The sequence below is a fragment of the Rhodamnia argentea genome, chromosome 4 (assembly GCF_020921035.1).
Source record: "Rhodamnia argentea isolate NSW1041297 chromosome 4, ASM2092103v1, whole genome shotgun sequence".
Lineage (NCBI taxonomy): Eukaryota > Viridiplantae > Streptophyta > Magnoliopsida > Myrtales > Myrtaceae > Rhodamnia > Rhodamnia argentea.
This window is the reverse complement of record NC_063153.1, coordinates 7921021-7992089: the sequence shown is the minus strand read 5'-3', so window position 1 is coordinate 7992089 and position 71069 is coordinate 7921021. Positions and strand designations below refer to the sequence as shown.

At 40.1% G+C, this 71069-nt stretch overlaps 4 protein-coding genes and 3 pseudogenes across 5 annotated transcripts; 4 read left to right on the top strand and 3 right to left on the bottom strand.

Moving 5' to 3' along the window:
- Positions 1-11787: 11787 nt before the first annotated feature.
- Positions 11788-19941, bottom strand: LOC115736196 (RNA polymerase II C-terminal domain phosphatase-like 4). Of its 2 annotated transcripts, none has more exons than XM_048277600.1 (9): positions 19573-19941; positions 18221-18363; positions 17895-17980; positions 16252-16367; positions 14375-14555; positions 13905-14194; positions 13038-13223; positions 12789-12827; positions 11788-12318 (listed from the first exon to the last, which is right to left on the bottom strand). In XM_048277600.1, exons 2-9 carry the CDS (start codon positions 18361-18363, stop codon positions 12007-12009), a joined length of 1353 nt encoding a protein of 450 aa, XP_048133557.1. In that variant the 5' UTR covers positions 19573-19941; the 3' UTR covers positions 11788-12006. The 2 variants fall into 2 exon arrangements, with proteins under 2 accessions (XP_048133557.1, XP_030523620.2); XM_030667760.2 differs by having other exon boundaries at positions 19352-19940.
- Positions 19942-24312: 4371 nt separating this feature from the next.
- Positions 24313-32625, top strand: LOC115736109 (annotated as a pseudogene).
- Positions 32626-35212: 2587 nt separating this feature from the next.
- On the top strand, positions 35213-39915 carry LOC115736235 (conserved oligomeric Golgi complex subunit 4-like). Its single transcript, XM_030667823.2, has 2 exons — positions 35213-36793; positions 39403-39915. The coding sequence occupies exons 1-2, from the start codon at positions 35213-35215 to the stop codon at positions 39913-39915; spliced, it is 2094 nt and encodes a 697-aa protein (XP_030523683.2).
- Positions 39916-44440: 4525 nt separating this feature from the next.
- Positions 44441-49902, top strand: LOC115736107 (annotated as a pseudogene).
- Positions 49903-56923: 7021 nt separating this feature from the next.
- On the bottom strand, positions 56924-58450 carry LOC115736105 (exopolygalacturonase-like). Its single transcript, XM_030667626.1, has 3 exons — positions 58319-58450; positions 57264-58064; positions 56924-57151 (listed from the first exon to the last, which is right to left on the bottom strand). The coding sequence occupies exons 1-3, from the start codon at positions 58448-58450 to the stop codon at positions 56924-56926; spliced, it is 1161 nt and encodes a 386-aa protein (XP_030523486.1).
- A 1709-nt stretch (positions 58451-60159) lies between these two features.
- On the bottom strand, positions 60160-61708 carry LOC115736104 (exopolygalacturonase-like). Its single transcript, XM_030667625.1, has 3 exons — positions 61665-61708; positions 60636-61089; positions 60160-60534 (listed from the first exon to the last, which is right to left on the bottom strand). Exons 1-3 carry the CDS (start codon positions 61706-61708, stop codon positions 60160-60162), a joined length of 873 nt encoding a protein of 290 aa, XP_030523485.1.
- Positions 61709-62652: 944 nt separating this feature from the next.
- LOC115736103 lies at positions 62653-70422 on the top strand (annotated as a pseudogene).
- Positions 70423-71069: the final 647 nt, after the last annotated feature.

Here is a 71069-nt window from a genome sequence, read left to right as displayed (position 1 = left end):
CTCATCCTGCCACCTTTCTTGTTCTTGTCGTGTTAAGGAGTGTAACCTGATGATGCCAGTTTGAGGTCAAGCATTGGCCAAGCCGCTGTCGCCAAAAGTTAGGCCTAGGATTGGCCATCACCAGGCGACACATCGCTCGTGATTGGTGACTACGGATTCAGTCTTGAAAATGTCGCATTGACGAACAGATTTTCCCTTCCGACAAGTGGGATTAGGTGTTGTGTTGTGCGGTTTTTCATTCTCTTTTTCCCGAACAATTGCATTTTGTCACTATGTTAGATGTAGAAACGTCTCTCCATGACGAAGCTTCAAGATAAGGTGGCGATAATAACTTCTACTTACCAGCAACACCGCGTTCAAACCAGCAGGGTTTTGTCTTTTGCTTTACACGTACCGAGATATTAGTCACTAGGGCAGAAGTTCTAAGCTCTCGAGAGAGTAAGGCTGCGCATGATGACGCTCTAGAAAAAGCTTTTTTGTTTCCAAAGTGTTCTAAGCTCTCTAAAGAGTAGGGCATAGGACAGTGCTTCTCGCTCTTCCTCCCTACGAATGATTTGGACACTTTCGGAATCATTTTGCGTTCTGTTGTTTCAGCTACGTTTTGTTGTTTTCAAACGCATAGGTCCCTCAACCATTGCTCTATTTGGTTACACGGCAAAGCAAATGACAAATCAAGAAAAAGCGAAATGACATTTGAATTGATGCTGTCTAAACCAAACCAACCAAACCAACCCGCCCAGCGGGTGAGTTTTCCAAAAAACTTATAAAGTAATTACCTACTGTCACGTAAAATTAGAAAGATCTATGTGCGTTTCATAGGTGAAAGAGTAAAATAATTTTATCTTTGGAAGATTATTTAAGGTGCTCATTTTTAAAAAAGGTTCATTTGAATACTTTAAAGTTTCCCAATTTTAGAAGACTCTATGTGGATCTAATACATATGGTTTCATCAATTGAAACGTGATAATGCTTGTGACTAGACTACCCATCTTTATTTATGATACTGTCGCGAGTCTCTCGAAGCGGTGCTCGTGTCCAGGGGACCAATGGCACTCAACCGGCTCGGATTCTCCTAAATTCTTACCTTGCATGACATTTGGAGGTTCATTTTAATTGGTTAAACTATGATAGTTGCCACTTACTTATTGGGACCAGCAAGGAGCCAATTGAGATGTTTTAGTGTGAGCGATTATAGGGTTGCTCCAGGTTCTCTTGGAACCTACCCTGTCGGGACCGGTTCTCTACTTTTTAAAACTTGAAACCTACTCTACATATCCTATAACTTACCTTGTTAATTGGTTGTAGGACCTACCTGGGAAATTGTCTAATTTTGTTCTTTTTGTTTCATTTTTCATTTTTTTCTTTTTTTAATTTCATTTTTAGTTAAACAAAATGAAAGTGAATGCAAAAAAAAAAAAAATATATCTATTTGTCAAAAACAATAATCCACAAAAAATGAAAATGTAAAACGAAATAAACAATAAAAAGGTTCCCGGTTCCCGATTCCCAATTCTGTTCTTACCCAGGTACCAGGAACCGAACCACACAATACCGGTTCCATATTTTTTGGAATATGGAATCGGATCAACAACCATGGGAACATGGAACAGAACCAATTCCTATGGCCCGTTTGGTTTGATTCTCGATTCTACCCTGGACCCATGCTCATCTTTGAGATATTGGAGGATATCTCACTTCTTACGCAACAAGAAATCTAAGTACAGAGACTTCACTACACTAGTTTATTCAACTAGTGCCCTTTCTATACCCTAATTCAATTGATTTTTTAACTAAGTGTCACATGCAGTCTTTTATCTAATTATGAGTCCTAAAGTCTCAGTTCACTAGTGTCCATGCGATACTTTTGTGTTTGTTATGATCCTAATATGTGGCCTCACCTAGACTAAACGAAATTAGAGAAACACAATTTAAGAAAAGATCATAAGACAATAGGAACAAACGCATCAAAAAAGGTAATAAAAGGCAAGTACATAATAAAATGCGCAAATTAACCCTATATGATATCGCGCAAAGAATGTTACATGACAATGTTATGAGCTTTGAGACATAACTCCTCATGAGCTTGACTCGATGCAAGTCAGGCAAAAAAAATTTGCGAAGTTTCGTTATGACCCCTAGAGATAATACCCGCGAGCTTGATTTTAGCGACTTTCCTATTTTAAAAGATCATGCTTTTGGATATCTCCAGTTATATCTTGATAAGGATAATTGTCAAAAAAAGTCCTAAACCTATTGTACGGAGGTCAATCTAGTCTTAAACCTTTTAATTATGCTAATTTAGTTATAAATTTTTTTTTATGATTTCTCAATTTAGTTATAAACCATTTTTTTTGTGTTAATTTAGTCATAAACCTTTGGAAGATTTGCCAATTTAATCCTAAACTTGTTATTTGGCCGGAGGGATTTCATTGGCAAATTGTCAAAAAGTCTACAACTAAATTGACATAATTGAAAGGTTTATAACTAAATTGATAAATCATCAAAAAATGTACAACTGCATAGGCAAAATTAAAAGGTTTTGGATTGAATTGGCCTCTGTAAAATTGGTGTATGACTTTTTGGACAATTTTCCTGATCATGATAGGTTGTTTAGTTAGCTATCCCATAAGTGATCACTATTCCCATGTTCAACTATCCCATAAATAATCACACTTTTCACATGTTCCTTTGGTTCTTTCTTGTTTGACTTCATTTTGGTGACGAAAGCATGCCTTAATGATGAATTAGGCTCCATTTATTTCACGGAAAATATTTTCTCGAAAAACATTTTCTCCAATATCCGGTGTTTGGGGGGCGAAAAATGAATAGTCAACGGAAAATATTTTCCGATCAATAGAAAAAACCTTCTAAAATTGAGGAAAATAATTTTCTCATTTTGAAAAGAGGAAAATATTTTCCTCATATTTTCTTCCTCCTTTATTTCACACTTCTTTTCTTTAAAATTACTTTTTTCATTATTTAATTTTAATTTTAATTTTTTTTATTTTCCCCTTCTTCCTCCTTCCTCCTTCTTGCGCCCGCTTCACCGCTTGATGCTGCCCCTTCCTCCACCCGCTTCCTCTGCCGATGGTGGGCCTTGGCGACGGCGACCGCTTGGCGAGGCGAGCTCAAGGCTTGGTGTCCCTAACCTTGAGGGAGGCCAAGCTCACTAGATTGCTTCAGCTGGGCTCGGCCTCGAGTGGCCGAGGCAGGCCAGCCTTGGCCACTCCCCGAGGTCGGCGAGGCAAGCCACAACGTTCCCCTAGGCCGGCGAGGCGAGCCTCGGCATCGCCGACCTCGAGGGAGGCCTCGCCTTGCCGGATCCGGCTCGATCGGGCTGGGCCTCTAGCAAGCAAGGCTCGCCTCGCTAGATCCGGCGAAGCTCGGCCTAAGTTCACTAGCCTCCGGCAAGGTCGAGCCCAGGTCGAGCTTGGCATGTGGCCGACGCAGCCGATGACTTGCTGGGGAGAAATTACAAAAGGAAGAAGGAAAAAAAAAGAGAAAAAACTTAAAGAAAGTAATTAAAAAATAAAAAATATTTTTATTCAATAAAAAAATAATAATTAAAAAGCCAAAGTAGTTAATAATTTTTTTAGGAAAATCAATTCCTTAACAAACGATAGAAATCATTTTCCAATTTATTTTTTAGTATTAGCCAAACACTAGAAAATATCGTCATTTTCTTGAAAAATGACTTTTTGGAAAACATTTTTCGAAAACATCGCATTTTTCGTAAAATAAACGAAGCCTTAGTCATAATTTCACACTAAATCCACTGACATTAATAGGTCTAGTTGTGCTCTTGGACATTCTCTTGCGCGTACAGAACTCAATTCACGGCCGAGAAAACGACGGTCCATTTTTAATCTCGTGAGCCTTAATAATAATACTAATTGATTTCTACGTGTAGACTAATTAGACACGTGTTGTTGCTGTTAGGTTGCTTGCTAGAAGGTGTTTATGGTCATGGATGGAGACGAAAATGAAATGATTGATGGCACATCCGATAGCGACTTACACCTGCGAGTAAGAATAACTTCTCTAATTTATCCTCTAAAAAAAAAATAAACAAAGCAAATAAAATGACCTTTCGAGAGCTAAATTGACTTATGATCAGTTATTTTGCCTTTCCCACTCGGTTGATTTTTGAAACTTCGATTTTGAATTGTTCAGCAATCGACAGCAATATTCATCTTTCGAAAGCGCTTGCGAAAAATGACTAGAAATTTGGACTAATAGTTTTTAGATCATTACAATAAATTGAAGAGAGAAAGAGAGGTTATTTTCTTATGCACTACTAGACTCGAGCTCAACTTGACTAGCACACATTCCATGCTTGAAATGCAACTCGACCTCGATTCAGTATTACATATCTTGCTTGAGCTTGACCAAAAAGGTAATTAAGAAACTCGAACTCGATTTGAGTAGCTTGAACTTGAAATCGGACATGAAATATCATTAAATCAGTTTTGAGAAGCTTTGAGAGATACTCCATGAAAGAATGATTATGTCAAAACGGTTATTAATGGCCCTCATTTGATTGTAGTAATCGCCATTCATATCAGCAATTTTCAATCAAAATTGATTTGATGGACTGAAATGACATAGATGCGAAATGTTTAGGACTCAAATTGCCAAAGAATAAGGTTTGGGTTTGAATTGACACAATTGTAATAGTTTTACGACTTTTTTAGTAATTCTCCAGACATTTGACCTAAGGGTAGTTCAGATTTATGACGTCCGATCTTATGTGATAAGCAATCTTGGAGGTCACCATCTCATATCAGCTCGATGGAGAAGGAAAGGGAAAATGGAAACAAAAGTTTTGTACTTTTGGTTTTCTACAGTGCGATTTTATTATCTATGCTTGTGGAAGGAGCTTACGTTCTTTGTTTGGTTCTCCGGATGAGTGTGGTGGACCACTGGGCAAACGGCTACAAACACGTGGTGGAGGGCTGTCCCCAGGGCCACAACGTGTCCTCATAGGACAGTTATCTTAATTAAATCAAATGCACTATGATTCCAAGTCTTATCCAACGGTCAACCAGCAACGGCTAGGTGAAATTTCATGGCCCAAAAAATATATATGTAATACAATTAAAGCAACTCTATATTTGATGGAAAAAATGTTGGACACGTGGCACACTGCTAATTTCTACAATTTGGTATTGTTTCCTTGAAATTGGTGGCATTATTCTTTATCATTCTCCACCTAAGAACATAGTTGGCAAAAGAGAAGAGGAGGGCCTCATGCATGATACATTAAAAGAGGGAAACGCTTCATGCAAATTTTCAGCTGACACGTGAAAAATTTCTTGAAACATCTGTACAGTGAGCCGCATCGTATATTTAATCTCCATGGCCTTCATTTCACATGTTTTTTGGTAGGTTAGCAATGAGGTCATCTGATCTTCATACATAATTGTCTTCTAGGATACATTGAAGCAAGGCCAGGTAAATAATACCTTGGACTCTAGAATAGAACATAAGTTTGAGATTGTGGTCGTATACCATGTATAGTTAAAGTAAACATAGTCCGTGTCACTTGAGTATAAATCCTCGCTACGTTTTTAAAATCGCTCGGCGAGATGGATTAGTCAAGTTGTGAGAAAACGAAGCTGAACACTACCCCACCGCTAAACCCAATGAACATTAATAAGAACCGAGGCTCCGTCCCACCAATAAGCAATACGACAGAAGAAGAAAAAAATCCTGGGGAGATTTAGCCCTACAGGTACAAATCATTTTGCTGCTGCAGAATCTGGATGGTTACAATTGAGAAATGTAAGCAGTGCAGTTGAGAAATGTAAAGATTGCGGTATACTCACCTTCTACAGTTGATCTATATAAGTTCTATGTTTACATCCATTTCGCAAGGCGCCGTAGGATCGCTTGTGTGACAGTGGCCGTAATGAGAGGACTTTTTAAATTTGGCTTTAAGGCAGATCAGATAGACACTTGATAGAAGAGCAGATGATCTCATATACTCCTAGTTCCTAATCTAAGTCACTCCATTCCAATGCAAAACACAATTAGGAGGAGAAAGAGGGGGAAAACTTTGATAGTAATTACCCTCGTGAGCTTTGAATTACCCATTTGGCAAAAAATCAACTTGCGACCTTTACAGCTTCGAATGACCGGTATAAAGCACCAACGACCCGAGATCCACTCAAGCCTTAGATCACTAATTATATATAACAGCAACTATTCATGTCGAGAGCAGTATGAATTACACTCCAATACATAATTGCTCTATTCCAATGTAAAAAAAACATTAGTAGGAGAAAGAGGGGCTTAAGTACATTACAAGTACCAAAACTTGTGTATAGCGCTTACTTTAGTGCTAAAACTTTCAAAACAATCACTTAAGTGATAATTTTTTTTAAAATGATCACTTTAGTGCCAAATTTTCAAAATAATCACTTAAGTGCCGATTTAAAAAAAAATTCTCACTTCAATGCCAACTCCGACGAGTTACATCAGCATGACGTCGGATTTTTGGCGAGCCACGTCGCCTCAAATCGGAGTTGGCACTGAAGTGAGCGTGTTTCAAAAAAATCGGTACTTAAGTGAGCATTTTTAATAAAAAATTAGCATTTAAATGATCGTTTTGAAAGTGTTGATGCTAAATTGAGTGTCGTACACAAGTCTTATCACTTGTAATGTACTTTAGCCAGAAAGAGTAGGAACACTTTGCCGGTAAATATCCTCGTGAGCTGTAAATTACCCATTGGCGAAAGAGAGGAGGTTGTGGCTATGGCCAAAGAACAAGGATACGGTGCTGCTCCTATTAGGTGTTTAGGACGGTGAAAGATGTGAAAATCAACCTCATCACACATTGAGAAGAGGGAGAGCGTCGATGAATTATATACTATATATTTTAGTCCTACTCGCTCAAAATATGGTTGTTTTGACCCATCTCATATTGAGTTTCATGATTTTGTCTTCTAATGTAAAAGAAGGCACTATAGACAAAGTTTGAGAAAAGTCTGATAGTTTTCTCACTTAATCACACATGCAATTGTAGGATTTTTTTTTTTTTTTGGTCGGTACATGCCATTGGAGTTCCAATGCTATATTATGTTGTCAAGATTGGAAGTCACCTCTTTTGAGCTAGCTTGTATTAGCTCCGGCCATCCCACACAGGGCAAACCCCCAACTTGAATTCGCAAAATGGTGATCTTTGAGATGATCTTTAGGGGGAAGCGTCTACTGATTAATATTATAGTTCTCTTCTACTATGATCTCTGAGGTAACTCCCCACTTATATTTCAAGTCATAAGTCATCTCTTATCCGATTTAGAACGAGGGTGTTATAATCACACAAGTGTTGAGAGAATTACCAAAAAAGTTTTTAACCTACTGCAATTTTACCAATTCATTCATATTTTTTTTGCCAATTAAATCATAAATCTTTTACGTCTATGCCAATTCAATCCACAATGTCTGTGAGTCAATTGAAAAATGGTTAAAAGAAAAAAAAAATTAGAATTGAATTGGCAAAAATATAATAAGTTTAAGACTTTTTTGGTATGTTTTTCAAAAGATAAGCTATCACCACTTTGCCCACTCAACTCTGGTTCTCGACCTCCAAACGTCTCTCAACGGTGAAGCTTCAAGATAAGGTGGTGATAGCAACTTCTACTTACCGGCAGCCTCACGTTCAAACCAGTAGGGTTTCATCTTGTTGTTTTACACGTATCGAGTTATCAGTCATTAGGGCAAAAGTTCAAGGCTCTCTGGAGAGTACTTTGTAGAACATCCTCTAGGGAAAGACTTGCCACGTTACCTGAAGAATGATTTGGACCCTTTTGGACTCACGATTTGTTCATTATTTCAGCTACGTGTGGTTGTTTTCGAACGCATAGGTCCCCCTCAACAATAACTCCATTTGCGACACACGGCAAAGGGAATAACAAATCAAGAAAGCGAAATGACGTTGAATCGACGCCGTCGAAACCAAATCGACCCGCTGCTGGTCCTCACCCCGGTTGGTCCGAGGTGGAATCTTTTTAGTAAATTAAACAGGCGATTATCTGCTTTCATGTAAAGGGCGTTATTAATAAGGTTCATTTGAATCCATGAAAGTTCCGTATATTGGGAAGGTATATGTCGATCTCAATGCATTCGGTTTCATTAATTAAGACGTGATAGCGCAAATGCATGTTAATTTGATCGCTGACATCTTTTGTCATATTATTGAAACCTCTCTCGGTTTATAAGCAACAAATTTTGAGGCTAATGTCACAATCATACGTTCTTGTAATGATGTAATTTACGGCAATGATTTACGGCAATGTACTTTAAGAAGCATATTCGGGATATAATTTTCTTCATCGTAGTGCATCATCAAATTTATTTCAGGGTAAACTATTTCTATATTTTGAGAAATATATTGTAATTTATTCTTTACTAAGCTTAACAACAATATCAAGTTGTCCAGCTGATATTCACTAAACGCTAGCTATCATGTTTATATATGCTTTCTATCGATCATATCTATTCAGAACATCGGGCAAATTATGACAATCCACACATCATTCGACTCTTTAGACATTTCCTCAACACTTTGCATTATAGATCTCCAATTACAAAAGTTAGAGTTGGAAACATGATATTGTAGAAATTGAAGGGCTCAACACTAAAAAAGGTCCCGAAATAGGGGTTGTCGCTTAGAAATGATGGATTAGAATTGATTTTGTGTTTAGGCTTCACAATCAAATATATTACTAACGTAAAGTTTTAACAAAGTAAGTTTACTTCGGTAAATGACTTATCAAGGCAAAACTCCGTTTACCCATTAAGTAAATTCCCAACTCAAGCGTCCCAAATCTTGCTATGTTATTTGGTGTTTGACAGTGTTCTGGACGGAATTACAAGAAATGTCCTTATGAAAAGCCTCTTTGGACCTAGAAGCAAGATCGACTTAGAAAAAAGGAAGCTAATCAACACCCCAATCAACGGACTTGGAGGAACAACAAACCACCGTTGTGCAGTGGTCGCTACTCGTAGGTAGCCCCGATAGTGATCGCAGTTGTTAGGCGACTATCATCCCTAGCAATTCAATTGATTTTCAACTCGTTACGATATTGGTTAGATAAAACTTTCCGCTCTACTAAGTCAAAAGTTTAAGTCGGGACACCACATTGATTCACTTTGCGTTCCACCATCACATATTCCACTTATTTCAACAAGGAAGTCATCATCCTTGCTGATGGCCTCTTCAGAACGCCTCTTGTAAGGTCTTCCATGTCTGAATGGTATGGCTTTAGACACCCCATATGAAAGACGGGGTGGATGTTTAGCTTGGGAAGAAGCTGAAATTTTCAGTAAACTTATCCTACTTTCTATATGATAGGGAATATCCCCTCATACTCGCGGCCGACCTCCTTACTTAAAAAGAAGAAAAGATATTTGGCAATAGTTTTTTTTCTTTTCTAATCTTCCTTCCACTTTGGGAATTAAGTTTCATGATTGAGTTTCCCAAAATATTTGATGGTATTAGAAATGTCCAATTATCCATATGTACAATCTAGAGAATTTCTTATTCCATCCTATTTATGCCATCATAATCTCTTCTATAGGACTTTGTGAATGAAATCCCAAACTCCTTTTGTAAAAAGAAGGATGGAATATTAAATCTACCTGTTTCCATGTCATGCTTACACCTCTGGTTCTAGAAACCAAAAGAGAACAAATACAAAACCCTAATAGCTAGCTATTAGAGCTATTATGTAGCCAGCAAGCTCTGCTTCCACCAATGCACATCTAGAAAACACATCATCCGATTGGCCTTCAAATTTTACCGCAGTGTGTCACAAATTAGGGTTCAGGCTAACCAAATTACTCAAGATAGAATACAGAGCTCAAGAAACCGCTTTGATCTAACCGAAAATCATGTCCGTAAAATCTTCTCGTCCCCCTCTACGTCTCCACGAGGAGGATTTGAAGCCATCAAAACCTTCGACGGGGAAGAGATATTCCTTTCGACAAGTTACTGCACAAATTCGATAGATCCGTGAATGAAACTAACAACGATGCACACAATACGGGCTGATGTGAAGGATCATATTGATGTTTTCGCATCATCGTCCACCTCCAATTGGCTGTCGATGGAGGACTTAAAAGTATGTGGATGTGTACCTAATTTCATGCGTATCATGTGCTCCAGAACGAGGTGCACATGGAGTTTCTCCGTCCTCGATCGTTTCAGGAATCGTCGATTTAATTCTCGTGTATCATTTGTCACCAAGATCATGACACATCACAAATTCACAGTCAATTTGAGTTTAGGTGATATGTACCATATCTTCAAGACCTAAGTTGAATCAATCTATACATACGACTAATGTTCAGTTAGGTATACTTATTCTATGGCGTGTGATGAAGTTTTCCACCCGAAGTTTTCTTTACTAAATCGTGGTACGATGACGAGTGATGGCTACACCGCTACCGATGAGGTACAACGAGTGGTGAGGCGAGTCGAGCAATGCGGTCTAGTGAAGTGGTGGAGAGAGAGATAGAGAGAGAGGGGGGGGGGAGGGAGGGAGGGGATTGACCACTAGATAAACGAGGCATGAGAATCACGATCATAAAATGTTCGTTACTAGAATCTAGAAAATTTTACCTATACTAGCAATGGTCATTACAAAACACTTAACATAAAAAGGAAAAAAAGGGGTCGTGCTTTTGATGTTGTTCAATCGAAAGAGTGGTTTGAGGATAAAGCCCAAAAATTAAACGAACAGAAAAAAAAATATATATATATATATATATAGAGTAGAGTGTTTTGGTCGAGTAATATAGTACAGTTTCATGACCGATAAACGGATCCGGTCTCTGGGAGTTGGGCCATCACAAGCCCGATGAGTCTCATGGATTCAACAGGCCGGCCCAGAGGTAGATTGGATCAATTTTCATTGCGAAATGACAGTTTCAGGACATTAAAATCAGAGGCCCAGATCATAGTGGAATGGTGGTGAAATCAGTAGCCATTGAACATAAGAGACTCGTTTATACCGCTTACAAACATTAACAGAAAAAAAATATTTTCACCATTCGCAGAAATAATTAGACATATATTACTGTCAATATGGAAAAATTTTTATTTAGCTAATTATTTGAAACGTACAAGCGATTATTTTTAGAAACAAATCGTTAATTTTTCGTGAAATAAACGGGACCGTTGGTAAATTTGTATTACGTACAACACATGTTAAAAAGAAAGATTTGTGTCCCAAGATGTTCCCGACGTCTAAATTTAAGATGTTGTTAGTATCCTTTAGAGAGAAGATGTATGGTAAGCCTAGTACACAGCACGTTGGAGTCAGACCTTCACTTGTTTTTACGCTTCGAAAAGAGATTACATATTTTTCGTGCTTTCCCAACGTCTGAATTTAAGAGATTGTTAGTATCAATTACAACTGTGTTTTCTAAGGTAGGTGACGTGATTTTGACCATGAATCTTGTCATCATTTGGGTCCTTGATAGAGTGTCTCATTGTATCTCTCCTTCAATTTTCTGCTAGTCACTCAATTGGCCTTGACCGGGCCAGGCCCAAGCCTAGCATGTGGGCCGGCACGCCACGTTAGAGAAACGGGCCAACCAAGTCGGCCCCAGCACGGCCCATTGGCTAGCCCCAACTGATGGTGAATGACACGTGAAAAAGTTGATTTTGTGTCATTTGGAATTAAGGAAAAATATGAGAGAAAGATATTCGACGGAAAGACATTTTTTCCTTCTTACTTTAACGTTCAAATGAAAGATTTTAAATGCCTTCAACTTATGCACATCAGTTTTCCATGGCCATTCCAGACACAGGAAGACTGTCCAAATCCTGAGCCAAAGTTCTCCTTAAGCAATTCTTCAGCCACAAGGAGCCAGCAAGCAAAACTCGTAGAGACTTCACATGCACCAGGGAATAAAACCAGCTACGTAATTTGTCAAGTCACTACATAAATCTGACTATCAAGTTACTTTCTACTCATATCCTGGAACCGATGAATACTAACTACTGGTTTTTTGTTCGACCGAGAAGCTCTCCTCTTTTTGCCTCTTCCAGAAATAGTATGAAGCTTCGATCCACCGTGGATGAACCAGCAACTTCTTTTCCTTGACCGCCCAACGCGACTTCTCTGTCCCAGCATCCATCGCAACCACATGGGTTACTGAATCGTCGAGGTCCACTGTGCACGTGGCTCCCAACTGCTCCGCCATCTTCCACAGCTGGTGGTGGCTAGCAGGGAAGTTGGTTGGAAACACACGGCTGAAGACGATCTTACAGCCTTCGAGGACTTCCTTGCGAAGCGTCTTCAAAACCTGCCCAACCAAATACACAAGATGACAATCTCCAAAGTGAAATGACCGGTTTCCTTAATCTAGCCACTGGCTAGACCATCACTTCAGGATGTTCTCAAATAGGGTAGTGCAGGAGTACAGTACAATACAGTAGTGCTCCGCAATCTTTCCCTTGTTTCTTCGCGGTTCTTAACAGCCTATTTATTCTGATCACAATGTCAGTTCTAAAAACCTTGCCTGAAAGCATTTAAGGCTTCTATCTGAAAATATCTTGCCTGTATTCATCAATTCAATACACACTATAATCCACGATTCCCTAGCATGTTTCAGCCAACTTTAAGTCACGATTCCATAACTCCTAGCTAAAGCAGCATATGCATTTCAACAGTATAATTTCTTTACTTTACTAGGAGTATTGGAAACTAGTAATAATACAAATCCAGTTATAAATGGTCAATGACCCCTTAGAAGGGAAAAAAATAAAAAAATACCTGTCTAACATCTCTTCCAGCGAGCTCGTCCTCAAGTTCCTGCAGAGCAAAAATCCACAAATAAGAAAAGACAACAAACAGAAGTGACTCGGTCATTACCTCAGTTGTATATAAAGAACACAGCACGAACGAGCACGCAGGACATAGAGTCTGACTAGGACAAGGAATTTGTTGTCTAAAAACGATAAAGACCATAGCCACAATCCAAAATGTTACAAAGTCATTATACAGTCCGAGAAGGGCGCATACATGAAAAAATATGGTATGGATCCGTTTGAGAACTCCAATAACAGTGGCAAGAGCTCCATCACACTCGCTTTCATCCGTCTCCATCTCAGACAGAGATCTACATGAGAATCCAAATTGTTGACAGCTTGAAGCAAAGTAATGGTACCTTTCCATCAGTATCAAATTTTCCTTGTGCTTTGTCCATGCCTAAGATAACAAGAGAATTCAAGAATTATAATGATAACTCAAAAGAACTATAGAGAGACACCCTCAGAAGGAGCAAATACTCCTCTACCAAGCTGAATTTTCTGCTTTTGCAACATGGCTTTTGGCTTCAAAATCCACATGGTGTTTGGGGCATAAAAGCCAATGAAAATGTCATTTATTGAACACCCACGTTTTTATTCAGGACTTAAAAATATCTATCAAATCAAAAACAGCCAATAAAGCATGAAACATGAGATTGTGACATGTCGTAGCTATGTGCCTTATTGTCTGGATAGAACGAAAACACCTGAAAGCATAATCGATGCTCCACTCACAGAAAAGTTACAGATTGGTGGAATCATTCTTCATACATCCAAATACACGTATGCATACAGATTCAAACCCCCCAAAAAAGGAAAGCACAACAAAACTGAACAATAATTCTCATGCAACCCAATCCAAAATATGATAACACAAGAAAACAAAGATTAATATCAAACCCCCGACCCATATAAGGAAAATAGAAAAGCAAACCAAAACCAAGCACTAATCCTGCGGAAACGCCATCCGAAATTAACGTTGGGGATTTCAAAAAGACAAACCATCATCGCCTTCATAAACGAAACTTCGACAGCAAACCATATCAGAATCTGTTTGGGGTTTATTTTGAAATCCATTTACCTGTTCTGTATCATCTAATATCAGTACATAACTTTCATGGCCCAGCACCACATCAAGGCCTTTTTGGTGTCGTTGGGTACCATCATCTCGGGAGATCACTCTTTCATGGAAGTACTCTCTTGTTGGGTCAAGTAGCTTAGCCATTTCCTGGGCGTAAGATCGATCACCCATTGTGTATATGTACATCTCAAACATTTCACTAGCTTCCTTTAAGAAGGTCCGCACAAAGGGTCTCAACTTGGTCATTGTGTGCATATGCTCCAACACGAAGAGGCTGCCTTTAGAGACGTCTGCACATTCCATTATGATTAAATCCAACAATGGAGACAAGAACCAGGACTTAGAAATGCACCCATAATGTAAACAAGAAAATAAGACACGAGGAGGAAACTCGTAACATGGCTTGTGGCACCAAATAAAACGAAAATTCACAGTCCATAAAGAATCTAAACTGGCAGGAAAGAGTATACCTTGCCAAGAATCTACTTTGCCTCTCAGGTGTTCCTCTTCAGTAGTAATATGCGCAAGCGAAGTTGAATTGAGCAATGTATGATCTAAGTCAAGGATCAAGTAAAGCTTTTTGTAACGTAGCAAATTTTTCATGTCTGTCTTTCGCAACCGAGCAATCTCATCATTAGCAAGCCTTAAACCCTGCATATGCCAGTATTAATCCATCATATCAAGCTAAGATAAAAATGGAAAAAGCTACACATAAATGACAAACCAAAAATCAAACATTTCCTGTAACAGTTACTTTACCCAAAAACAAAAGCATTTCCTGTAATGGTCAACCCTGAGTTATTTCAGAGAAATGAACATCTTGATCGGCAGTTCAAGATTATTTTACAACTCCAATTGATTTCTACTTTTCCATGTTGAACTATTCTGTCTAACAAAGGCAAAACAGAAACTTCTAGCATATAAAATAGCTTCTGAGGTCCTGGACTCATGCTGTTCTGACACAAATTTGTTTCTTTAAAATTCCTCTGACGGAAAAAATCGCCACTAGATGGCACCACACTAGCTAAAATGGAAATCAAAAAATTTGCTGAATGCTAATTCTAAGCAGGGCTCATCCAGGATAGGACATGGCATCAGTAAAATGTAAATTTCAAACAAAAAAAAAATCAGTAAAACGTAAGCAAACTTCTTTCCTTGTGAAAAGTAAGTTCATGGAGCAAACACAAGCTAGAAAGAGAAATATCCAATTCTTCAGATTTGATATTACAGTAAAATAATGTTTTCAACCTTTTTCACTTTCAAATTTATTGAGGTGGAAAACGAAGCCCTAGCTTTTATTAGACACTCAAGATGGGGATTAAACTACTCCAACAGAGAAAAGGTAGGACAAAGATTCAAAGAATATTTCCTCAGTCAAGTCCTTTTAAACAGTTCGACCAAAAAAAACAAAGGTCCTTTTAAACAGCATTTTGGCTTCGAGATAATTTCCTGAAAGGAAAACTTCACTCAGACACTTCGTCAATAGTATACTTTTAAGCATTCCAGGAAAGTTATGAACTATAATAACCGACAGAGAAGGGCAAGATACCAAAAATACAGAGGTTAGATGCCTAGAAGGGAGGCTAAAACCGCCGATGATGCACAACTAGGTCAATGATCAACGTCATTTAATAGCTAAGCACGCATTCGCTTATACGAACAAAAAGTTGGAAGGCTGGAAAAAAAAATATAGTAACTCCAGGATATGAGAAATCAATAAGATCACAAAAATGAATATCGGGACAGCAGAAACAAAATGTCAATTATGAAGTGTTTGCGCAACAGAATAAATAATGATCAGCATAAAACTCTTTGCACTAAATGGAGAATTTATAAGTTAGCTAACGGAACAGTTTTATCAGTACAATGTAATCTTTTTGTTTAATTGTCGCTGTAGAGACAGGCTTCTAACAGGGATGGCCTCCTGTATCCAGAGAGTTCTTGAATAAAGAGTAATCAAGTTAAAAGAATTACACAGATATATTTGCACATTATCAATTAGGAGGCTGTTTCATGTGAATGATGTCAATTTTTTTCAGCTAACCTTTTTGCCTTGTTTTAACTAGATTTACAAAGCAAATGAGACATATATGTAAGAGCTTAAAAAAAATACTTTCCATTTTAGAACCAGAACCAACAGAAATTAAGCCACAACTGATCATTGTTCATTCATTACCTAAAAGGAAAGAAAGATCTATTACGAGCAAAACACTGCTCAAAACCACTAGTTACCAAACAGTTCAGGAACCCCCTTTCTTCACCCCGTTCCAACCTCTCTCAAAATTTATAAACCAGATAAGACATGTCAACCAGTGGGAGCTTTCAACTTTGGGATTTGATGTCATACCTTATGTATATAGCCAAATGTTACACCCGATTCTTCTTCAACACGTTTCCCACAACGCATGCACATTCCCCCAAAAAAGCCAGGATGTGAACAGGAATCCTGCTTAATGGTTGTTTCTGCACATTATCAAATGCCCGATATTACCTGGTCATCCTAAAGGAAAATAAAATGTAAAGCAGCGAAAGAGCACCAGTGACTAAAAACCAACTGCTAGCTCATAATTAAGATCATTCTGTCATTTAACAGGAGCTTAACACAGACTTGTGGGTTTTGAATCAACAGTAAGAAAAACTGGATGAATAAAATCAACACTTCCTCAGCTGCCAGTTTACCATTGTGGCATTGATCATGTCAAAGATTCCATCACCGCATCAAAATAAAAGAACAAGCTATCATGCTAAATGTTAAGCCAAAATAAACCACTTGAAAAGCCAGTCAAGTCATGTCATTCATTCTCTAACTAGTTTATCACCAACTGGATAGTCTTGTCTGATGACAGTTAAGAACCTTCTGTCTGAATAAGAAAAATTGCAACGCTTAGCTTCTGGCTATTCCTAAAGCCAAAAATTGGACTTACAAGGTAACACAAGCTTTCTGGTTAAACCACAATGAAGAATCTTCCACTTGTCTTCCCCATCGTCACAATTAATGCATTCTAAAGATAACAGAAATACAATGTTGACATGTCCTTCGAATGCAGGTTCAGCAAACAATGTTCTATTCATCCATATGTATGTGGTTACCTTAATTGTGCGGGGCACCACACAAGAGCATGTGAGCATAGCTCCACAATCATCATTGTTCGAATTCACGGGAACTATTAAACTTAACTCTTTAGGAACTACCATGCATGAAATTGCAAAACCACTTTTCTTGGAAGTAAATGAAAGTGCCACACTGTCGAGTCAATGATAAGCTAGCATATAAGAGCTCCCCGTTAATACATTACGTCACGAAATCTCTAGCTCTTCATGTCCTTATTAAGAATACCTAAGGTATGAACAGTATCAGACACATCTCATTCAAAATTAGAAGCAATTTACTAGTATCAACCCACGTAGGATGTCATCGTGACTAGCTTTTAATGTAAATGACAGGCATAAAAAATAACAGAACATATGTATGAAGGAGGGATATTGATGTGATAAAGGTTGTTCTTGCGAGAGCTGCATGCAGAGTCTGTCTTTTGCCAGTTTTCTACTTTCCTAGATGGAGTTTCCCAATGTTCTCATACATTTGACCAATTAAATGCATCTTAATGTTGCAAAGATTATGCATTGATTAAAGTTGATAATAAGAAAGAGCGATGCTTGATACAGTATGCACACATTCTCCACATAGTTAAGCCAATACATCCATGTCACGTGCTGAAAGTGGTGACACGGGTATGTAAATAAAAAACAAACTAAACATGGCCTACACCCGAGACAAAGCTAGGTAATGGTCGTTGCTTCCTCCAGAACCAATCAAAACTTAGCATTAAAGGCAGAAGCTTATTCTCAAAATTCTTGAACTAGAAATCAACTAATGATTGTATGATGCACATTAAGTAGGTTGGGATCAAGAATTTCCTACACTCTAGAGACCATTTTCTCAGGATAAAAGAAACTGAAATGGATACACATTTAGTACAGACATTTTACCTACTATTTGTTCTGAATATTCGCGCGAAGTTGACCCCTCAGGTTCCTCTAAAATTTCCAGGCTCTCCACCTTGCGCCTCTTTATCCTGGCAATGAACTTGTTAGTTAAAACTCGATGGAAACCGAGGCACCTGCCCTGCTGATACAATATAGGTATAGCCAAAAGAAGAAAAGGATCCAATATAATTGAACTCTGACACAGTTGTGCATTCAAATTCAGAGAGCTGATTTCGTGTAGACATCAAATCCAAAAGTTACAGATAAAAGACCAGAAAAGTATATACAAACTGTTCACTGCAGACATCAAAACTATCATTGGACAACACCTTTCACTTTCATGATCGCTCTCGTCGTCAGATTCGTCGTCGGCCGATGAACCAGAAGAACCAGAAGCTAACTTCGAGTCGAGGTAGGATGCAAAGTCATCACTGCTAGATGAATGCACTGGTGAATCTGTCACAAGACTCATCTGAAGCAGGACACGTTTGATACATAAACCTTGTCAAACTTCAAAAAACAAATGCCCATTATAGAGAAGATGAACATGAAAGCAACAAAATAAGGTGGAAATAACTGTTATCAAATCAAAAATGGAAGTCGCCAAGTCAGGAACGTTAGACACCTTTTTTTGCAAGCTAAGGATGGGAAGGGGGAATATAAGAACGGAATAGAAGACACTTTAGACCACAATTAGGATACACTGCCATTAGGTCAAAGCCCTGATAGTACACCAATCAGTCAAAATGGCGAATACAGTCAGCACTTTCCACCCACATGAAGATGATGCCAATAAATGTGTAGGGGCAAAGGTTTGCCCTGCCACCGCCCCGGGTGCAGGGTAGTCCGCCCTGCCCTCATCCCCACACTGCCCTCACAGGCAAGGAATTGCTCCCTCACAAAAGATACAGACAATTCCCAAAATCTTGTATAATCCACTCAACAAAAATTAGGAAAAAACTAAATAGCACCACATATGAGAAGCCACTATAGAACGTTCCGAATTGGAATAGTGCATGTTCCTCCATTAAATCCTAAACGACAAGATTTAATTCTAGTAGTGATTCCTTCAATATGGTCTAGTATCAAAATAGTACTCGATTTTCCATCTCGATTTTTATTTTCATCCCCACTCTTTCCAATCAACCAAATGATGTCGAGAGACAGAACAAGGACCCTATCCAATTCGATGCACACCCCGAACTTTAAGTTCCTTGCATCATCAAGTCATTCCTTTAATTGGTCGAAAATTACAACCTAGGCAATGTTGCAACCCTCCTGAGGGCGAAACAAGATGACGTCCCGAGAGTCAATCGAATTCCTAATCTCTAGTCTAGAACGAAATTCAACCAACAACTTTAAGATTATGAATTTGTCATATTAATCTATATGCATGCATATCTTGCAGACAAAGGTTTAATATTGAACATTCGAGTTGTTAATCAAGGGTAAAGTCTAACCTCTTCGAACTAACAGCTATTCCTCCAATGGAAGGACGCCCGAGGATTGGACAAAAAGGGTGGCCCACGGACAAGGATGTCGGAGAGTCGGTGGGCGGGAATGATGGTTCGCGTATGGTATCCTTCGGTGATGGGAACACCGCTAGTGGCGTCGCACCAAGAACCGCTGACGAAGGGGAGCGAGGAACGGAAAAAGGAGGCGCGGGTAAGAGATGGGGTACCCGTAATCCGACGACGCCTTTCTCACGCGATGGAGGAAACCCAGAGGAAGGAAAACGTCGAGACGGAGGAGGAGGAGTCGCGGTGGCGAAGCTCGGTGGCGATCTCGTCTTGCTAGGGCCTTGTCGCGCCCCGGACGCGCCGGCGCGACGCCGCGGACTGGTAGAGGTAACCGCCGGCAGGATGAAGATGACCGGCTTGGGCTTGTGGTCTGGTGGGAGCTACGGACGTCGGTGGGGGTGGCGGGTGGGAGAGGACTGGCGAATTGGGAGGCGGCGGCGCGTTGAGGACACGAGGGGGAGAGTGACGCAGGGCGCGAGAGTGATGGGCGTCGTCTGTGAAGTTGCGTAGATTGTGCTCCTTTGTCGTGTATAAATTCTTGGGAAATTTTCCTAGACAAAGGCACGGTTCTTATTTCACACAAGAACTGTTTTAAATAAAAGCCTCACCTCGCCGGCCCGCTAAGTATTTCGACCCGTCAAAAATATTTTCTTCCAAAAATGATTTTAAGCTAAATTTAGGTTAAATATAATAAAAACAAAATAAAAAATTGTAAAAAGAAAATACAAGTGATAATCGGAGGGGTCGCCGATCCTCGCCAGAATCGAAAAAGGGCCAGCGGCCCCGTTGACCATTGTTGTCCCACCAACGATGGGACAATGACCACAGGCAGAGGGTCCAGTTTTTTCGTTTCTATTTATTTTCTTTTTTAAGCTTTATCTTTTTTTAATTTTTTTAGTTTAAAGTAGAAAAAAAAAAGAGAAAAAAAAATAAATGACAGAAATATCATTGACCAATCGATGATGTCAAGCAATTTTATTAGATTGACATGACCACTTTAGATTCTTATTTAAACATCAGATTTCATTATATTCAGCTTTTGTCCAGAATATTTTCTTTTTCTTTTTTATTGGGCTTGAATTCTCAAAATCTCTATTGCTGTCCAAGTTTTGTTAAAAATCCACCTTCCTAATTGAGAACTCCTCTTTCGACCCCAAAAAAAAAAAAATTTAAAACTCCTCCGACCAAATAAAAAATTAGAACTCCCGTCCGATCGAAAAAAATTTGGAACTCGGGTCCGATCAAAAAATAAGAAAAAAAAAATCTCCGAGGCAATAGACCAAAGCAAAGGGAAGCGATGGGCTCGGCCGAGATTAAACGGGCTTGATCTTGAAGGTTCCGACAAGTTGAGTGCCTCGCCTCTCTCTTAACCCATGAAATTTACTTAATGTGGACATGTTATTACTAAATTAAGAGTGTTCCTCACGTCTAGATGTAAGTTGAATGCCAAATTATACGATAATGATATGCTGATTTGGGGGTGCAAGTCAATCACTAATTTTTCGGCAAGCAGGCCCTCGTCTCTAGTCGGTTGGGGCCCGGCAATCGGTTAGAGGATGAAGGAAAAATAAAAGGAAAGAAAAACAGAAAAATTTATATTTTTTTAAGAAAATCAAGAAAAATTTTATTAAAAAATGATAAATTATCTATGTCAAGACCGACCATGCTGAATAGGATGGTTAACGCTTACTAAACTACTACAACAATGATTTTTTGTCAAAATTGATCATAAGTGTCAAATTGGCAAATCTTTAAAAAATTTAAGATTAAATTGGCAATTTCTCAGAAGGTTTATGACCAAATTGACATGATTAAAATGGTTAAAATTCCAAATAATAACTTGAAGTGCCCTCATTATTTTAAAGAAGGATTTGACTAATGGCATTTTTGTCATTTCCCTTTTTTTTTTTTTTCTTTCTTGCTTTTCCTTTTGTTTACCTTTCTTTTTTTCTTCTTGCCTTTTTTTTTGCCCCAACTTATCCCCGATGATCGGGCTGGCCACTTGGAAGGACGGGGCGAGCTAATGGCGGCCCTCGCCTCGTCAAGGCGAGGCCGTCATGTTTAGCTAGAATGTGCATTTCTATCAAATTTCCAAAAGTATGAGCTCGAGGATGCTTAAAATGGTTTGAATCAGCAAGTATCAAAATCAAAACTTCGTTTCGGTGCATTAATCTGCAATGATGATGAAATGACCACACTTTTCTTTCAATACCAGGAAGAAGAAATAGTTATGACTTCAATTCAAGGATAAAGATATAACTCAAAAAAAAAAATCCTTGTGTTTCAAAATAATCATTTATTTTATTTTTAAGAAAATTAAATGTTTCGTGATATTGAAGGATATATCATAACTTATACAAGTTACAAATTTGCGTTTGATATAATTGGTAAAATACATATGCTTGTGAGGAGGAGGATAAGAAAATCTTTGAATTTTGATTACTAATACTCGCAATTGATTTTTTTATAGTCCAAATAAAACGAATTGTATTTTTATTTATTTTAAAAATATTTTATTTATTTTTTCATTATTGTAAATGTATTTATCGATCAAATAGAAAAAAATTGCAAAAGATAAGAAGAAATGATTTTTAACTCCGAAAATAAATAGAAATATTAGTTCTAATAAAAGAAGTTACCTTACTAAACTATTAACATTGATAAAAAATATTTTGCAGAAAACAAAAAGAAGAAATGTTCGATTAATTCGTAAATCATATTATATTTTTCAAATTTTTAATTGAAAGGATATACATAGATATACTTCTCTGTATCATTAATATTCCGAGAATAACTACACAACCTTTTTTTTCTTTATAATTCAAACAAGGGCTACAATGTTAGCATGAGAGACTACTTGACCGAACAACCCTCACCCCTCGCCCGGGCAAGGAGAGGGCAGCCCTATGTAAGGCCCTCGTCGGTCTCACCTAGCCCTCGCCGGTGGCCGGCCTGGTTATAGACAAGAAGCTTGGGGGAAAAAGGCAAATAGAAAAAAAGAAAGGAAAAAAAATAAAAAATAAAATAAAAAAAGGAAAATAACAAAAATGCTCTTAGTCAAGCCCTTCTTTGAAATAATAAAAGCACTTCAAGCCCTAATTTAAAGTAAAGTTCACTTTATGCCCTTATTTAAGAAAAAGATGGCAATTCAAGCCCTTATTTAAAATTTTTTCCATTAAAATATTTTTATGATTCAATTGGCTGTCCTAGAAGATATTTAGGTGTCAACATTACATTGGGATGCATTAAACATAACCACGGGAAAGAAAAGTGGAAGATTCTTCATTGCGGTTTAACTAGGATGCTTGCGTTACCCTTGTAAGTCCAATTTTTGACTTTAGAAATAGCTGAAAACTAAGTCTTCCAATCCTTTTTATTTAGACATAACGATTCTTAACTATAGTCAGACAACTCAATTGATGATCAAATAAGTTAGAGAATGAATGACCAGATAATTATCCAAAAAGCCCTAAATCTACTACAATTTTTCTAATTGAGTCCTAAATCTTTTTATGTTTTGCCAATTAAGTCCATTCTACTAATTTTAGCTAGAAGGTATTGACATTAACAATGCCTTTCCTACGTGGCACGACCGATACCGATGTAGATATTTTTTAGCAATTTCTTAATATTTCTTCGCATTTTTATTTATTTTTCTTATACTTTTCCTTTTTATTTTGTTTTTCTTTTTAGGTTCAAACGGTTGACGAGACCGCCGATGACCTCTTCCATGCATTGGGTAGGCTTGGAGATCCTTGCTAGCTTGGGGCAAGGGCTCGTGAGCCCTCATTAGATCTAGCGAAGCAAGGGTGGGTAAGCGACGTCCTCGCTTTGGCTATGAGGGGTCATGATCCCTTGCTCGCTGCTGGCGAGGGCTTCGCGGTCCTCATTTAGGTGCCGGTGAGGTTCGCCAGCCCTTGGTCAATGATTGGCGAAGGTTATCAGGTCTTAGTTAGTGGTCAACGGCCCCACCGGCTCTTTTAACTGAAAAAGAAAAAAGAAAAGAAAAATAAAATCAAAATATAAAGAATATCAATGAAAATTTAAAGAATACTATTAAAAATTATCTGCGTATTAAACAATTTCTTCGACGAATGACATGAGCATGACTAGTTTTTCAAGTGGTTTGTTTAGGCTTAACATTTAGCATGGTAGCTTATTCTTTTAATTTGATGTGATGATGAAATCTTTGAGATGCTTAAAAAAAAAAATGGCAAGTGGGGAAATGTTGGTTTTATTTATCATGCTTTTTACTGTTGATTCAAAACCCACGAGTCCAGGTTAAGCTCCTGAAATGACAGAATGATTTTAATTATGAGATTGCATTTGGTTTTTAGAGTGCGCATGGTAATACTTTTTGAAGTAAATTTTTGTTCCAGAAGTGCTTTTAGAGTAGAAATCAGTTTGATACTGTAACTTCTGAAGCATAAATCCGCTGGATAAAAATTCTTACTTCTGAAAGAAATTTCTACTTCTAAAGTGAATTTTTATTTCCGAAGTTATTTTTTCATCAATTTAAGAAGTTCCTTCTCAACTCAAGAAGTACTTCTTGGATAAAAAAAAAACTCATAAAGTACTTCTTGCCTTACCTTCTTTTCATTACACTCTCACCCTCTTTTCGACCACGTCCGCTTCCGCCGATGTGATGCCCCCTTAAATAGTTCTAATCTAACAGGAAATAGACGAAATGGATTGAAAAACTGGCTCATGTGGGGGTGAAGTAGTGAACGGCTCCTATTAGGCCCGGAATTAATTAATGGGTCTAAAAAGAAGAGGTAGAAGAAGAGGAGCGGCCGAGAGATGTCAATTGGGGGGCCGGTTCATTGTTAGGTTCCGGCCAAATTGGGCCAATCGTGAAAGCCTGTGAAACAAGGCCTGGTGATTCAAGGTGGCATAAGAAAATGGGGAAGTGGATACAAGAGTTTGGGCCGCTCGGACTTGGCCTATCTCCAGTGGATTGTCAAACCCCCCTATTGCAGCTGGGCTCACGAGCTGTAAGGCCAGAATTGGCTGGCCTCAACCAGAAATTCGCGAGGGCCCGTTTGAAATATTTTAGTTTTCAGCTAGGTAGACCCATTTGGTTCTCTTTTGCGGGGCTCCTCGACTGTGTCACCCGAAAAGTCTCTCCTCTCACCTGGTTCGATCATCTCTCACCGGCGAAGCTTTCGGGTGTCCTGCGCCACCGCGAGCCGACGACTCATAGCGATGCATGCATGGAAGCCGCGACGAGAATCAGGTGAGTTGCTCCTCTAAATTGTCCACTAACCCTTCCAATTCTTGACATAATTGGTGAGTTGACGTAGCGGGTAAGCAGGCTGATCGGTCCCGGCGCCGCGAGAAAGATGGAACGCGTCGAGGAGTAGCGGACTTTGTGCATGTCAAATAGGGGCTGCGGGTAGTACGAAGGTGGCCGTTGGGTCGCAAAATTCAGAGGAGCTAGAGTGGGTCTTCGGCAGTACGGGGAGGGAGGTGGGGTGTGGTTTTTCGGGAAGTGAGAAATTTTCTGTCCCTGCTCATTGAGCCAGCCGACGCCGAGAAATGGGCAGGGCAATGGGCGTCGCTCCTAGGCTGTTGCGGGTTCAGCCGGTGAGTTTCGGACGCCATTGCAGGCGTTATTTTCGGTTTTGGGTCAGAGCTGGAGTTTCGTGGCTTTGGGTGACTCGATGGTGCCGCGAGGTTTGAGTTAAGCAGGAAGGGTAGGCAGATGCGGGGCAGGCAGGCGGTCGCGATGGGGGCTGCCTTGTGTCTGGTGCGGTTCGGTAGACATATAACATAAAGAAAAGAAAATGGTGGAGAACTCTCTACTTGGGACGGGGGCTGAGAGGGAAATTCCATTTTTAAGAAGGCTGAAAAAACATATGGCCGAGCGAAGATGGGTACCGAGGGCAGTAGTGGCGAACAGTGACAGTGGCGAATAGTGACAGTGGTAGTACAAATAAAGGTGGACACAGTGTGGTTGGTTGTAGTGTGTGAGTAAAGTGTGTGACCAATTTTTGTTAAATAATGTTTAATCGACATTTTGGGAAACAAGAGTGTAATTTAGCACTCCCGAACAAATCGTGTAGTTGCATAACCGTTGAGTTGGTGACTTTAGAATATGGCGCAACATGATATGAGGTGGACATAGGTAGTGAGCTTAACTTTGCATATTACGGATTTGAACCAGACAAGGTTCGTGGTAATAGGCCTAGCGCCTAATCGGTTATTCCCCATGGAGTTTATGGGAGAACCCTATTGTGTGACTAGGCCCGTCTCTGAGGCGGCACGAAACAACAATCAGGTTTGCGTGACAGTGATAATTGGATCATGGGAATGACATCCGAATGTTTCCTAACCTAGGATTATGAGCTTTGTGTATTGCATTACATCATATATATTCTCAAAGGGGCACCTAGTGTAGACACATAGGATTCGGATATTTACTCGATTTATCGTGCTCGTTCAGGTTATTGGATTTGTTAGTCGACGGCTTAGAGGTTTAACTCATTGGGATTTTATCTCACTCGTTTATTGTTGGCATTTTTTTAGGTAAGTGATTGCGAGTTTATCGACGGTTTCGTACGGGGTGCCACTCTGCCTACACTGGAGCTTGGCGCCATTTAATGTCCCGGGCTAGAGTTTGTACATGTCAACGTTACCATGTGGACCCACGGGGGCCTAGATGTGGGGGAGATCCCCCACCATTTTGTCGCCATATATGGCCACATTTAGGATAGCCTTGGGTTCGTGGGCCCCATATCGTCCGACTATGTGGCCGGAGGTGACTCACCCTAGGAGATCCTGGTAGCTATGGTAGTGCAGTTGGGTTGTATAGCACAGGCCGAAGTTTGAGTAGATAGGTCGATGGGCGTGTGATGTGGGAGTGTTTGGGATATAGTTATTTTGGCTGCTGTCTTTTTGTATCCCGGGTAAGGCGACATGCTATTTTTTTATGCCTCCCGATGACGTCTCCCAGGTTGTATGTAAAATGAACCCAACCTTTGTAGGCCTTAAATAAATAAATAAAGTGATGTGTTTTGTTTAAATTGCCTATGTAATGGTGATTACATATTTAATTTATATCATTTGAGTGCCAATTTTTCGAAAAATCATTACTTTCTTATGTCATATTAGTTCTCATGGCTAGGAAACAAATCCTTCCTCACAACTCCATTTGACTCTATATGAATATCTTCTGTTTTTATGCAAAGGGAGTTGTATTGGCAGGTTCTCGGGTATCTTGGAATTTGACTCGGATCTTGTGACATGGTAAGTTTTAGGTTCTAAAGTATGCATGATAGATTCTAAGTTCCGAAAAATGAGGAACCCGTATAAAGTTCCAGGCTCTTGGTGTAACATACCCGGAACCCGAAATCGCTCACCTCTATCATAAACGATCAATATGGCATACGTTATTTCCTATACGTAATTAAAATAACGTGATTCCAATCAAACAGATGTTATTGGTAAAGTTAAATGATTACATTAATTTGAGTTTGCTATGCCATTTTCGTAACCTAAATCTGGGTATCTATTGAAACTTCCACTGCTTTATTTGGATCTCTCGAATTTGTTGAGTAGTTTGCAGATTGTGAAAACCAATTAGTGTTGGTTTAGTGAGAACCTCTGTGTAGCTGCATGGTTGCTTCATTGTTACGTGGAGTTCATTGGCTATAGCGACCTGACCCGTTGACACCCTTATTTATATTGAATTTCTTTTGAAGAATTCTGAAAAATTCTAAATAAGAGCCCAAAATACCATTCTTTTATCAAATAAGATCCTCAAATGATCATTGTTTAAAACAAAGGCCTGACCTCGCCCTACCATTCAAGGGTATTTTCTTTAAAATAAATTTTAACATAGTTTTTGGTTAAATCAAATTAAAAATTTTAAAAGAATAAAAGTTAAAATGAAAATAGGAAATACAAGCGAGACATGCTTTTTTTTTTTTATAAAACTTTTTCTAATATTTAATAAATGATGAAAATGCGCCTATTCAATTGGTGAGCCAGACCCCTTTTATGAGACTAATATGGCCACTTCTTGTTGTTATTTAAAGTAATATCTATTTAAGGACCTTTTTTTAAGAAAATGAGGGCACTTGAGGTCACTATTTAAAATAAGGTCTACTTTGGGTGTTTTATTTGAGAAAATGAAGGCACTTCGGGTTCTTAATTTGAAAGTTTTCCAAAAATTTAGGTACTTCATGCGAAACATAGACTCGAATGTGAAAATATTTTGTTATTGTGTCTACTTCCATCTCTTTTAAGTTTTCTGTATGTCTCTCTTTTCTTAGCAAGAGAGTTACTTATGAGCAATCCTCGACTCAAATATAACCCTTGCAGGTTTTTTCAATTGGAACAGAGTCAAAAATCCGTTACTGCGACGGAGCATCTTTTAGCGGGGACACTAAAAAAATCAGGTCGATACAAAATGCATGAGCATGCAAATCTTCAGATTTTGCGTCAGCACAAAGAACTCGAAGAATTGCCCACGATATGGCTTTTGAGTTTTGACTACAGATTTTGAGAATGTCCTTTTACCTTTTCTATGAACGTAAATTTTGAAGAACAAAAGAACAGAATTTACATTTATGAAGCCGGAGAGATGATTATCTGTCATATGGCTGTGATCTGCACTCATACATAGTCCTGTGTTTTCTTTCATGACGCATCTTTTAAGTTAATTGGATTGTACTTAGTATCGGCGACATAATTATTAGGAAACATTGGCTTTCTGTATTTTTACATGGAGTCCAAAAGAACCTACCAAGGAACTGTACCGATTGTCCGAATCCCACCTTGGTCATGTTCTGTCTCTAGTTTTATCGTACATGTTGGTTCGGCGATTCCTACTCGTAATGCCGTCGTTCTTAAAGGTTTCCCTCTTTTTCCAGTGTTTCTTTCCACAGCATCTGATTGGCACTGTCAAGACCCCGTTATTTCTCGTAAATGCAACTTACGATACGTAGCAGGTGTGACAGTTTGATTTTTCTGTCATCTCGAGATCTTTGACCGTAAAATATCCGTTGAAGTATTTCAGTTATATCTCGCTCGGATCCGATCAATCGCGAGTTAACTAACCGAATGGGAAAGGCTAACGCGTGACGAGATACGTGAACCTAGGAAATTCAATTCGAAAACGGCATTTTGACCATAAGGGTCGTTGAAGGAATATTTAGAGCCGAGGCTGATCCGAGAACGATTAAGGGATTCATTACTAGTGTTATACGATTGGGACGCGGGTGATGCCGCATAACCAACGTATGATTTGCGAATTTCCCTAAATCGATTTATGACGATCGCGGCCGTCGGGGCTAGTAATAGACCCTTGCGATTTCATGACAACCAAGATAGCCGTGATTTAAGTTTTCCAAAGTGTGATGAGAATCACAGAGTCAACACGCGTAATGTCCGCAAAAGCTACCCGTTAGTTCGAGATAAATTGAAATTACGGACGACGAGAAATCGATCACGAAATGGGATCTCAGAATTGGAAAAAAAAATGGAAATGAAGATTTGTAAAAAAATGAGTTTGGATTGGATGACTCCTAGTCGGGAATGAAAATCGGTATTTGGATTTTCGGACGAAGGGTGTGAAAAGACGATTTTACCCCTGGAGCTTCGACCCTATTTTTATTAATCGGACAAGGGCATTCTTGTCATTTGATCATTCCCTTTATATCAGCTGAAATTGGAGAGGCAAAATTGGAAGGAAAGTGTGATATTATGTGTACAATGCCAATTGTCATTAATTCACGGTGCTCAATTAATGAACTTGACACCTAAGAGAATTTGGGATGAGAATGAGGCATCTTCTATTTCTTCCTTCTGGATACTTACGTTCAAGAACAGAACAGCACCACCATCACCTCCATTTTCTCCTTCCTTTACTCCCTCATGCACATAAACAGTCTGCCCCGACCAGCTCTGATCGCCAATTTCCCGGCCGTCCAACTTTTCAACTGTCGACAACCAGCCGGTGAGCCACCTACCACTGCGAAGATCAGCCTGTTGTCGAACTTTTGCATGTGGAAGTGCACCGTTTGAGCCACTATGGAATTCAGGGCGGCCAATCTCCCGTGAGTCGCCGGAAACCGACTCAACCGGAGGTAGGCTGCTGTTGGTATTTTATTGGACCACCAAACGGACGAATTTTGAGCTCAAATTTTGGTGACGTTTAGTAGACATGTATATGATGTTGCTATAAATTGTTGGACGAAAATGAATGATATCTTGACCTTGAACCACTGTTGTGTTCAAAGGAGCAGAAACTGTCCAATGGCGGATCAGAAAGAATTAGCGCCAAACGAAGACCAACCGGTGTCGCCTTGAGCCAAAATTTTCGGTGAGACCCCTTAATACATAGAACTTGGTGTTAGCAATAATATTGATGGATAAATTGAAGGATTAGGTTGAGTTGTGGATTGTTTGAACTGGATTGAAACAGAACAGGGGGTACCCTGTTTCGGTTTTGTTCTTACTAAGTTAGAGGGGGTTGTTTGTGATGGAATTAAGATTTAATTTGATCCTTGAGGCATGTTAGGGTGTGGAGTGATATGTTGAGGAAGTGTATGATCGATGATTTGGTGTTTAGGCGAAGGAATATTGATGAATTGATTGATTTTCTCTAGGCTGCTTGCTGCCCTGTTCTGAAATTGTGGGAGCCGAGGTGCTTAAGGGCTAGGAAAGAAGTGTTTTGCTGATTAAGCTTAAGGTAAGCAAGTTCTTATACCTTGGCTAGAACGATTGGGCTCAATTGGGTGAATACGATGAGGATTATGCAAATTTTGGTGAGTTACGGTGATATTGTTTGATATATGATCTCGTGTTGTGCTAATTGCTTAAAGACTCATTGAATAGCCTTGATATGTATTGATTGCCTCTTGTTTATTGAAAATTTTTGTTCTCGCACGCCTTTTATTGTTAGCTCTATGTGTGAGCTATATTTGAACTTGAAGTCATGATTTATGATGAATTGTTGGCATGCTTGAGAAATTGTGGTACCCCGATGCGTAAAGATGCGGGGTGGAAATGGCCAATGTTCCGATGCGTAAGTGACGCCGGACGGAAATTATGATGTATCGACACAGGCCCGAGATGATTTTGAAAACTTGAGGCGTTTTACATGGGTTTTATCGATGAGACGGTCCGATGCGTAAGTACGCGGACCTAACCCGAGGCGTTTCACACGCGGGCTTGAATCGAATGAAAGTGGAAAGAAAGGAAGACGTGGCTTGGTTTCGTTATGTGCACATGTCTTAAGTAAAGTGATGAGATATATTGCCATGATCGAGTAATTGATACTTATCGTTATACATGTACTTTGTATAGTTATTGTATGCATCACGTTATCGTGCACATTGAGCTTATGTTGCTTTTACCCGAATGAATTATCGGTCTAAACTAGGGATAGGACTTGCCTTACTGAGATGTAAATCTCACCCCGTCATAGGACCTTTTTTTTCGAGATCCTAGAAATTGAAGATGTTGCCTGTTCGACCGGGTGAACCCCAAGAAATGACTAGGTATATTGAGGAGTTTCTCGAAAGAGGAAATGTAGCATATGTTAGAAGGACGACCGTGGTTTGGGTAGATGAGCTTGAAGCATCTTATAAGCCTCATAGGTTCGAGGTATGGTTCTGTAGAGTAAACGGGGTCGTATCTGAACGCTTAAAGTCCTAAGATGTGCCAGAAGGGGTTGTACCTTCTTGGTGCCACCCTACCAGGAATGAGATAGAAGTTGAAGCGTCCACTGTAGGTTCAAGAAATATACCTGAAAAAGAACCAGTGGGAGAGGAAAATATAGAAGTAATAGAGATTTCGAATTCGGAGGATGACGAGATGGATGAGGATTCAATCGAAGTGCAGTTGGAGTCTTTCTCTAAGTATGATCCCGACGAGGACGCGAGTCAAGCCGAGAACACTAGTACTTTCTAGAGTCTCCGTTATTGGTTGACTTTGATGCTACTTTTTGTTGGAAACGGTGTTAGGTTAGGGCTTGGTGATTTCATTTTTGGTTTGCCGTCTTGTCTCCTTGACCTCGCTTGTGTATATTGTTAGTTTTTTTTGTATCGTTTGTACGGACCTGTATTTATTTATTTATTTGTATTTTTTTATGGATAAAGTTTTTTAGTTTCCCCACATCTCATTAAGTGGATGTATTGAGACGATGGACTGGAGTTAGGTTTATTTTCTTTCGCTTTTCGCTTTTCGCTTGCAAGTTTCATGTCATTCACTGTATATGAAGAATGTCTTGGGATAGTACTTACGGCGTGTTGTGGATGTACGTGCTTGTAAGGGAAGTGGGGCGCTACAGCAGGTATGTCCCGTTTTAAAACAGGTTCTCCAATTTAGCCATACCCTTCTATCTGTGCATGTTCTCACTTGCTTAATCCGTGGTTCGGCATGCATCTTCTCACGGATGATTTGAGGACTAATTCATCAGGTTGCTATAGCTTTCTACCTCCGATTGGACATTAAGTCCGAATCACGAACTTTGGTTTCTTGAATGACTTTTCATCGGTTTAATCAGGTCTTGGCCAGTCTGGCTCCTCCATCGGCTGATCCTGGCGGCTACTGGAGTCAATGCAGAAAGAACCATGCCTATTGTACTGTCCCTCATATTAATTTTCTGCAAGGTCTGCTCTAATAACGCCATCGCCGTCTTCACATTTTCTTGTCTTTCCCTCCTCATGCGATGTCGGAAAAACGAATGCTCTCCAGCATGCATCATTTCAGCCGGTTTCAATTGCTTGAAGTATAATAACGCGAGATCCGTTGCGTGATTTATCCGACAATGCAGATTTTTGTTGTTAAATGCCGAGAGCCCTCACCAGCTTCTCGAGGTCCAGCCAAAACGGCCTCTTTGTGAATCCTTGCTTCTCTCATTGCCAGACTGAGTGGTAGGATAAGTGGTTCGCCCCGAAGTCGCCCCACATTGGAAAAAGGTAATTCGACTCGTGATACGATCGCTCTTTACTCAATTGCAGCATGTCCGCCTAACAAAATCACACAACCTACTCACCAGAACCCCATTCTTGCCTCTTAGTTTCTAGATTATTAACCACATTGTTCATGCATCTGGCGTTTTGCGGCAGCAGGGCATCGCTGAGTCGGTTGGGAACTGGTATTTCAATCGAGGCGGCATCAAGGCCATCGACTGTCCATACCCTTGCCATAATACCGGCTCCACCGATCGAGTCGCTACTTGTCAGGCCTTCGATATGTCGTAATTCTCGATTTGATATCACTTCGAAGCAACTGTACATTGTAAAAGAGAATAAAAGAGCTTGCTAAGAGGCAGGTTCGGTGATCAACAAGCTGATGCATGATTTGAGCAATTGTTGTGGTGAACGCTAAGGCTCTGTTTGGCAGTGATTCCGATCTTCTATTTCTGTTCCCAGAAATAAAAACGGATCAGAAACATGTTTGGTAATGAAAAAAAAATGATTTTGATTCCGGTCCCGAGAATACTTTTGGACCACTTTTCAGAAGCAAAAAAAAGATGATTCTAGTGTTTTGGAACACTTTTGGGGATCACTTTTTTGCACCATATACTTATGACTTATCTAGAGGCGGCCAAATGGACCTGTAGGCTTGGAACCGACCCTCAAGGGTCGGTTCCGGTTTGTAAATTGTTGGAACCCGCCCGGAACAGCTGGTTCCGGGCTGGTTTAAAAAAAAAAAAAAGGAAGGAAGGAGGCCGGGTGAAAAGAGCAATTGGGCCTTGGAACAGGCCCTTTAAGGGCCGGTTTCGGTTCCACCATTTTTAGGAACCGGAACCGGCGGTTTCGTGGAACCGGCCACCTCTAGACTTATCCCTCATACTTATAATTAAAATTTTAATATAAAATGGTATTATTTTAAAAAAAAGTCCATGTGGATTTTCAACTTTACATAAATTAAAATAAATTAAAATTCAATTTTAAAAATTGCTAAAAACTAGTTTTCTTAAATTAAAAATTTTATTTAAGGTAAATTTATTTAAAAAAAATTTAAAAATTTAAGAAATGGGGGAAATAAAAAAATATTTAGATTTTTAATTTAATAATTTAAAAATAAAAAAATTTAAGATTGAAAAAGCTATAATTTTGAAAAAAAAATTTCACCACCTGATTCTTTCCCTCCCCCCTTTTTAAAAAAAAATAGTTTTTTTTGTAAAATTTTAAGCCTATTTTTAAATTCAATTTAAATTTAAATTTATATTTTAAAAATTAGTTTTTAGAAAATTTTTAAATCCAATTTATTTTTTTATATTAAGGGACCTCTAATACACATGTTTTTTTTTCGAATTTTTAGCTATTTTATTTTTTATTCTAATTGAGTTTGTATTTTTTATTTCCTATTATGTTTTTTCAATTTTTATCTTTTTTTTTTATTAAAGACTGGACCCAACCCTCCGCGTTGCGAACTAAATCTCCATTTTTCTCCATTTTTCAAGCCGCACAAAAAATTTGTCAAGTCGGGTGAAAAAAAAAATCAATGTAATTGAGTTGTAGGTCTTGTAAGCTTGTACGATGTGTAATTACAAGAGTGCAAAACTATAGGCGGTTGCACAATGAGAAGCTTTTCTTTCATTTTTTTTTTTTGGTGATCAATCTAAAAGTCACAAGAAATAATAACAAACAAATGATTTAGACAAATTCTATAAATGTAATACGAATTACTTTTCAAACAATATAAACGATTGCATGCTCATGACAAATTGACAAACGAATTGGGAACGGAAATTTTGTTGCTTTTTCTTTTTTTGTGCTCCATAATCACCATTTGATTATTTTCCCTATTCTTTGTCATCAAATGTGATTATATAATTATTTGATTTAAATAACAAATTGGGAACATAAATTTTGTGCTGCTACCAAATGCGTTTCTGTTCCAGGAACAAAAGTTTTAAACGATTACCAAACGCGTTCTGATTCTCAAAAAATTATCTAGGGAACAGAATAAAAAAAAGTGATTTTGATTAGAATCGTTTTTTGGAAACAGAATCACCGCCAAACAGAGCATAAGATTGTGGCCATGTGGGTCCTTGTCACTTGTACTTCAAATGAGCTCTCTGGATTACTTATGAGCCCATTTTGAATAAATTCGTGCTACAAGATTTTATTTATGATGAGTAATTCTTTTATAACAAATTTTGAAAAGCAAAAAAGAAAAAATCAAGCCAAAACCATTCATTCCTCTTCGTTTGTCCGAGATTCAAAATCCTCCATCTATTTTTATTATTATTATTTTTAAAAATGGATAATTACACCGATGATAACGTACTTTTTATTTTTTGATAATTACAAAATTTGTTACAAAAGAGATAATTACACAAGATTTAATCTGTTTAATGTGATCCCCAAAGCTTTAGTACATATTCAATATTATCCACGAATTTTTAATTTATTCAATGTGGTCCTTAAACTTTTGACACAGATCAAAGTTAGGGATCTTTTGTATCTGTTTCATCGGAATTTCTCTCTCGAAAAAATATTTCTCACTGAAGTTCGTTCTTCAGCATTAAGTAATAAAGGTCATGTGGAGATGTTGGAAAAAAAAAAAAGCAGTGGTAATTTTTCGGAAAATAAAGGGTTCATTTCGGAAAAAGCTGAAAACATGGGGACGATTTTCGAATTTTGGAGAAATGTAAATTAGCCCGTGCGCTTTTGCATATTCCTTCTTTAATTTATCTTTCTTGGGTAAAGGGCCACATTCTTACCCTAATTCCCTCTGAAGTCCCAACTTCAAACTTGTAAACCCCGAGCTCCCGCCGAGATCTCCATCTCTCTCTCTCTCTGTTCGACGAGACGAGACGAGACGAAGACGACAACAATGGTGTCGCCTCCCTCCTCCGCCCCGCTCGAGGAGCCTTCGGAGGATGCGCTCTCCTCGTCCTCCATCGGCTTCGGCACCCCCGAGGCCCTCGCCCACGTCCGGACCCTCACCGACGTCGGCGCCATGACCCGCCGCCTCCGCGAGTGCATCGCCTACGAGCGGGCCCTCGACCTCGACCTCGCCTCCCGCCGCGCCGACCTCGACTCCCGCCTTGCCGACCTCGAGAAGTCCTCCCACTACCTCGACATCTTCAAGTTCGACTACGACCACATGCTTTCCGACGTTCGCCCCATCTCCCTTCTTGCCGAACAGGTCATCGGCAAGGTCCGCGAGCTCGATCTTGCCCAGACCCGCATCATGTCCGCGCTCCCCGTCTTCGACGCGATGCAGGAGAGGGAGGAGTGCATCGAGGGGGCGACGAAGGCGCTGGACCGTGAGGACTACGAGTCCGCTTCCAAGTGCGTTGAGAGGTTCCTCCAGATCGATGCCAAGTATTTGCGGGATCCGTGCTGGTGGGACAAGATGATGGCCCCCAAGACGCAGCTCGAGGGGATCGTGAGGAAGCGGCTGGCTGCCGCCGTGGATCAGCAGGATCACGCCTCGGTTCTCCGCTTCATTCGGCTGTATTGCCCGCTGGGGTTGAAGGACGAAGGGCTTCAGGAGTACGTTGGCTATTTGAGGAAGGTGATTGGGATGAGGACCAAGTTCGAGCAATCGGTGGAATTGACGCACGATCAGCACAGCAATCAGGGTGACTTTGCTACGTGTTTGGACAATTTGTTTAAGGATATTGTATTGGCAATCAAGACGAACACTGAGGTTTTCAAGAGTCTGTGTGGAGAGGATGGTATTCTGCACGCTATCTTGGAGCTCCAAGAGGAGTGTGATTCGTGGGGTTCGCTGGTTTTGAAGAGGTACATGGAATGGAGGAGATTGGGGAATATGTCTTCTGAGATCAATGCGCAAAACACGAGCTTGCTTGCTTTTCGAGCTCCACAAGGGCCGGATCCCAGATACATTATGTCGTGTTTGAAGGAGATATTGTTCCTTAGGCGATTGTGCGAGCATCACACCGAATTCATGCTTTCCACGATCAAGGGGTTGACTTCAGTTGACGCCGACTCGCTGCCGCGAGCAACAAAGGCATTTAGGAGCGGGAGGCTTAGTAAAGTCGTGCAAGAAATCACCGGTTATTATGCCATTCTAGAGGGCTTTGTCATGGTAGAGAATGTGAGGAAGGCTATCAGCATAGATGAGCATCTTCCTGGTTGCCTTACCTCTTCTATGGTCGACGAAGTCTTCTGTGTTCTTGACAGCTGCTTGAGAAGAGCCATCTCAACTTCGGATATCAGCTCCGTTGTGGCAGTTTTGAGCGGGGCCTCTAGGTTGTTGAGCAATAAGTACCGTGAAGCTTTGCAATTGAGGATGAGAGAGCCGAACCTTGTTCGTAAGCTTTTCCTGGGTGGTGTCGGTGTGCAGAAAACTTGTACCGAAATAGCAACGGCCTTGAATAATATGGATGTAAGCAGCAAATACGCTGTCAAGCTTAAGCATGACATTGAAGAGCAATGTGCAAAGGTAATTTGCAGATGTAATATGTCTCCACTTACGGTTTAGTAATGATATTTTCTTATGAAAATTGACCAATATAATAAGTTCAGTCTTTAAGTGATAATAAAAGAGTGACATCTGGATCAATGTTTATCACATGTAGAAAGAGAGACATCGCAACCAATAAAACTTTTGGCCCTTAGTTTTATGAGGTACTGGTGTCTTCTGGATGTCGACTTGCTTCTTTGTTTAATTACATTAATATGATGCTCTTTTTCTAATCTGGTGATGTCTCTCTAGTTGCTTGGGGGGGCTAAGAAGCTTGGCATATTTCCCTTCGACAGTGCACCCAATTTTAATGTTCGAAGGAGTCGTTAATATTTTGTGTTGGTTCTCTAATTCCTCTGTTCTGTTTCATGAAGTATGGTGCATTGCTTTCAATTAGGATTAAACCATTAAAGACTTCATTAAGATCTAAAAGAATCGTTCGTGAAGTGGTTTGATGTTGAGTTCGGATACGGCCTTTACAAGATTTTGGAAGCATGGAATATGGTGGAAGTTGTCATAGTTCCTCTTTTTGGGGTTTCAGATGAGATGGAGCAGCTCTAAAACGTATATTATGTTTGTATCAGGGACACGTCCTTTGGTCTTAGAGAAGAGCTATATCTTCTTTCATAATTGAAGGAATTCGCATGTTGCGGATGTGAGATGGCTAAGCCAGTAAATGTGGGTACAACTTACCTGGGCATCTTATAATTGATCGAATAGATGCTGAAATAGACTAGGCATGTAGTAGTTACTTTAGTTAGTCAAATGGTGTATTTAGATGTCTCCTGCTACCACTTCCTATCATTTTAACAGGCTTTTATGATGATTGATAAAACTTGAATTCCTGATTCGGCCCTGACCGGAAGAGGAATGTTGATGATTGCACATATCATATTCATGGGGCTTTCGCAAGAAGTTTAGATGTTGCTATTGCTGCGAGTTAGAGTTGGAGGAAAGCACGAAGTTCAGTGCACAACTGCTGTCATTATGTCAGTGTTTGCTTTGAGAGAGTTTTTAGTGGAGAACTACATAACAATGTACGCGGTTTCTGCAACTAGTTCGGGGCAGCTGTTTCAGTTGGTGGGGTCACTGACCAGGCGTTACACTGGTCTGGTTAGAGTAGTGGTCCTAGTGGAGAATGGAGGCAGCTTTGCTGAAGAACCGGATTGGAACTGGTTTTACCTGCAGTTCAACTGTTGAAGCAGACAGTTTGTAGAGTCTTTAGACCTGCATCGACCTGGTTTGGTTGGACTGATTGATGAAAGTTATTTGTTTAAGCTGCCATATGGAATTGAACCTGTTGACAAGGCTTGGAGAAGTCTGAGGGTTGAGTTGCTAAAGGGACCAGGCCAGTATGAAGCAGCTTCGAGTCAAAGCTAGTGAGCAAGTGGCATAGACTTGTTTTATAAACATGGGCAAATATTGTGGGGTTGATGCTTCTTATACCGGAAGGGGTGGCCACACTTATATTAATGTATTTGCTGAGATTATATATCACAGTATAACAAATGCTTTATAAAATCACCAGTTGATCTGGTGGTCCGATCTGCCCTACCGTTTGAGCTTCCATCGGCCACCTGATAGGGTCTTTCATTCATCCACTTTTAAGAACACTGGTGATATGTTAAGCAGTAGTTTGGTAGCTTAGTTTTTCAGGAATTTCGAAAGTGTTGGGTATGTCTTACCTATAGATTTGTTTAAATCATTAATAGGACTGCCGTATCCTTATATTTGCAGCATTCATGTGTCGTACTATAATTTTTTATCCTATCAAGGCCTTAATATGTAGATCAAATGGGGAGTTTCATGAAGATCCGGCTTTGAAAATCTGTCTATGTGAGCCATTTCAGTGGTAAACAACACTATTCACTGGTTTTTGAGGCCTTCTTCTTATTCTCCTCCTCCTTTTGTTATCCTTCTTAAATGGGTGATATAGGTCTGTGAGTACATCGCAGTGGCAGTGGCCATATTCGAACTTTATTTTTCTTTTCCTTCTATTGTGCCGATCTTTCTCTATCATTGTTGTGATAGCTCTTTTCTCCCCTTTTATGTACTGGTGGCTCGAAGTTGCTGACTGAACCTCTTCCTTTGGATGTCCAATTTTAGCACTCTATTGGTCATATTTGTTTTGCTGAAGGTCCTTGCGGCTATATGTCAAATGAATTGACCGTTGCTATTGCTGATTTCTTGGAATTCTGATGAGTTGGTGGTTGTTGCACGAAACTGTTGGAGTTGGCTTGAACAGTATGGTCAACTGTGACAATGCATGTAAATAGTTGTCCAAGATTTGGTTTTCTTACTCTGATTGACTGAGCAGCACTGTTGAACTTTTAGGTAGCAATGCTAAACTTGAAAATTTGCAATCTAACTTTTTGAATTGGTTACTCTCAATGGGATCCCTGAAAACATTAACTAGCTTGGAACCCAGTTTAAAGACTCTTGATTGGTATTTTGAATCACCATGACATGCGTAGCATCATATTATATTTTTTTTCTTGCACTTTTGCATGGCTTCATGATTCTTGCGGTTGACTGGTATCTCTGTTTGACGTTTCTTGAAATGGAATAATTAAATTATCTTGTGACAGGTATTTCCTGCTCCTGCCGACAGAGAAAGACTGAAATCTTGTTTATCCGAGCTTGGCGAGACGTGCACCACTTTCAAGCAAGCTCTGAATGGTGGGATGGAGCAACTGGTAGCTACCGTGACACCGCGGATCCGTGCAGTGCTAGATAGTGTGGCGACTATCAATTATGAGTTATCAGATGCTGAATATGCCAACAATGACATAAAAGATCCCTGGGTGCAGAGGCTACTCCATGCCGTAGAGACCTACGTGGCATGCCTCCAGCCATTGATGACTGCCAACAACTACGACTCATTTGTGCATTTCGTTATCGACTTCATCGTGAAGGGACTCGAAGCGATCATGATGCAAAAGAGATTCAGTCCGCTTGGAGGTCTTCAGCTGGACAAAGATGCAAGGGCACTTGCAAGTCATTTCTCTAGCATGACCCAAAGAACCGTCAGAGATAAGTTTGCGCATCTGACTCAAATAGCTATGATCCTTAATGTAGAGAAGGTTTCGGAGATTCTATAGAGATCAACTCCAGCTGAGATGAGTCAAGTATTAGGGCTGACGGTGGACTTCAAATAGGAGGAAATAGCTGCTCTGAATTTGTAATGCTTATCAGATGTTGCCGACACAATTCGGTTCGATTGACACATCAATTTGTTGTATTCAAATTAACTTTTTCAAGTACACTCTTCATCTGATGAAATAGCTATGGATTTGCATCCACCTTCTTAGTAATTGGAAGCAGAGATAATTGTTCTCTCTGAATATTCATAAGGGAATGCATAGTTTCTTGGGTTGAGGCATCTTTATGTTCTCTTCGATAGGCCAGCCAGATTCTAAGGTTGTCATGCCTGCAGTTTCTAGCCATTTTCCTAATGCTTTTACTAAGTGGAGGTTCTATCTATTTTTCCAGTTTCGATAGGTGAGCATCTTGGTTTTCTTGCTTAGTTGCTGCAAAAAGAAGCTTGGACAGGGTTTTTGGGTAGGGGGAGCAAATTGTATAGATTAGATCGGGACTGCTCGGACAGGATCGAAATCGATGGTCGGTTTCCGGTTCTAGAGGGCGGCGGTCCGATTCGCAGTTCTTAAAATTAGAACCGGTAGCCGGGCGCTCCGGTTCCTAGTTCTAGGGCCATAAAATTAGATCACCTGGATCGGATCGGTTGATTTTTTTTTTAATGTAACCCTAAACAAATTTATGTTTCCCTACACCGATCAGACGGTTCTCTCGCGAAACCGATTCTCTAGTAAGACGCAAAACCCTGCCTTCCCCGCATTAGTTTACACCGATTAGAGCTTGGAAATAGGAGGAGCCATGTGCTCATGTCACGGGTCGGGAGTTTGTGATCGCCACGTGCGGCAACTCGAGCTTCCTTTGTATCGCTGCGGCGACTCGGGCTTCCTTTGTATCGTTGGAGCGCCCGAGCTAAGCCTTTTATCTTTGATTCACCCGAATCTTGTAGAGAGAGGAGCGCTCTAGAGAGAAACTCTGGGAGGAATGCTTTGTTGTTTTTATTTGTGGATATGAAATGATAAGGAGGACACCTCTTTATATAGTATGAGGCCTCAGATTATAACCATAGATCTTTCTTTGATCCAAAGGCTAAGATCGTACCACCTATCTTTCCAACTATCGACATTCAATAGGAAGGTTCCAGAACCTTAGGCAAATTACCGTCTCCCCCGTCCCCGAGAACCTTCTAGAATATAGTAGAAAACTCTAGACAAATCCTAGGAGACCAAGACACAACAAGTCTTGGGGATCATTTCAGTCATCTGCACGATAGGTTGGGGCACGAAAACCTCGGCTGGTGTCATTCTCCCCCATCCATTTGAGCGCCGTCCTCGGTGCTCTTTGCTCGGGGTTGATTTCTACAGCGAAATTTTTCTTTTGGCCGCCTGCATCCTTTTTCTGGATCGTTGGCTTCTTTGTGTTTTTATTTTTGCGTCCACGAGAGCGCTTTTTCTTTGGCCTCTGGACTTGAGGTTTCTTCAAAGCTTGGACCGCAGCGTGAGTCATCAGCGATTCGTTTTTTGTCTTGGCCGCATTAATGCCTTCCAGCTCCGGAAATAGTATGTTTATCGGCAGAGTGTCTTTAGTTTTTATGGGCAGCTCCCACTTTCCCTTTAGCTTCTTCAAAGGTCGGGTCTTCGCGCTTGACGCGGGTGGCATCTCAACACTTGTCTTTTTCTCCATGCGTCGAATCATGTTGATGTTCTTTGACTCTTGCACCCCATTGAGCATCGTTACAATCATGAGCCGCCGAGCATCCTGGTGAGCCATTCGATCCGTTGTCTGTGGGTTCGATATCGGAAACGATATCTTCAAATTAGGTGAGAATCTATCTGAATTTGAATATAAATTCTATTTCCTAATTTGAATTATCATTACTAACGTGCTTGTCTTTAATATTTTTAGGATATTATTCTAAATTAGGATACTTTCCTAATTAGTCGACCGATCTTTTGCCCGCCCGATTGGTAGAAAAATTGGCCAATCTTATCCTCATGCGTCTGGATACAATCTCTCTCTTTCTATCTCTCTCTCTAGTGGTGTCCAAAGGTCAGCCTTTGCATACCAAGTTCAAAACCACTTCTCCTATCCGATTAGTGGTTGGACTCTTTGGTCAACACTAGAAAACATCAAAGGAGTAAACTTTCTTGTAGCCTTAAGGAGGTCGTGTTGAGTAGGGCATTCGTCCGTCTTAGACAAGGTTACATGTGACGGGACGAAAAAGTACCGGCTCCTCGATCGGCATCGACATAGCATGTGATGAGGACTCGAAAGTAACACGGGGTTTAATAAGAGAAACGAACCCGAAATTTTGTATCTCTATGCAGTTTATTTTGAGGACACCGCGCGAAAGGCGGAAGGACTCAACTTTGCTCCCGAGCTACGCTGTATCAAAATCAAAGACGCTCACCTTAGGTTCGGCTGGCGACGATGAGAAGATCGAAGCTGTTCGCTGGACTCGGGAAGGTGTGGAGTGCAGACATGGCTGCGGCTAACGACCTGGAAAAAGAAGAGGGTGCGTGTTCCGTTTCTTGATTCGTAATAAACACAGAAGGGAAAGAGGATCCCGATGGAAATCGAAGTATAGATGAGTGAGCTTCTTGCCATATCTGTCTGTAATAAATGTCTCGGCAAGAAAACACTTGACTCCTTTGAGAATAATATGGAGTATCCCATGCGGATGGCGGGAAGATTTCGTTTCCCCTTTTGCAGAAAGTTGACCAAGTTCGATGGCTTCTTGCCCGCATGTCGTTACTTAAGGTCGTGATAAAAAGCATCTCACTTTGCGTTCGGGACCTTGAGAATTCGGCGACATGCCAGGGCCAGCGGTTTGCCTGACCTCAGCCTTTCCAATTATTTGCGGCATCGGCTCGGTTTAGCGATGGAATCCTCGACGAAATATCTAAAATTCAAGAGTGGAAACCAATCCTCGAGTAGACAATCGGACCTGGAGGAGCTACGAGCGGCCGGAGCGAGTTGGTTCGGTTGAAGGCCTCTTCGGTTCGACATCCGGGTCGATGTGACTCGCGCACTCAGTTGATCCTATGCGAGAATTTGTACCGTGACTTTATAAAGATTAAGCAAATGATCCGGAGGTCGCACTTTCCATAAAGTGACGTTAACTTTCATTTAGGGGCAACTTTGGCCCCGGCATTCACATATTGCACAAAAAGACACCAAGTCTAATCCGACAAATAATTTTGGCTAGAAAATACAAAAGTGGCACCCAAGGTGGCAATTGAATACTTACATGACAATACTAGAACTTCGATTCATCATCAGGTCTGTTGGTTGTTTTTCCTGCTTCGTTTTGCTTGTGATGGCTGAATCGCGTGGTGGATTCTACTTCTCTTGGTCGTAATGGATGGATCGGGTGGTCTTGTTTGGATGTTTGCTTCGCACTTGTGAGATTCTAGCTTGTGGAATCGAGAGCTTTTTCCTTGCTCGTTGTCGAATCAGCTGAATCTGACGGTAGTATTTAGGTCTGTGCAGTGGTTAGATTTGTCTCGCAAATCATGTTGTATGTTCCTATTTACATGCGGCCGACACTGGTCTAGTTCCTGAACAATTCATTGATGGGACCGACCGCTTTCAAGATAATCAATCCATGTCATTTTTAAGCGCTTAGGGATTGATATGTGCTTGATATATTCGAGACGATTTTCAGCTACTAGTTCGTTTAGATTTTTTGAATTGGGAGAATTTGAAATCTCGGGATTTGGATGATCAAACGAAACCGAATTTATAGAGATTGTTTAAAAAAAAAAATAAAAAAACATATTTTCTGTTAACTGAAAAAGAAAGAAAATAAAAACCGAAGTTTTCTTTTTGTTCTTGCCACCTTCCAACTTTAACTCTAAGCCAAGGGCAAAAGCCTCCATGGCCCCTTAGGCATCTCTCTTCAACCAAATCTTATTCGAGATAATTAGGATTGCCCGTTTATTTTCTAAAGATTTCGCATATCTTACGTTGATTGTGATCATCTTGTCACCTTAAATATTCAGAACTTAGCTGATTCTCTTTTCCGCATCATTCTTCTCTATCGATCAACAGGTCTGAACCGGCTGTCTATCTCCCTCGCTGTTGTTCCTGTATGCAGATTCTTTGCTTGTCTTTTACTCTCGTTTTGCTCATCCGCTGTTTGCAGATTGTGCTGTCCTGAGATTCAATGTCCTTCCGTTTACTTTTGTTTTTTTTTTTTTCCCCTGAATTTGACTGTCCGTGTTGTAAACCGTCGCGTGCTGGAGAAAAAAATCGGTGTGGGTTAAAATCCAGTGGAATTCGATCAGAGTGCATGGCCTGCTATTTCTACTCTCAGGCGAAATTTATAATTCAAGCCTCAGTTTTTCGATAAATCTTCATGGCCAGCAAATATCAGCTGCTCTGACTAGTCTAAAGTATACCGATGCTAGATTCTTTTCTGATAAAAATATCAAATTTATTAATTTTCCCGAAGCAGTGGAGACTTATTAATGTAGTTTTGGATATGTCTGATGATTCAGGGGACTTGGTGGGGTCGCCTTACAGATTTTGATGGCGAACGCTTCTGCTGGAAATGCTTTCCCCGGTAGTAAAACCGGCGTTCGAATTGTGGTCGCTGGGGCGCGTCGCATTGGGAAGTCAAGCTTGATCCGCGCCGCGGCCGCTAGCATTTTCACGGCGAATGTCCCACCAGTGTTGCCACCTACGCGTTTGCCGGAAAACTTCTGTCCCGATCGCGTGCCACTTACGATTATTGACACCTCTTCAAGGTGCCCTGTCGGAACAATTCTGCTTAGCTATCATCATTATCGTCATTAAGAGTGTTCATATATAAGTTTTGAACTGGGGTTATGTAAGCTCATTCGATATTTGTTTTTGGATGAATATGAAAGCAGCTTCAAGGACAGTGGGAAAGTGAGTGAAGAGCTGAGGCGGGCTGATGCTGTGGTTCTTACGTATGCATGTGATGAGCTTTGTTCGCTTTATGAATTGGATTGGTTTTGGCTTCCTGAACTTCGTCGATTAGAGGTTAGGCATTGTAAATTGGTTGCCCCTTTGTTTCTTGATTCCCTACAATCCATGAGAAAGAATTGCTACTTCCTTCAAAAACATAGCTTGGTCTAATGAGTTTCTGAACACAAAATACGGGTTGTGGGGTAAAGACAACCAATTGGTGGGGAGAGTTGTCTCGGTAGGCCTTTGCAATCCAATCAGCAGGTTGATTAGCCTCTCGGAGGCAGTGGACAACTTTCACCTTATCTAGATGGGCTAACAAAGCCCGGCTATCTTCAAGGATAACGAGTTAATTTTTGATAGGCAAAGCCTTGAAGACTAGTCTCCATTCTGGTGTTTGAGTCACTAAGCAGAAATCTCTTAAATGTCTTCTGTAGGGAAAAGTCCCGGTTATAGTGGTGGGTTGCAAACTAGATTTGATAGATGAGCATCAGCAAATTAGATTGGATAACGTGATGGCATCAATAAAGCGTCGATTTCCGGAGATTGAAACTTGTATCAAGTGTTCAGCCTACAGACAAATTCAGGTTTTGGTTGAATGATCAGCTCTCTTTTATTAGTCATAGTGATCTAGTAATGTTCTATCTTTGTTGAGCATTTTTATCCCTGCAGATCCCGGAGGTTTTCTACTATGCACAAAAGGCTGTTCTTCATCCTACCGGCCCACTATTTGATCAGAGCACGCAAACTATAAAACCTCGTTGTGTCAGAGCCCTGAAGCGTATTTTCCTTCTCTGTGATCATGATAGGGACAATGCCCTCAGTGATGCGGAGCTAAATGATTTGCAGGTCTCCTTTTGTGCTTCCAATGGTGTATCTTTTCATTGGAACTCGTTGTACATCCGATGCTGTGTTTTTTTTTTTCCCTTCTTCGGGAGTTTATGTATATTGATTGAGACTGTTTTAGGTGCCAAGCAGTTCTGATAGCTCAGCATCATCCTTGGCTATTTTAAGGAAATTTAGCAAGCATATCTCCTGTTATGTAGTCTTTGGCATGTGTTCATATCACCTCATTTCATGTATTTGACAGGTCAAATGTTTTAACGCGCCTCTACTGCCTTCTGAAATAGGAGAAGTCAAGAGGATTCTTCGAGGGGAGTTGCCCAACGGAGTAAATGAACATGGGCTGACATTGACAGGATTCCAGTTTCTCTATAGGCTGTATATAGAAAGAGGACATCCGGAGACAACTTGGACCGTTCTAAGGAAGTTTGGTTATGACAATGATATCAAACTAGCAGAGAACCCATATCCATGTTCATTTAAAAGAAGTCCTGATCAGGTACCTATCTGTTGGACATAAATAGTAAAGAGAGTTACCGATGGTTGATTTGGTCTTTGCCTGGAGCAATATGTTGATGGCTTCTTTTTTCATGACTGTTTTTTAGTGACAATTTTCTTTTTCATTACTTTAGCTGAAGTAAAAGACTAATTTTTATTCACCCCGAAGGAACAACTCTTTCGCCCTAGTCTCGTGAACGTGATGTGGTATGATACCTTAGTCAAACAAGAATTTGGAAGACCTTGAATCACAAAAGTTGGTTGATGTCTTGAAAGGTCTTTAGATTGATATATTATCGATGGTGTCTTAAGTAGCATAAAAGTTGTTGCTTATTTCGGTTTTCCTCTGTGTAGAGCGTGGAGCTGACAAATGAAGCTATTGAGTATCTCAAGAGGTTATTCAAGTCGTTTGACGTTGATGAAGTATGTCCACTCTCATTTCGATTCCCACTATCCACCTTAAACGAGGCTTTAATCTAACCATTCGACCTATGCTGCTGATCACAGTCTAGTCCTGAAGTTCTGAGAATCCTGACTTTTAGTGTATTACTTTTCAGGATGGGGCTCTACGACCTACTGAAATCGAGGATCTCTTCTCTACTGCACCTGAATCGTAATCCTGTTTCTTTTTGAAGCTTCTGCCGTTCATAAGCCGCTTCTCTGCTTTCTTGTTCTCAATCAGTTCAAACTAGTTGTTCGTGAAATTACTTCAGATATGAATTTGCAATTCCAAATAGTGCATATATTATTTGACAATGCGGTTGTAATGCATGAGCAATGTATATTCTCTGTACACTTCACCGCTAAGTTGTTTGTATGAGATTCTAAATGTATAGACCTAAGTCCTGCTTTCTGCATTCAGTCCGTGGAATGAACCTCCATACAAAGATGCTGTGGAAAAAACTGCATTGGGGGGACTATCACTGGATGGATTTTTGTCACAGGTATGAGCATTTACATAGCCCTTTAATCTTTTGCTCTATGATCCGAAAGTATCAGAAGTATGTCCTTTGCCTTCTTTAAGTTGATATGAGGGATCAAGTTGTGCCTTGGCACCTCTTCTTCCATGTTTTTGTTGGTGGAGGTTTCAGAATTTTAATTTTCAAAACAATTTCAATGCTGGATGAAGTTATGTAATATTCTTTGGCTTCTCATTTCATCATTTTACCATACGAGAAATCCTGTAATTCGTCATGCTTGGAAGGTCTTGTAAGAATGACCGGACGCTGGTTTTCACCATTTTATCTGCTTGCTTTAGTTTGGATTTTATATTTGATTTTGCTATTTCTATTTGATTATGCTATGATTTGAATACGACTTGCCATTTGAAACTTTTGATGACTAGCACAATTTTTTCCTTACAGGTACGTGGAAGTCTAGAAAGATTTTTAATTAGTCTTTTTTGTGTCAATGCAGTGGGCTCTGATGGCACTGCTGGACCCAGCTCGGACCCTGGAGAATCTCATCTGCATTGGATATCCTGGTGATCCTTCATCTGCTATCCGGGTCACTGAGACGAGAAGATCTGCTCGAAAGAAGCAAGAATACGACAGAAATGTCTTCCAGTGTTTTGTTTTTGGGCCTAAAAAGGCCGGAAAGTCAGCGTTGCTGAATCATTTTCTAGGGAGGTTTGCCTTCTCTCCATCTCTTATGAGTTCAGTACCATTGTGAACTACTCGGTTCATCTAGTCTTCATAATGGCTTATGGTTCGTGCAGACCCTTCTCTGATGCCTACTCTTCAACAACTGATGAGCGTTATGCTGCTGTCATTGTTGAGCAACCTGGGGTAAGTTGAATGCATGCTCACTAGGATTTGTTACTGATGTTGCATGGTTCCTCAGACGTAAATTCCCAAGTTACGCAGGGAGTCAAGGAAACCCTTGTGTTGCGAGAAATTCCAGAAGACAGAGTGACGAAAATGCTGGTCAACAAGGAGTCTTTGGCTGCCTGCGACGTTGCCATTTTTGTTTTTGACAGGTTATTATATCTTCACGTCATTGCCGTGCGCATTATTAGACAAATATCAGATGATGCCTGATGCATGATAAATTGGTAGCCTTCTCCACACTATAGTAGCTGTAATTCTCTCTTTTAAAAGGTGAATATCAAGCCAAGTTTGTCAAAATGACATTTCGTGTAGAACTTATGGATGGTGCATAAAATTAGCCTAGCCTTGTGTTTTGGCAAGAGGATATTTCAGGGACTTGAACATGGACCTCCAGCTGTTGCGCCAATTCTCCTGTTCAATAATTACAGAAGTCGAATGAAAGCAAAAGTGGATGAAACTAGAATTAATTTGGAGGAGTTCTGTAAGTTATGAGATGACTAAGACTATAGTTGGCCTCGCCGTTTTCTCAATCCTCCTTGAGCAATATTAGTATACCATGAACCATTGCTGGTGCTACCATCATATCTTGGTTTATTTGGAATCTGACCCATGCATAGAGTCTGTTTTTAACTCCATGTACGCAACCGAGCTTATGCTGCTCGCATTACGTGGCTTTTGAACTTAAATTTGTCCAATGCATGAATATGCCTCTTGCCATTAGTATTCTCATTGCCCTGAAAGTAGTGTGTTTCTTGGTTTTCAGTTCCGACGAGTCCTCATGGAAGAGAGCAACTGAATTGCTTGTGGAAGTTTCCAGTCATGGTAAAATTACTGGTTTTGAGGTGCCTTGCAGTATTGTTGCGGCTAAGATTGATCTAGATCCATTTCCCATGGCCATACAAGAGTGTACCAGGGTATGAATTTTTCCCATTTCGAAGTTAAGGATGCAATCCAAGAAGTTGTCCTGTGCGCTTTTTTTTTTTTTTTTTTGTGAGTGCTTGGTTTAACGTTCTCTTCAAATCCTATTCTTCTGCCTTTTGCTTGTACAGTTTAGTCAGGATATGGGAATAGAGGCGCCTATACCTATCAGCACAAAACCGTATGATTTAATGAAGTCTTCAGAAGGATCCCTCAATTGGGCATTTCAGAAACTGAAGCTGGGAGAAGCAGCATAGCGTTTTACGATGAAGGTAGGTGGACTTTATCGAAGATTAAATGTACCGTTCTCTTCTCTTTCGTGGTGCTGCGCCAAACCTTACTGCTGAATCCACGCTAGAATCTCATCTACTAATGAATGAAGAGAAAGGTAACGATGAGACAGCAAATTTGATAGAAACAAGTTTGATAACATGACAAAATTTCTATTCTTGAAATAGAAGTTCGTTTGCTAAGTGTTGAAAATTTCTATTTCCGGAACATAATTAGCGCAAAATCTTTTACAAAAAATTATTGATCGTAGCCTAGACTGCATGTTACTCGAGAAAAGTTAAATGCAAATTTTTGCTCTTGTCTATCTATTGAATTCGCGTTGAATGTTATTCCACCCTATTTTTTTTTTTTGTAGGTACATGTGGTTCGATTTCCCTTTTTAACTTAGTCTACCGTCATTCTTACAAACAATTGGGTCAATTGCCCTAGTCTACTTTGCCTTGATTGTGTTTTTGTGGGATGTCATTAAACTGAATTAATCAAAAAGCTGATTATAATTCTTTCATTCTTAATGTTAATTTAAAAAAAAAAAAAAGGAAAAAAGAGCAAAGTAGGAGAGGACTTACCTCTCGAAGAGACTTGCAAGCGCATTTGTTGTCAGGCCAAGCATACTGCCCCTGGCCATCGAACGTACCACCGCCGTTGATCAACGGCCGGCTGAGGTACTGGAAGGTGATCTAATGGTCCAAGGCGAATGTTGACTTGTCAACGGACGCTTTGACCACCCCTTTGAGCATGAACATGATGGGGCCGGTGCATGGCCCCTTGAACACCACCGGCCAAACCATGTACGTCCCATGTGGGACGAACAATCTCCTCCTAACTCCACTTTTGTATTGACAAGCATGGTTCCACGCATCGAGAAATGCCTAGAAAAAGAAAAAGAAAAGTAAAAACCTTTACAATATTGATAATTAACCATTTTTCCGATTGTAGAGATTATGTATTCTAGCTCATAAACAAACTCTGCACTCGCGGATCCGATCACATTTTCAAGCAAAGCAGCCACACCACGTCTTGCCCGCCCGGATTCCAACTGTTCCTTTCGTATGCCTTCAGCTATGAAACAAATACAATAATGCGACGAGATGGTTTCGCCATTCTTTACCTTGCTGTCGTCGGTCTTCCCATCGGCGATGGCGCCGGAGCTCCTCGCGTTGAAGACCTTCACTCGATCATGGGAGTGGGAGTGGGCTCCACTCATTTCTGCTGCTTCTAGCTTCTTTTTTGCACAAAGGGCACGTCGGGTCAGGCGAGATTGTTCGTTTGAATGAGTTCTCGACCGCGTTTTCGCGTTAAGTTCAACATGAATGCGATGAATTTTTATTGTAAGGTCTGCAAATTCTACACTTTGCGCCAGAAATCTCTAGGATTTTGGTATGAGAGTGAAGCTGCTTTCCTTAGAAAGTCATACCTGTTTTTAATTGAATAAGGACTCGCATGACAACAATTCTGATCCGAAAAAAGTGATTTTGATTAGAATTAATTTTTTCTGATTTTGTTCCTTGGATGAGTTTTAGAGAATAATAACGTATTTGATAACCGCATAAAATTTTTGTTCCCAAGCATAATTCTCTTCCCCAATTTTTGTTATTTAAGTCAAATAATTACGCAATGACTTTGTGAAATTTCACCATACATTTCGAATTAATTAAATTTAATTCATATTGATTTTCTTATACAACATATTGCATATAATATTTCTTTGTGATATTCCGTCTAATTGTCGTCTCATAACGAGTCACTTCAACCTTAAAAAAAAAGAGACTATGTTGGGGTAGTATGTGATTTCATATTAACTTGAACCCTCCCAAACCTATATCAAATCGTAACGAGGGAAGATCGGAGTGTGATCGGTGGCATGTGTATGTATACATGTCATCGGTCTTTGAGAAAGATAGATCAGAAACCTTATCGAGCGGTATGGAAACCATTCTATCCTAAACAACCGGAGAAATCTAGGGTCTGTGGACTTGTTTACATTAGTATTTCCATTGATGCCTTTCAAAACTAAAGTTGAGTTTTTTTCTAAACGTGCTTCATGCAAGTTTTCAATTCATTTTAAACCTATGAGGTAAGCTAATGCTAAGTATTCAAGTAGGTTATTTTTTTTCTTTTTCCAAATTCCAAAAACTAGACTAACTAAACCATCTAAACCTAGGAAAATCACAACCAACGAAATTAAGTGCACCATCAAGGAGTCATGACATTGATAAATTGCATCATAAAATCCTAATGAAGCCGTAAGGGCTTAGAGAAATGTGGTACAAATTTAATTTCAAAGGTGTTTATAATTTTTCTAAAAAAACTATGAAATCTAGATAATCTAAGCACAAATTTATGAAAATGAGGTTAAAGTAGCCTTTTCTAAGCGTCTTCTATTTTTAGGGACTATTTGGAATTTTTTTTCAATTTTTTTATTTTTATAATTTTTTATTATCTTATATATTTTTCTTTGAAAATGAGACTTTGTTCTGTTTTAGATCGAAGAAAAAGTGATAAGAGAATTAAAGGGGAAAAGTGAAAAATGTGGGACCTTATTTAGTTTTTTTATTCTCAAAAGTGATTTTTTTTCCAGTGCCAACTTTTTTTGTCGTTGATTTTGCTCCGAAACTATTTTCGAAAACAGAGCCAGAATCAAAATCATTAATCTCCTAAATGTTTATTCATGCATGTACACGTCAGTCCAAGCGGTTCCCTCGCGCCAACGATGAAGTTGGTCATTCTTCCTAAAATTTAAGAATACCATCACAAATGGCAAATTAATAAGAAATATCTGTTCGTCTTTTTGGAAAAAATATAAATATTATTATCGACAAGTGATAGACTTAATCAATGAGGGTCGAGTTTGGTCATTTATTAATAGAATTATCAGTAACTTGAAAGGAAACGACAAGGTGCAATCGATAACGCACAATGTGAAATTATCGACAAAAAGTTTGAAGTTGATAAATGTCATCCCACTACAAAAAAACAAGGTTTTAGCCACGAAAAATTAGCGACGAAAAAAATTCGTCACTAATTTGCAACGAAAATAGCGATGAAAAAGGTATTCGTCGCTAATTTGCGACGCAAATAGCTATGAACAAAAACTCATCGCTAATTTGCGACGAAACTCCATTTTCGTCGCAAATTTAGCGACGAAAAAGTGATTTGTCGCTAAATTTAGCGACAAAAAATGTATTCGTCGCTAAATTTGAGACGAAAAAGGATTCTTTAGCGACGAAATCCGTTTTCGTGGCTAATTTAGCGACGAATCTCTTTTTCGTCGCTAATTTAGCAACGAAAATGAAATTCGTCGCTAAAATTGCTTCAGTAAATTAGTGACGAATCCCATTTTCATGGCTAATTTAGCGACGAAATCGGATTTCGTCGCTAATTTAGCTACGAAATCGGATTTCGTCACCAAATTTCCCCCACTAAATTAGCGACGAAACACATTTTCGTCGCTAAATTTGAGACGAAAAAGGATTATTTAGCGACGAAATCCGTTTTCGTGGCTAATTTAGTGACGAATCCCTTTTTCGTCGCTAATTTAGCAACGAAAACGAAATTCGTCGCTAAAATTGCTTCGTTAAATTAGTGACGAATCCCATTTTCATGGCTAACTTAGCGACGAAATCGGATTTCGTCGCTAATTTAGCTACGAAATCGGATTTCGTCACCAAATTTCCCCCACTAAATTAGCGACGAAAAAGGGATTCGTCGCTAAATTAGAGACGAAAAAGGATTCTTTAGCGACGAAATCCGTTTTCGTGGCTAATTTAGCGACGAATCTCTTTTTCGTCGCTAATTTAGCAACGAAAACGAAATTCGTCGCTAAAATTGCTTCGGTAAATTAGTGACGAATCCCATTTTCATGGCTAATTTAGCGACGAAATCGGATTTCGTCGCTAATTTAGCTACGAAATCGGATTTCGTCACCAAATTTCCCCCACTAAATTAGCGACGAAACACATTTTCGTCGCTAAAATTGCCTAAATTAGCGACAAATGTGTTTTTTGTCGCTAAAATTGCCTAAATTAGCGACGTCCTGTTTTCGTTGCTAATTAGCTAAAAAAATTTCGTCAGTTTCAATAAGGGCAGGTCCTCCTGCTAGGTTTCTTCGTTCACCCTCTCGCTCTCCCCTCTCTCTCTCTCATACTCTATCCATAGCGTTGAAATGGCATCTCACGCTCTACCCAAGCTCTCGCCGTCGACGCCCTTCTTGACATTGGCTCACACTCAATCCCCTCACCGATGGAGACTCGCGAACTCGTTCAGATTGCTGAACGCGTGGTTTGGTTCGAGCGATTTCTCGCTCCGTTCGACGAGTCCCGTCTCGCGGTCGCCGAAGCCGCGCCCAATCATCGCCACGGTCGCCTTCAGCCTCCCGACCGCGTGAGTCTAATTCCCCAATCGCCTCAAAATCATTGCTTTACTCGTTTCTTCATAGGATTTCAGCTTCAAAGTTCTTTTTTTTTTCTTGCTTGATTTTGGTTTTTGGTTTTAAAAATGCAATTTTAGGTGACTGAGTTGGTGTTTCAGGGAAAATGCAATTTTAGGTGACTGGGTTGTTGTTTCAGGAGTGTTGTGCTTGATTTTGCAGAAAGCTAGAGAGAGTCTCTTCCCGTGAGAGTATATTATGTGAGTTGTTAACGATTTTCTCATAATTTCCCTCAGAAACTGCTAAGCAACACTGAAGATTGATGTTGCTTTCCTTGTTCATTTATATGTCCTATTGTTCCTTGGTAGTTCTTATTCTTTGCAGCGAGAACAATTGTGCTTCTGGAAAGTTTAACTTTGAGAAGTGACAAATGAAGGAAAAATTACCTACGTTAGAACTCATAGAAAGTTTTTTCCTCGTTCTGCTTATTTAATGTCAATTGACAGTTAAGTAGCAAATATGGATGCACAAGCATGTTCAGACAATCCACAAATGAAATCAGCTATTGTTCTTAGAGGGACTGCCAAAGATGGGAAATCTGGACCACCCGTTGGTGTTGTTGATATCGGGGTGGTTAAGAAAGCCTATCTATTTCGGGTTGCTGTGCCTGGTGTTGACAAGGAACCAGGTATTCGCCATTTTTTTTTTTACTCTGTTCTTTGTGTATGCTCATCAGGAGAATATAGTATAATGTTCCTTAGGAAAGAATGCACGATTGGTCACCACTGTGAGGCTGGGAGCATGATTATTTTCAAGTGATTTCACAAGATTTTTGTGATGTTTCCTTATATCTGTTGATTTATCCACATCAAATTCACTATATTGGATTATGCTATATTAGATGTAACTTGTGCCCAAGGTTTACTTTTGTGGAGAAACAGATCGTAGCAGTAAATGATGAGCTATACAAGGGCTATCGGAAAGGGAATCCAGAAAGGCAAATTAATGAGATAGTTGCAGCTCTGGCTGCTGCCTTTATTTCTGGCTTCATTTGCTGATTTATCCACATGTACAACAATTCTAACGACATTTTTTTCTCTCACAGGGTATGATTTCCTTAATACAAATTCCAATAACTTCAATGTGAGCATATGGTATAACTCAACCTATAAGAATGATACAGGAAATGCTGTAAGTGGTTGTGATAGTGTACTCATATTTTCAAACGGATGCTTCTCTCTTTCTCAGCTTGACAAGTTGCAATTTAACTCGCACTACTATTTTAGTTAAGGGGCTTTTGAGCCACGACATGGATAAGTGTGGTGTTAGACAGACTGAGCAGGGGAAGCACTTAAGTGAAAGTTAACTCTTGTGATGATTTCTTTCTGCTGACTTATGTTTTGGAACTAAGATATACGACTGTTCATCACTCTGGTTCCAAGTTTGCTTCCCTTCCTGATGCAACCTTAACAATCTGGTTTTTTTTTTCCTTATGCCCATAAATCCTACTATTACACCCTCCTGTTAGTCCCAATGTCCATTGATATGTCAAACTTCAATTTTTAATTGTGATTTGATTCAAAGATATCTCGATTTTCTGTTTTGTGTTTTTTGTGTCTGTCTGGATATATGCCCCTACTTATTTTCTTTCCATGTTCACCTTTAGATTTATTGACTAGGCACATGAAGTTCTCTCTTCCAGTGAAGATGATGTCATGGCCCCGGAGTTGTTTCTTCAGAAGATCTGGTGTTGTCTACTAGAGATTGCGTTGTTTCGGTACTTAAGAATCTATGTTAAATGAATGATAGATGAATGGTATTTTGTTTCTTCAGAAAACTCTCTTCCAGTGAATGGTAGATGAATGTATTTTGTTTGCGTATTATTATAATATTTAGATCTTGCTTTATCAATGTTAAATACAAATTCTAGAAATTAATTTTTTTTTAATTAGATTTAAAATTGAAAACTAAAAGAAATTATTTTATTGTACAATCACAAATTATAAAAGTTCATTGTAAAATTCGTCCCATGCCTGGTCGTCGCAAAATTCATGGCTGAACAAATTTCGTCGCAAAGTTCGTCGCCATATTTATCCCTTAACAATGTTCGTAGCCAAAAAAAAAAAAATTCATCGCTAAATTTCCTAATGCTGAATTGGCGCTATTTTCGTCACAATACAAATTAGCGACAAAAAATTTTCGTGGCAAATAGTCGCACCGTTCGTCCCAAATTAGCGACGAAATTAATTATTCATGTCAAATTAGCCACGAAATTAACTATTCGTCACTAAATGTATCGACAAATTTAACAATTGATTGCCAAATTTAGCGACGAAATCAATTATTCGTCGCTAAATTTAGCCACGAAAAAACTTTTTGTCGCTAATTTTAGCTACGAATTCGATGATTCGTCGCTAAATTTAGTGACGAATTCGGTGATTCGTCGCTAAACTCAGCAACAAAATTTTTTTTCGTGGCTAAAATTTAGCGACGAATTTAGTGACGAAATTCTTGTTCGTCGCTAAATTTAGCGACGAAAATTCAAACTTTTCGTCGCTAAATTTTGCGACGCCGAATTAGCCACGAATTTATTTTCGTGGCAAAATTGTCGCAAAAAATCATTTAGCGACGAAATTTGCCGAAATTTTCGTGGCAAACTTCGTCGCTAAATCCTCGTTTTTTTGTAGTGTCCATATCGACAACAAGCAATCAACACGATGCGACTATTTTAGCATTGGTATAGATAAGTGTTGCTTGATAATAGAGATTGTTAAGTAGCTCATTATAGATAATGTAACTTCCGTAACCACAATGAAGTTATTTTTTCAGTTATGTTTGCACTCTTAGTTTGCAGCCGTGATTGTAGGTTTTAAATAGCCACATCGCAATCTTTGTGAGCCCCTGCAAACAAAAGACAAAAATCTTTATCTTTCAATTTTTTTACCTTAGATGCAGGATTTCGATATTTCGTTATCGATTATATTCCGGCATGTATCCTAAGTATAGCTCTTAGATTTTCGTCATCGATTAAATTCCAACATTGTACATGTCAAAGTTTCTTATGCCATCGCACTTCATCGTTGCTTAAATTTCAACGACATGCATGCATGGTGTAACGAGTGCCTCGTTGAATCACATCTTTTCCTTCTATTCCATTGATAGCACTCTTGTTCGAAATAGCTACAAAACCCGTCTCCTCTTAATAAGAAGAAAAGAAAGAATTCCGAAAAAGATATTTAGTTGTTCTTTGACTAAACATTAGAGCTTTCTCGCTTGTCGCGGCAATGATCGGTAGGTAGGAAAAAGAATAAGAGGTAGCTTCTTATTTTGTCCGTGCTAAATGCAAGAGGATGGCCTTTGTACGCCACCGGCGTCGCCATTCACATGAGCACAGTGCGATTCTGCAGGCCCTTCCCGGCCGGTGTATGCCAAGTCGACGTCTTCAAGATTGATGTTCTGGCAAGGGAAGATCGGGCTGCATGCGAGGTTGACTGCCAAATGCGAAGCCGAAGTGCCCCGGATCTTCATGAACGAAACGTCCTTGATCTGAACATGCGACCCCAGCTAGAGAGAGAGAGACAGAGATCGCGTTGGTCAGATAGAGTAACTTATGAAATGAGAAATGTGATCAAGAATCATCCAATTCAAGATTAACTGCAACACTTCAGAAGTGTACCTGGTTAGAACAACCACCACGGGGACAGTACTCTTGGTCAATGATAATGGGATTTTGCACATTCTTCATGGTAATGTCAGAAAACGAGATATTGTAGACATTGCTTTTGAGCTCAGAAGCCCAAGTCTTGATCCTCAAACCATTCTGAGTCCCAACCATAGTGCAACCCCTCATGGAGAGACCGGTCACGTCCGCCTCGTTCGGGTACGTCCCGAGACTCCCCACGCTAAGCCCGTGACCCGGCCCGCAATGGACGCCGACGATCTCAACATCTTTGGACCCCGGCCCAATCGAGACGCAGTCGTCCCCTGTCGCGATCACAGAGTCGGCAATCCTAATGCGGGACGAGTTGCCCATGTGGATCCCATCCCTGTTGGGGCTCTCGTCGGGGGTGATTATCCGGACGCGCCAAAACTCAAGATTGTCGCACTTGAAGATGTTAAAGTGGAAGTTCTTGCTGTTGACCGAACTAATTGAGCAAAGTAGGAGAGGACTTACCACTGGAAGAGACTTGCAAGCACATTCGTTCTCAGGCCAAGCATAAGGCCCCTGGCCATCAAACGTAACACCGCCATTGATCAACAATCCGCTGACGTACTGGAAGGTGATCCAATGGTCTAACGAGAACGTTGACTTGTCAACGGGCGCTTTGACCACCCCTTTGACCATGAGCTCGATGGGGCCAGTGCATGGCCCCCTGAACACCACCGGCCAAACCATGTACTTCCCTCGCGGGACGAACAATCTCCTCCGAACTCCTCCTTTGTATTGACACGCTTGGTTCCACGCATCAAGAAATGCCTAGAAAAAGGGGAAAAAAGAAAACAAATAAGTTAAGCCCTTTAATCAATATGATAACAACATCATTTTGGAAATTGTAAAAATTATCTTTCTTTTTGTAAACTTTTGCACTAGCGGGTCTGATCGTATTTTCAGGCCAATAAGCCGTTTCAAGTCTCGCCCATCCCAATTCCATTTGGTCCTTGCGTTTACCCAGACTGCGAAATGATAACGGCGATCGATGAACTGGGTGAGGCGGTCTCCCAATTCTTTACCTTGCTATCGTCGGTCTTCCCGTCAGCGGCGGCGCCGAAGCTCCTCACGTCAAAGACTCCATTCGTGAGCACCAACGCCAACACCGGGAGCAAGAGCAAACAGATCTTATGAAAGCACAAGCTCCAATCCATTTCCCCGGGCTCTCCTTAGCCTCGCAGTTTAAGCCTAGATAGAGTGAATTTTTCCTTGGCTTATAGAGTAATTTTTCCTCGGACTACGTATAGGGTTCGTGGCCCCTCCAAGAAGATGGAGTAATACAGGAATGGATTAACACTTTCCTTGATTGTGCTCCTTAATTGAATTTCTTGCGCTTTTTATTTTCGGTGCCAACGAGTTTTTATGGAAGTTAGTTTTATTTGGTGAAGTATATTTCTGGATGCTAGAACTTCGCCTAATCGACTTTGATGGAGACTATTTTTTGGGCGGTCAAATTGGTCAACTCGTCAAGTCAAGGAGAGTATATTCGAAGTTCTGTATGCGAATTTAGTAATTTTGTTTCTTCACGCCCTTAAAGAAGGAATTTTTCCTAAGAAAATCAAGGGAAAAAATGAAGGCATCTCTTTTAGATCGTTGAGCCCCGTGGACTTTGACTTATTTCAAGGTCACATATATCCATATCTTGTTCAATCTCGAAAGAGTCTCCATGGTGAATTTTGTCTCAAACAATGTCATGAAATGACCAGTTTTGGCTCTAAGCTCACTGATATCTTCACCGCCGGTACCACGATCGGGGGCATTTTCGTATAAAGATATATTTTTTTATCCTCTACTTTTTCTTTTTGTAAAAACTACAATAATGGAAAATTAGTCAAAGCATAACCGTCATCCAATGGAAAATGGTAGACTTCCTAAGACTGGTTTTACAAAACTACTTACAAGATGGTGTATTGGATTTGTATATCACAAGCGGTGTTGCTATAATTGAAAAAATTAATCAATACTTACATGATAAACCAATACCAAAATCCGACTCCTGTTCATGGAGATCTGTTGAACTGGAAAACTGTACGTTGACTTAATTTTTTCATTTAAAAATTCATAAGGTGGTTCAGCTCGTTTTTAACATGTTTCTTGACGTTGTCCTAAGATCTCAAGTAAAAGAACTTTCCAATCGTGTGATTATGGTTAGTCCTTTCATGAGTTGAAGGACGGTCGATATTGATTTTCCTCACTCTCTTCAAGATCCATGGATGTCTGTCGGCAAAAAATCTCCTCAATCTCCAAAAACCCTTCCCTCTTTTAAAATTATAGCGTAGATTCTCGACTTCAAAAACTAAAGCTGGGAGCCGACTTAGTCTATAGATTTGACAGTTCCTTACAAATATCTGATATGTGTTCTTTTAACATATTGAGGTTGGTATCTCTGCACAACAATGGCAATGAGAATGTTGAACGTAGACACGCACCGTTAACTGTTGCAAATGCTTGTCACTAAATCCAATGATTGGCTGTGCCGATTGTTTATGGTGGGTTATTTGAGATTTGCTAGACTTGAAGGCTTTTTATCTACCTCTCGAACATTATTCTAAATAATGAATGGAATATTTCTTTGGAACCAAAAAAGAAAATCTCACCTTAATTTGCAATCATATGATATCGACAAAAAGAATTGATTCAGATAAAAAAAAAAATTGAGGGGGATCTTTCTGCCTAGCACTAAGCGTGGCCTGTAAATGTTTGAACTTACGATCTCTTATTCTAATACCATGTGAGATTTTGTAGAACCACTGTCAACTGTTCTAAAAACTTAAATTAATAGACGAAGGTTGTGATTTAATATAGTATCAAAGAACATATTTTTTCGTTTCTGATTGTCACTTACCCTAGCAAACTGAAGGATTTATATTTGAAGGAAAACAAACGCACTAAGTGAAAAACAATCCAACTCGACCCAGCAACGTTCTTGCCTAAACACTGAACTTTCTCCCTTGTCGAGGCGGTCAAGAGACGGAAAAAAGAAAAAGCTAGCTTCTGATATTGCCTGTGCTAAAATGCAAGACTGCGACACTTGAACGCCGCGAGCGTCGCCTTTCACATGAGCATAGTACGATTTCACAGGCCCTTCACGGCCGGTGTAAACCAAGTCGATGTTTTCGAGAGTGATGTTCTGGCAAGGAACGTTCGGGTTGCATACGAGGTTGACCGCCACCTGCGAAGCCGAAGCGCCCAGGATCTTTGTGAACGAAACATCCTTGATCTGAACATTCGACCCCAGCTAGAGGGAGAGAGAGAGAGATCATCAGGCATATAGGAAATGACAAATGTAATCAATAATCAACCCAATTCAAGATTAATTGCAATACTTCAGAAGTGTACCTGCTTAGAACAACCACCACCGGGACGGTACTCTTGGTCAATAATAATGCGACTTTGCACATCCTTTATGGTAATGTCATCGAAAGAGAGATTGTAGGCATTGCTTTTAATGCCAGAAGCCCACGTTTTGATCCTCACACCATTCTGGGTGCCAACCATAGTACAACCCCTCACTGAGAGCCCGGTCACGTCCGCCTCGTTCGGGTACCTCCCGAAACTCCCCACCCTGAACCCATGGCTCGGCTTGCAGTAGATGCCGACGATCTTGATGTCCTTGGACCCCGGCCCGATCGAGACGCAATCGTCCCCTATTGAGATCACAGAGTCGGCGATCTTGATGCGGGACGAGTAGCCTATGTGGATCCCGTCCGTCTTGGGACTGTCTCCACGAGCAGTTATCCGAACACCCGAAAGCTCGAGGGCATTTAAGAAGAGGATAGAGTGGAAGTTCTTGCTGTTGACCGAATTAATCGAGTGGATTAATATGTTGTTGACGAAATTGAATCTCAACTAGAAAAAAAAATCACAAACGAGAAATTTTTTTCCCAAAATTACCATGCAATTAGATAAATGGTATAGACAAGTGTTTGGCTCTTGTACCTTTTGTGTAATCAATATGCCATAATTCCACCTTATCCAAAAGAAATTAATCCTCATTTTGAGAAAATCATGCGACACTATTGAGCATGATCATGTTTGTATGAAAATGATGGTCCTGGCTCGAGGATAAAAGTTGAGAATTGCCAAACCTCCCGGTAATATTGGAATTAAAGTGAAAAAGCGCGAACATAAATGTTTAATTTACTACGTAGGACAGTGTTATTTGAAAATGAATTTTATGTTAGATATGCTTGATGGATGTTCTTTAAACCTTCATTTACACATTGGACGTTAAATCAATAGGTCATAAAAAGGCCCCGTAATTTCTGCAATCGCCAATACAATTATCATTCAAAAAGCTGATTATAATACTTTAATTTCTAATTTCTAATTGAAAAAAAAAGGAAAAAAAATTAGGAGAGGACTTACCACTGGAAGAGACTGGCAAGCGCAATTGTTGTTAGACCAAGCATACTGCCCCTAGCCTTCGAACGTATCGTCGCCGTTGATCAACATGCCGCTGACGTACTGGAAGGTGATCTAACGGTCCAAGGAGAACATTGACTTGTCAACGGGCACTTTGATCGCCGCTTTCACCGTGAATATGATGGGGCCGGTGCATGGCCCCTTGAACATCACTGGCCAAAACCATGCACGTCCCTTGTGGGACGAATAATCTCCTTCGCACAATTATAATAGTACATGACTCGGTGGCAATTTTTTTTTTGTTAATTTAGTCCTAAAATTTTTTCATTGTGCCAATATAACCCTTTCGACCAATTTTAATTGAAAATCCACTTTCATAGCTAATTTTTTAAAATATTTTATTTATTATCTTTTTTCATTTTTTTTTCTTCTTTTTGCCTCTAGCAGGACGTATGGCCCGACGACCAGGTTGCGCCTCCCCATGATCAAGCGAGGCACTACCTAACAATTCTCGCTAGGGGCGGGCGAGGCTCGCTTTTACCGATGGTCGGTGGGGCCGAGCTTCGTGGGCTCCCGCCTCTGGCCGGTCACCGTGCTCGATGGTCGGTCGGAGAAAGGAGGTAATAATAAAAGAAAGATAAAGAAAAATAGAAAATAAAAAGAACAAAAAATAAGATTTGGTCGAGTTAGGGTCGGTTGTGCCGCGTCGTTCATTTTCAGTTAAAATTAGTCAAAAAGATTATATTGGCATAAATTCAAAATATTTATAACTGAATTGATGGAAAAAATTGAGGACTGAATTGATAAATATGTATGTACGTACGTGCGTATGTATTGCGTTGGTTATTTTCCCAAAATTTCTCAATTTGTCGTGTAAATTCCCATTGCCCTAACGCAATAATTCTGCCATTCTATTTGTTTCCATCTCGATCCTTCTAGGCTTCTACCAATCTCTCACTCTGAATCTCTCTCTCTTTCTCTATCAGTGACGATGCGAGATCAGTCGCCGTCCGCCGCCGCGACAGCGGCGGAGGGCGGTCACCAGGACGCCGAGTCGCCCATCGCGGAAATCCGCAATGTGGAGACCGCGACGAGGCAGATCGAGGACGAGAACAAGGAGCTCCGGCAACTGATGGACAACAGGGGCCGTGATCTCATCGATTCCGCCAAATCGATTTTGCGCATTAAATCTTCCTTGGAGTCGATTTCCAAGAACCTTTCCTCGTATCAGAGCGCCATCTTGTCCCTCTGCGAAACCCTCAAATTGCAAAGCCCCAGGCACTATAATCCCGCGCGGTTTAACGTGTATGGCAGTGCTTGTCGTGTTAGGTATATCGTCGACACGGCGCCGGACATATGGAGGTGCCTCGACGAGTCTATGTTCCTCGAGGCCGCGGCGCGGTATTTGCGCGCGAAACACGTGCAGCATCGGCTGGTGCAGGATCAAGAAGGCGGTGATCTCAGGACCTTGGCCATATTCCCTGTTTTGCAGCATCAGTGGCGGATTGTCGAGAGATTCAAGGCTGAGATCTCGCAGCAGAGTCGCCAGAGGTTGCTGGATGGTGGTGGTCTCAAGATTGGAGCTTATGCGGATGCCTTGGCCGCGGTGGCGGTTATTGATTATTTAGAGCCGAGGCTGATTTTGGGATTGTTCCTCGATTGCAGGAAGTCGTGGATTCTGCAGAAATTGGCTACTTCTTTTGCTAATGCTACTTTTTCAGACGTGGTTGCCATGTTCTGTGAAGTGCTGAAGGCCATTCGGGTTACTGTGGGCCAAGTAGGTGAGTTGTTCTTGCAAGTGTCGGACGAGATGCCCCTGTTTTACAATGTCACACTGAGTTCTCCACCTGCATCTGAGTTGTTTGGTGGGATTCCAAACCCTGATGAGGAGGTCAGGTTGTGGAAATCCTTTCGGGATGAACTGGGGTTGGTGATGACGCAGCTCGAAAAGCCATATATAGCCAGTACTTGTTTGAATTTGCTTAAGGATTGTGTACGGGAAATTAAGAATAAAATCAGTGGCGGTTACCTGAAGGATGCCATCAGTAGTGGTGAGGAGATAGCTTTGGCGGAAAAATTGATTAGAGAAACCATGGACAGTAGTTTGGTGGGATTCCAAACCCTGATGAGGAGGTCAGGTTGTGGAAATCCTTTCGGGATGAACTGGGGTTGGTGATGACGCAGCTCGAAAAGCCATATATAGCCAGTACTTGTTTGAATTTGCTTAAGGATTGTGTACGGGAAATTAAGAATAAAATCAGTGGCGGTTACCTGAAGGATGCCATCAGTAGTGGTGAGGAGATAGCTTTGGCGGAAAAATTGATTAGAGAAACCATGGACAGTAGGGAGGTTCTGGAAGGCAGTTTGGATTGGCTAAAGAGCGTTTTTGGGTCGGAGATTGAATTACCTTGGAGCAGAATCCGAGAACTTGTTTTGGAAGCTGATCTGGATCTCTGGGATGAGATATTTGAAGATGCTTTTGTTCAGAGGATGAAATCAATCATTGACTCAGGATTTGGAAATTTGACCAGGGATGTAAATATAGCCGAATCAATTCATACCATTGTGGGGACACCAAGTGAACAGATAGATTTTCGGGCATATCTGAGCAGACCTTCTACTATTGGTGGAGTTTGGTTCATAGGGCCTAATGATGGGAAGACTGTTTCATCAAGAGCACAGGCAGAAGAGAGTAGCTTCCAGACCTGTCTTAGTGTATATTTTGGTCCCGAAGTTAATCGGATAAGAGATGCAGTAGACAATTACTGCCAGAGAGTTCTTGAGGAACTTCGGCACTTCTTGGAATCTCCCAAAGCAGCAACGAGACTAAAGAAACTGGCAAAATATCTGCAAGATAGGTGCTATGAGTCTTTGTCTAGCATATTAATGCAACTTAAGGGTGAGCTTGACAGCCTCTGCACCGCACTTGAGAATGAAAAGAGAGAGGGTCATACCCCATCTGCTGCCATAATTGTGGAAAGATCTCTCTTCATTGGGCGACTGTTGTTTGCACTCCAGAATCACTGTAGACACATCCCAATAATTTTGGGATCACCGAGGTTCTGGGTAAATGAATCAATTTCATCAGTTTTCAACAGATTGCCAGACCTTTTGGGGCAATCGCATGGACTAACTGATTCTCCCGTCAATGACAGCTCAGTTCGGCAATCACCCATGGGTTCTAGAATAGATACCTCGTTGGCCACAGCTGAAATACTTGGAGCTGATGATATTCCAAGCCCGAAATTCCAAGATTTTTCTGTTACTACAGGAGATTTATGTGTAAGAGCTCATAGCTTGTGGATAATGTGCTTATCCATGGATTTGTCAACATTCCTATCTCGGGATCTTGAACAGGATGATGGATTATCGCCAGTAACTGCTCTGAGGGTTAGTGTTGCTTTCATAGCAATTTGTTCTTGTTTTTTTTTTTTTTGGTAAGGAATTATTTTTTTATTTTTTATTTTTTTTGGTAAGGGCAATTTGTTCTTGTTTTTAAAGCCTTCATCATACAAGAAAGTCTCTGTTTTCCTTTATTCTGTCTCGACTTCCTCTTGATGCAACCACTGGTAGTAATGAGCTTAGAGTCCTGAGAAATCGAGAGAAGTGCCACTGCAAGTTACAACTGCTGCAACTTCCACCTTAAGTCATCATAGAATTATGAGTAAGTGAAAAGAAACGGAAACTCTAAGGCTAACCTCTGAGTACTCAGGATATAATTGCGATTAGGGAAGACTGACAGACCCCTTATATTGGGTTGTTAGGACTTAGAAAGCTGGCATTCCACACTAGATTTTGGGTTAGCACCAATGGAAGAGGTGTATATCCTTCTCATATGTGGTTGTGCCCTTTCTGTGATTTTCGCTGAACATCTTATTTAAGTCAAAACCTGATAGCTTCTCCTGGTAGGCAGCATACCATAATCTGGAACTCACTTGGAACTAGCAGACAGTGCAATTAATTGAATTTTAGTTAAGTGATTTTCTCGTTATAGTGAAGATGATGCTTATGATGGCCAGATAAAGAACACACTACGTCACTTCTGTTGGCAGTTTAGATAGTCTCTGATTCGTTTTCCCCAACTTATTTTGGATGATCACGCATAAAGAGCTTTCTACTGAGACGCATGACATCACTATTAGCCTGTGAAAAATCAATGGTTCTAGCTGCAGTAAAATCTTAACCTGGTTAGTTTTCACTGACTCTATGTTGGTTTAGTTTTAATGTGCGATCTGATCTTTGACTTCTTACGTTTTCTCTTCTTAATTTGCATGAAGTATATATTTTCTACTGAGTCCTTCTTTGTCCATTAAGTGGGGTTTGGAAGACACAGTAATCAAGCAAGAGCAGTCTGACGATTGGCAGCCTGAGTTGAGGATGTTGGTCCCCTGCATGCCTTCTCCCTATGTCATCTCCTTTTCATTTCGAGCATGTGAAGAAATTCATAGAATTGGAGGTCATGTGCTTGACAAGTTAATTCTGCAAAAGTTTGCCCTGCAGCTTTTGGAAAAGGTATTTACTTAGAATGCCACAGCATTTGGATTTTCATAATTTTGAATAATTTTGAATCTACTACATATGAAGGTGGCCCTTTATTCATTATGAAATCAGTAGTGTCCTATTGTTGTTTTGCTTCTGATACTATTGTCTTCATCTTTATCCTTTCAAATGCCTTGCTATTAGCTTACTCAACCCCATCTCGAGCATGCTACCAAGCAAACGATGTACATGAGCACATTTTGAATGCTTCGGTGGCTCGATAATTTTCATTTGCGCTTACTTTGGATAAATTGGCCATGGCAAATAACAAGCAATGAAATTGTGGTTAACAATTATCGTGAGACAAAGTGGTATATGAATGAGTGTCTTGGTTAGACGCATGCTTCCAGTCTCTGCTTCTATGATTCTATCATTTGGTAGAATGTTTAATTGACTACTTAATGTCACCTAATTATTAGGCTAAAATCATTTGATATTAATATGAAAGTCAAGAGTTCCCTCTGCAGTTGCCTTCTTGATTGGGAGGCTCTTAAAGCAAGTTTCTTTGGCTCTCAACCACTTGTTGAGTGGAGGGAAAGTCTCGTTCCTTGGATGTATCTGTCAAAGTCAACAGTGAATCACTTGTTGCCACATTCCAATAGGGTTTGACCTACTTTTTGGTTGGGGAAGCTTCTTGAGAGAGCATTTTGGCCATTGATAATCTTCCAAGGAAAGAAAACTATGGTGAAAGTATGTTGCCTCTGTATGCAAGCAGCAGAGACGTTGAATCATCTATACCTGCACTGCTCATCTCCAAGTAGTCGGTCCTAGGTTCACAGTGCCTATAGGCTTTCTATTTGGAGGATGAGATGAAAGATTCAGACAGTATTTCTATTTGTTGCAAAGCAAGGTAAAAATTTGTTTTTTCTATCCCTCTTGCAAATTTTTGGATGACTTGGAGGAGGGGAGTGTTAGGAGAATGTTTGCTGCAAAGGAGCTTGAAAATTTGTGACGCTTTATTTTTTATTTTTAACTTTTCATTTAGATATGATAGTTCTTAGACTCATATGACGTCTAGAGCTGCCACTATCCCTCCCTTGTAATGACCACACTTCATGCTCTGTCAACGAAAATTTGTGTACTAATTCTTCAAATTGGTAACTAGGAAGGTAATGCCTTGAACTGCTTAAAAATAATAGCCAGATTTTTTGGCTGTAAATACGTAGGAAAATTGACTGATTTTAGGAGTGGATTTTTTCATATTTAAGAGACTTTTTATTCTGGTTAAATTCCATAAGTCATGGGATTGTAATTGCTCTCCTATTTAGGCATTGTTTCCTATTTTGTTTGCTAGGACTTCTCTGTGTATTAGCCTATAACACTATAAAGCAATAATATACGAATGATAATAAGAATTTCTCTCTATCAAAATTTCACATGCTATCAGAGTAGGAGATCGTTCAAACCTTTCCATACCCCATTTGCCTCCCTAATTAAATATTTCTATGTTTAGTACTTGGCAGAAAGATCAAACTAAACGTGAGGGGGAGTGATAGAATATTTAAATGCTAAACCGCGCCTTCATCTTATAGCTTAAGCTCGGATATCATGTGAAATTTTGTGGGACGCTTAAGCTATTAGATGAAGGCACGGTTTAACATTTCAATATTCTATTAGAAAGGATGCTTGCATATCTTTTAGATGGGGTGTAAAGGAAAACCATTTACATATGAGGAGTCTGAATTACCATCTGCAAAGGTTTTGTTTGATACATGTTTTCCTTCTCTTCCAGACACACTATTATAGTCGTGCGCATAAACTGGTTATCTGGTGTTAGCTTTTGTAATGAAACTGCGGTTCTTTTATTTCTCCAATGACAGCTGCATTTTCACTGCAGTGTTTCCATCAGAATATTATGATTACAACCGCTTTGTGAAGCTGTAGAGAGTTTTTCAGATTTGTTGTGGTTTACGTCCTACGATATCATAAATTCCTCTTACTTTCCCATTATGGTGAATGTCCTACAAGCTGTGCCTTTTGGCTTTAGTCATTTACTTAGCTCTGTGGATAGTCCTAACGTGGTTTTTGTGTTGGCACGTCTATAGCTTTTTCAATCTGGTGTTTGTTTACTGAATGTTTTTGCTTATACAGGTGACTGATATATATGGAAACTACCTTTCTACTAAAGAAGTGTCAGATAAAGGAGCTTTGCAAGTTATGTTAGATCTGAAATTTTTGTATGATTTTCTTTCCGGAGGTGAATCCATTTGGTCTGCTGTCAGAACACGCATAGATGGATTGGTACTTAATCTTTCACGGAGATTGGATCCCATAAAATGGCTCAAGTAAGTTAGCTGATCTGTTTTTGCTGTTTATATTCTACAAGCAGCCAGTACTCCAAGATGTTTATACAAAATCCAATCTCGGTCATCATGAAGATTTGCATGCGAGAGTTCTGTACTTTTATTCTGTTTTATATTAGAAATTGTTTCCAAGAAGATGTTTTAAGCTAAGTGAAGGAAAAATAAGATGTTTTATAATGATCTGTTTTAGATTAGAGGGTAAATGACAATAGGGGGTAAAGAATATATTACTTTAATGGTCAAGTGGTTAGAAGCTGTCGGCATGTGAGATAATTCTGATACCTGAACTGCTCTTTCACACATAAATGATGCTCAATTCTGTGCATTTGGTTACAGCTAATTGACACCCTTGGACCATCTATCGAGTGTTACCTGAGTTGTGTTTACGTCCTAGTAGATGGTTTTTGTGATGATAAGCCTTCATTTTGTTGCAATTACCTAATAGTGTTTTATTGTTCATTCATTAAAGGTTCGAGCCATATTTGTGGGAGAATGAGAAACAGTCATATTTACAGCATGCTGTCCTCTTTGGGTTCCTTGTACAGACTAATGGGTTGTATAAGGATACGGTGCGCACGAAATCAGAATCAAATATGAGATGCTCGGCAGTTACCCAGTTTAAGGACATTCCAATCAGGTTAAATATACCTTTTTCATGTGCTTACGTTAGCAGATAAAAATTTGAGCTTTCATGACTGGATTATCTCAAAAAAAGCTTCTCTTATTTTTGTATGCAGTGTACCTGCATTGTCTTCAAGGAGGATATCTGAAGCAACTAGTGGCATTCCTATAGATGGTTTTTCATCGAAGAGTCCGAGATCTTATAATGATGGGGAAATTTCTCTAACAATTGATCCGGACGACAGACTGTCTTCAGGAGTAGAAGCTGCGTTGTTGAGGTCTTTTAAGCAGGCGAGTGTGCTTTCTTTCTTTAGCTTCTTTTCTGTACCTTGTTATATAACTTTTTGTCATGTCCCTAGTTAGTCATCTACCACTAGAGGTGGCCGGTTCCACGGAACCGGCGGTTCCGGTTCCTAAAAAAGGTGGAACCGGCGGTTCTGGGCCGGTTCCGGTTCGGAACCGCCGGTTCCAAGGCCCAATTGCTCTTTTCACCCGGCCTCCTTCTTTTTTTTTTTTTTTTTTAAACCGGGTCGGAACCGGCGGTTCCGGGCTGGTTCCGGTTCCGGGTTGGAACCGTGGGCCCGGTCAACGGGCCGGTTCCGGGCCCACGGGTCCATTTGGCCACCTCTATCTACCACCTTGTTATATGTCTAACATCCTAAGCTTTATTTGGACTTAAATCTTTCAGCTTTCCTATTTTCTTATTTGGAGAATCTTGCAATTTTAAATTTGATTTTTTCTTTGGTTGTCGAGGTGTTTATTTGGGGTTTTCTGTTTTATTGCATGCATTACTGTTTGAGTTAACCTAGTCATTTGCGATATGGACTACCAAAACTCTGGGACACTGCACGAAAACTTAGTGATGCAACTGTCTGAAAGTGGTGATAGAAGTTCATAACTCTGGCCTTCCTTTTTTGAGCTTGTTTGCGTAGCTGTGCACCAAGGTAGTTCCATGCATGCGGTATGTCAGGAGTAGACGCTGGCTTTTTGCCGAACATTGTAATTGTTAGATGATTTTAGTTTCAGAGATGTTAGATATTTGGCTGAGTGTTTTGGAAAGAAAGTCTCTTTCCACATTCTATGACATGCATCTGATATTTTTTCTCTCTCACAATTGGCCAGGTTGGCAGCAGATTTGTAGAGAGCACGTTGACACTGGGATCTATCTTGACTGATGGTTAAGTGGGCATATTTAAGGACAGGTCAGCAGCCGCCTTGTCGACATTCAGCGATGTTTTACCTGTGCAGGCCACGGGTCTTGTTTTTCATCCTTCACCACAACCCGACCAGATGCTTAAATGAGAATGCCTTATGCTATGCCCATTGATATTTTACATTAGAAGCCACGACAGGTAGAACCTGGGTGTACTCCCTGAGAGTTGTGCGGCCCAAAAGCTATAGAATTTCAGCTTTACTACAACAATGAGTTGTTATACAAGGCGGGGAATTGATGCGATTCTTCCTGAATAGCCTGGATTCTCCCGTTGAGAGTCAGTTTGAAAGTTGCCTAAACTCTTCGGACTGAATACGATAAAGCCTGTAAAACAAGGCCATCTATCGATATGAAGGGATGAAAATGAAACTATCCCAAGGGAGAATGCGGGCGGTTTGTGATTCGAAAGAGGGAGGATTACGTGCTGTGCTCCGTCAGATGCGATAACCAACTCCCGACAAATGGATTTGGAGGGCTTAAATCGGAAAGGGTGAAAGAAACATACTATCACTGCTTGTGGGGTTGTGGAGCTTGGTCTTGGTCCAGCCTGGGAGCAATACCGAACAGAATCGGTGAGTTTTAGGGGGTTCCTGGGGTTGGTGAACCGAAAAATGTCTGAAATCGAGTGAGCGGTCTGGCACGAGATTGGAACGGAACTAGGCTGCGAAACCCTACCATCTTTAGCCCAATCGACGCTTGCCCCCTTATATAACTCTTTTATTGTGTATTTAA

Excerpts from the sequence above, each read along its gene's own strand:
- LOC115736196 (XM_048277600.1), bottom strand. The coding sequence starts at position 18,363 with ATGAGTCTTGTGACAGATTCACCAGTGCATTCATCTAGCAGTGATGAC. Across the intron at positions 17,981-18,220 it reads AGCGATCATGAAAGTGAAAG|GATAAAGAGGCGCAAGGTGG; the intron begins GTGTTGTCCAAT and ends GTTCATTGCCAG. Across the intron at positions 14,195-14,374 it reads CAAAGTAGATTCTTGGCAAG|ACGTCTCTAAAGGCAGCCTC; the intron begins GTATACTCTTTC and ends TGGAATGTGCAG.
- LOC115736105 (XM_030667626.1), bottom strand. The coding sequence starts at position 58,450 with ATGGATTGGAGCTTGTGCTTTCATAAGATCTGTTTGCTCTTGCTCCCG. Across the intron at positions 58,065-58,318 it reads GGAAGACCGACGATAGCAAG|GCATTTCTTGATGCGTGGAA; the intron begins GTAAAGAATTGG and ends CCCTTTTTCTAG. Across the intron at positions 57,152-57,263 it reads GTGGTGGTTGTTCTAACCAG|CTGGGGTCGCATGTTCAGAT; the intron begins GTACACTTCTGA and ends CTCTCTCTCTAG.
- LOC115736104 (XM_030667625.1), bottom strand. The coding sequence starts at position 61,708 with ATGCTTGGTCTAACAACAATTGCGCTTGCCAGTCTCTTCCAGTG. Across the intron at positions 61,090-61,664 it reads CTTGCCAGTCTCTTCCAGTG|CAAGAACTTCCACTCTATCC; the intron begins GTAAGTCCTCTC and ends TTCGGTCAACAG. Across the intron at positions 60,535-60,635 it reads GTGGTGGTTGTTCTAAGCAG|CTGGGGTCGAATGTTCAGAT; the intron begins GTACACTTCTGA and ends CTCTCCCTCTAG.
- LOC115736235 (XM_030667823.2), top strand. The coding sequence starts at position 35,213 with ATGGTGTCGCCTCCCTCCTCCGCCCCGCTCGAGGAGCCTTCGGAGGAT. Across the intron at positions 36,794-39,402 it reads TTGAAGAGCAATGTGCAAAG|GTATTTCCTGCTCCTGCCGA; the intron begins GTAATTTGCAGA and ends ATCTTGTGACAG.